The following is a 72089-nucleotide window of genomic DNA, read 5'->3' as shown; positions in this document are numbered from 1 at the left end:
GCTAGATCACCGCGGCCGGCAATGGCTTTGCAAGCTGAAACTAATAATGTATAAAGGGACCTACTAAAATAACAGCCTGGGTGTAAAAATGTCACAATCATTTATGATATTATTTAAGGATCCATCTGGAATTCGCCTAATCTGATTAGGAAAATCACGGAATCACGATGTCTGGAGGAATATTTTAGAACCGCTTATCTTGAATAGGAATCCAGCATTATTTTAACCACTGCACTTTCTGTCCTGGTGATTCTCTTACAACACGAGCGACGTGATTATGAACACTGTCAATCTCTTTGTCCCTACTTCCTCGTACAGTAATTAAATTTAAGTTCCAGCTAGAGGTTTGGATATGCTCAGTTATTTTCCAAAATTCTCCCAATGTAACGAAGCTCTCCTTTTCCTCACTGTACTTGAATTACTGCGTTCATGCCACTTCAGAAATTTTCTCTAGACTACTCCTAAACGGAAAAATAAGGTTGAGTGTTCTGCTGACGATTAGGTCATCAGAGACGCAGCGTCATTCCGGAGTGAGCAAGAATGACGAAAGAAACGTCTCGGTATTCCCATCAAGTGCGTCAGGGAAACGACGAAAAATTAGAATGTAGATGCTTGGATGGGAACTGGAGCTCCTTTCTTCCCGAATGTGAGTGCAGTGCCCTAAGCATCGCGCTATTCCGCTCACTTTACCCTAGCTATCTTGCCGATGTGGCTAAGTGTACAGGCATATCAGTAAACGCTGTAATCGACTGATATCAGATTTCACTGCGCGTCTATGCCCGTTATCTTGTATTTATCCACATTCAAGGTGAACTGCCACTGACTGCAGGAAGTGGATTTTGCTTTACGTAACCTTCAACTTCGTCACTGGAAATACTTTTCTGTGGACAACACTGCTGTTAGTGAACAGTGAATCAGTGCTGCGCACTCCGTCCGTCTGACAAATCACTGGTATGTGTCATCCTTCCGTGGGGAGACCACAAGGAAATGAGGAAGATGGGAGCTTAATTATTCTTCTACATCGAGGTCGTTACAGAGGAATTTCTAGCACGTACGGAGAAAGCTTATAAAGGGAATCGACCGTGACATAGGTGAATAACCCATTCTGGAATTCGTCTGAGGCGATTTTCTTCAACCAGCAGAAATGAAAATCAGTTAAAGCCAGACGGGAGCGATTAGAACATCTTCTGTATAGGACAAATTATCGGTTTTAGCGCCCACGAATAATGCGGGCCACCGGTACGCCGATTTGTCAGATGATAATGACCGTGAATGTGGATGGCGTCAGACGCAGTACGAAAGGAGTATAGCCGTTGCATGGATACAAAGTGATGTTGAAAAACGAAATAAATTGTGACGGCACTGTGGCTGAGTTCATCGGACGTGATGTCCTTGACCACAAACCGTTGGATGCCATTGCCTCATCCACGAACGCGATTGTTATACTCTGAGATGCAGGAATGTGTAGACACACCTAAAATAAGCGCTTCATATGAATAACTTTGGTCGGCGGCCTCCGTGACTGTACTCCGCTGAAAGCAATCTCTCCTTACTGCAACTGCACCAACACAACGGAAGATGACACCATCTACACACTGTCGATTTTTACCGAAATGAAACTAGAAGGAAAGAGGCGACAGTTTGTGCGAGTGTCGTACCAGAGTAAAGTTGCACATTTATATTTTCATTCTGTTCTGTTTGAGCAGTATCATCATTCATAAAGAGTTATTTAAGTTATAACAAGCTCCCAAGACATCACTGCTTGCGTATCGCAAAACTGGGAACTATATTAACAACATGTATATCACTAACGATTTCTATTAAACCTTCAATATTTTATTCGTCACATCAATCAAATTAAGTTTTCATTGCGTTAATTAACTGTGTACAGGAGATGTAGTTGATAAACAGACTCTTTTTGACATTCTGTATATTAGTTTGTGTTGTTCGTAGTACGTCAATCAATTTCCGTACGTTAGAATCTTCAGCTTGCCGCGTCGATGTTTGCCCGAAGTGTTTTTTTACGCCATCAGTCCATCTTTTCTCACCACGAGGAATCGAGAGCAAAATCTCGTTAGGCCCATATTTCGTCACGCTATATGCCCAATCCAAGACCATTTCAGTTTCGTAACAGTCTCTGTTAGGTCCTCAATTCACGTCTTTTTCTTACTCAATTGTTTGTTTTTCAGTTCCTTCTTGTATTGTCCAAAACGCAATTTTCCATTGCTCGATGTGCAGCCCTTAATTTTTGAACTGTTTGAGCATTTAAATACCATTTATTTACTTCCACAAGTTAACACTGGTAGTTTACACTGGTAGCAGGCTTTCCGTTCAAGGCAAATTGCGAATTTACTTACGAATACACCACGCAATTATCCAAATGAACTCCAAGCCAGTTTACCCTCCTATTTATTTCTTTAAGTGTCCACCTGTTTGCTGCTTTCCGCTGTCTTAAGCGTACAAATTCGTCAACTGTCTCTATAGATTCGTCATTAACCTTTACTATTCTCATCGGCATACTGATTGTAGGCCGCGCGGGATTAGCCGAGCGGTCTTAGGCGCTGCAGTCATGGACTGTGCGGCTGGTCCCGGCGGAGGTTCGAGTCCTCCCTCGGGCATGGGTGTGTGTGTTTGTCCTTAGGATAATTTAGGTTAAGTGGTGTGTAAGCTTAGGGACAGATGACCTTAGCGGTTACGTCCCATAAGATTTCACACACATTTGAACATTGTGAACTGATTGTACATTTTTCTGTCTTACTATGATTAATCATCAGGACTACTGACACACTTGCTGTTTTCAGTTCCTCGACCGTTTGCTGATGTTCTTATCGATCCGAAGCAACCAAAATACTGTCTTTTGCGAGCTGTAGGTGCTTCAGATCAGATCCGTTTTGCGTATTCATCCTTCATCCCAATTTAATGACTGAAGACATCTTGCAAGGCTACAAAATACACTGAAGCGCCAAAGAAACTGGTATAGGCACGCGTAAATACAGAGATATGTAAACAGGCAGAATACGGCGCTGCGGTCTGCAATGCCTATATAAGACAACTAGTGTCTGTCGCAGTTGTTATATCCGTTACTGTTGCTACAATGGCGGGTTATCAAGATTGAAGTGAGTTTGAACATGGTGCTATGGTCGGCGCACGAGCGACGGGACACAGCATCTCCGACGTAGCCATGAGGTGGGGATTTTCCCGTACGACCATTTCGCGAGTGTACCATGAATGTAAGGAATCTTGTAAAACATCAAATCTCCGACAATGCTGCGAACGGAAAAAGATCCTGCAAGAACGGGTACAACGACGACTGAAGAGAATCGTTCAACGTGACAGAAATGCAACACTTCCGCAAACTGCTGCAAATTTCAATGCGGGGCCACCAACAAGTGTCAGCGAGCGAACCATTCAACAACATCTTCGATATGGACTTTCTGAGCCGAAGGCAAACTCGTGTACCCTTGATGACTGCACGACACAAAACTTTACGCCTCTCCTGGGCCCATCAACACCGACATTGACAACTGATGTCTGGAAACATGTTTTCTTGGTCGGACGAGCCTCGTTTCAAATTGTATCGGGCGGATGGACGTGTGCGGGTATGGAGACAACTTCATGAATCCGTGGACCCTGCATGTCAGCAGGGGACTCTTCAAGCTGGTGGAGGCTCTGTAATTGTGTGGGGCGTGTGCAGTTGAAGTGATATGGGACCCCTGATACGTCTAGATACAACTCTGACAGGTGACACGTACGTAAGCATCCTGTCTGGTCACCTGCATCCATTCATGTCCACTCCAGCAGGACAATGCGACATCCCATACGCCCAGAATTGTTACAGACTGGCTCCACGAACACTCTTGTGTGTTTAAGCACTTCTGCTGGCCACCAGACTTCCCAGACATGAACATTATTGAGCATATCTGGGATGCCTTGTAACGTGCTGTGCAGAAGAGATCTCCACCCCCTCGCACTCTTACGGATTTATGGACAGCCCTGCAGCATTCGTGGTGTCAATTCCCTCCAGCATTACTTCAAACATTAGTCGAGTCCATGCCACGTCGTGTTGCGGCACTACTGCGTCCTCGCTTGGCCCTACACGATATTAGGCAGTGTACCAGTTTCTTTGGCTCTTCAGTGCAGTTTTGGTGTAATGGCGACCCCTTACTTAACTCCTTTCTCATTTATGAACGTTATCCTCTCTTGATGCAATCGTATTGAATTTTTAACCTTGTTGTATACCTCTTCACTAAACTGATGTATATAGTTGTACCCCTTGACTCTTTAAGTGCTGTCAGCAAAGATTTTATTGCAACAAAGTCAAAAGGTTTCTCACAGTGTATAAACCCCATACGGAGAGTAACTAATATTCGTTTCTTCTTTTTATAGCCTCGTTGTCAATTTGTAGTTTGTTCCTTGTGCTATAGGCTATTCTAAAGCCGGTCTGTTCTTTTCCCTGCTTAAATTCTTAGCACTGACGAAAGACTGATGGCTCTACAGTTGTTCACATCTTCCTCGCTCCCTTTCTTCTGAATTACAACAATTAATGCATTGTTTTGCCGGTATTACACTACCAAATTTCTTTGTCCAAAATCTTTGTCAAAGAAATTTGATGATGTAATAGGGAACTTTGTCAAATGTCGTCAAATATTTTATCAAATCTAGGGCCTCGCTGTAGATTTAATCAAAGAAGTCGCTTGTCTTCTGTTCACTGCAATGTAACATGTTACCACATTGAGCGCTAGCATCGCTGCAGCGTTCTGTCATCTGTAGTGTTTTTATAAACATTGCCGGTAAATACAATTGGTGTGTACTGACAACTACAAAATTAATAGAGATGTATAATGCTGATGAGGCGCTTTACAACGTGAGGCACCCGGAATACAAAAACAGATTAAGAAGAATGGGGACCTAAGCTAACCTAACCTAACTCTCTCCTGTAGCAAGAAATCGGAGTGTTACAGTGAGTCTGTCTTCTGCAGATGTAGCAGTTCTTAAGTGAATATAGTGCTTTGTGATATGAGGATAAACTTCACTGAGCACATACAGAAATGTATGCTTATCCATTCTTAAGTAATTGATGTACGACTCGACGTCCTCCACTATAAGCTCACGTAACAAGATTTGTTGAATACTTTTATCATGTCGTCGTAAAACCCACGGCTTCACTCAGGTACGTTTCCTTTTTTTCCCCCGCTTCTCTTCTACATGTGCGCACAGTACAATTGTGATACATGCAACTGCTGCGGTTAATAACAAGTTGTTGTTGTCAGCCATCTTGAACTTTGACGAAAAATATGATGACAGTGTAATACCCCTTCTAGCGCTACGTCAAATATTTTTGTCAAATATATTTGATGGAATATTTGATCACATCTTTGATCAAATCTTTGACAAAGAAATTTGATAGTGTAATACCGGCCTTCCAACTATCTGGTACTCCTATAGATCTCTAAATGGCCTTTTTCGTATTCTTGTTACTCAACCTGCATATCTACAGTTTTGTTAGCTAAATGACTGATATGTGTGAAAGAGCTGCCCATGTACTTTCCACGGTAAGACGTCAGAGGCTGAGGGCCGAAGTTTTTCACACGAAGTGCTTATTTCATGCGTGTCTGCACAGTACTGCGTATCAGGGCAAAATTTGTACGTTCCTGGATGAGGCGCGAGTGTCCAATGCATTGATGCCTTGGAGCTTTTGACCGCCGTTCGTATGTTAGCAGCAGATGAACAAACGGTGAAGCTCCTTCCCAGAGCATCTCAAAGTATCCTTTGTTAATATCGCTTTGTACCCGATCGTGCTTCCCCCATGAACCATGGACCTTGCCGTTGGTGGGGAGGCTTGCGTGCCTCAGCGATACAGATGGCCGTACCGTAGGTGCAACCACAACGGAGGGGTATCTGTTGAGAGACCAGACAAACATGTGGTTCCTGAAGAGGGGCAGCAGCCTTTTCAGTAGTTGCAGGGGCAACAGTCTGGATGATTGACTGATCTGGCCTTGTAACATTAACCAAAACGGCCTTGCTGTGCTGGTACTGCAAACGGCTGAAAGCAAGGGGAAACTACAGCCGTAATTTTTCCCGAGGACATGCAGCTTTGCTGTATGATTAAATGATGATGGCGTCCTCTTGGGTAAAATATTCCGGAGGTAAAATAGTCCCCCATTCGGATCTCCGGGCGGGGATTACTCAAGAGGACGTCGTTATCAGGAGAAAGAAAACTGGCATTCTACGGATCGGAGCGTGCAATGTCAGATCCCTTAATCGGGCAGGTAGGTTAGAAAATTTAAAAAGGGAAATGGATAGGTTAAAGTTAGATATAGTGGGAATCAGTGAAGTTCGGTGGCAGGAGGAACAAGACTTTTGGTCAGGTGATTACAGGGTTATAAATACAAAATCAAATAGGGGTAATGCAGGAGTAGGTTTAAAAATGAATAAAAAAAATAGGAGTGCGGGTTAGCTACTACAAACAGCATAGTGACCGCATTATTGTGGCCAAGATAGACACAAAGCCCATGCCTACTACAGTAGTACAAGTTTATATGCCAACTAGCTCTGCAGATGATGAAGAAATTGATGAAATGTATGACGAGATAAAAGAAATTATTCAGGTAGTGAAGGGAGACGAAAATTTAATAGTCATGCGTGACTGGAATTCGTCAGTAGAAAAAGGGAGAGAAGGAAACATAGTAGGTGAATATGGATTGGGGGGAAGAAATGAAAGAGGAAGCCGCCTGGTAGAATTTTGCACAGAGCATAACTTAATCATAGCTAACACTTGGTTCAAGAATCATAAAAGAAGGTTGTATACCTGGAAGAATCCTGGAGATACTAATAGGTATCAGATAGATTATATAATGGTAAGACAGAGATTTAGGAACCAGGTTTTAAATTGTAAGACATTTCCAGGGGCAGATGTGGATTCTGACCACAATCTATTGGTTATGAACTGCAGTTTGAAACTGAAGAAACTGCAAAAAGGTGGGAATTTAAGGAGATGGGACCTGGATAAACTGAAAGAACCAGAGGTTGTACAGAGTTTCAGGGAGAGCATAAGGGAACAATTGACAGGAATGGGGGAAAGAAATACAGTAGAAGAAGAATGGGTAGCTCTGAGGGATGAAGTAGTGAAGGCAGCAGAGGATCAAGTAGGTAAAAAGACGAGGGCTAATAGAAATCCTTGGGTAACAGAAGAAATATTGAATTTAATTGATGAAAGGAGAAAATATAAAAACGCAGTAAATGAAGCAGGCAAAAGGGAATACAAACGTCTCAAAAATGAGATCGACAGAAAGTGCAAAATGGCTAAGCAGGGATGGCTAGAGGACAAATGTAAGGATGTAGAGGCTTGTCTCACTAGGGGTAAGATAGATACTGCCTACAGGAAAATTAAAGAGACCTTTGGAGAGAAGAGAACCACTTGTATGAATATCAAGAGCTCAGATGGGAACCCAGTTCTAAGCAAAGAAGGGAAGGCAGAAAGGTGGAAGGAGTATATAGAGGGTTTATACAAGGGCGATGTACTTGAGGACAATATTATGGAAATGGAAGAGGATGTAGATGAAGATGAAATGGGAGATAAGATACTGCGTGAAGAGTTTGACAGAGCACTGAAAGACCTGAGTCGAAACAAGGCCCCGGGAGTAGACAACATTCCATTAGAACTACTGATGGCCTTGGGAGAGCCAGTCATGACAAAACTCTACCATCTGGTGAGCAAGATGTATGAGACAGGCGAAATACCCACAGACTTCAAGAAGAATATAATAATTCCAATACCAAAGAAAGCAGGTGTTGACAGATGTGAAAATTACCGGACTATCAGTTTAATAAGTCACAGCTGCAAAATACTAACGCGAATTCTTTACAGACGAATGGAAAGACTGGTAGAAGCGGACCTCGGGGAAGATCAGTTTGGATTCCGTAGAAATGTTGGAACACGTGAGGCAATACTAACCTTACGACTTATCTTAGAAGAAAGATTAAGAAAAGGCAAACCTACGTTTCTAGCATTTGTAGACTTAGAGAAAGCTTTTGACAACGTTAACTGGAATACTCTCTTTCAAATTCTGAAGGTGGCAGGGGTAAAATACAGGGAGCGAAAGGCTATTTACAATTTGTACAGAAACCAGATGGCAGTTATAAGAGTGGAGGGGCATGAAAGGGAAGCAGTGGTTGGGAAAGGAGTGAGACAGGGTTGTAGCCTCTCCCCGATGTTATTCAATCTGTATATTGAGCAAGCAGTAATGGAAACAAAAGAAAAATTCGGAGTAGGTATTAAAATTCATGGAGAAGAAGTAAAAACTTTGAGGTTCGCCGATGACGTTGTAATTCTGTCAGAGACAGCAAAGGACTTGGAAGAGCAGTTGAACGGAATGGACAGTGTCTTGAAAGGAGGATATAAGATGAACATCAACAAAAGCAAAACGAGGATAATGGAATGTAGTCAAATTAAATCGGGTGATGCTGAGGGGATTAGATTAGGAAATGAGACACTTAAAGTAGTAAAGGAGTTTTGCTATTTAGGGAGTAAAATAACTGATGATGGTCGAAGTAGAGAGGATATAAAATGTAGACTGGCAATGGCAAGGGAATCGTTTCTGAAGAAGAGAAATTTGTTAACATCGAGTATAGATTTAAGTGTCAGGAAGTCGTTTTTGAAAGTATTTGTATGGAGTGTAGCCATGTATGGAAGTGAAACATGGGCAATAACCAGTTTGGACAAGAAGAGAATAGAAGCTTTCGAAATGTGGTCCTACAGAAGAATGCTGAAGATAAGGTGGGTAGATCACGTAACTAATGAGGAGGTATTGAATAGGATTGGGGAGAAGAGAAGTTTGTGGCACAACTTGACTAGAAGAAGGGATCGGTTGGTAGGACATGTTTTGAGGCATCAAGGGATCACAAATTTAGCATTGGAGGGCAGCGTGGAGGGTAAAAATCGTAGAGGGAGACCAAGAGATGAATACACTAAGCAGATTCAGAAGGATGTAGGTTGCAATAGGTACTGGGAGATGAAGAAGCTTGCACAGGATAGAGTAGTATGGAGAGCTGCATCAAACCAGTCTCAGGACTGAAGACCACAACAACAACAACACCCGATCGTGGTACTGCACTGGTATGATCGGACTTCAGTGAAGACAGAAGTTGAAATCCCCAACCGACCATCCGGCATTACGTGCTCCCACATCCCCCATATGAGGGTACATAATGCACCGAGGAACATTGTCGAACATGCTCGTTTTGGTGTTCCATGTGTTCTGGTGTATGGAGGTACTGACCTCTGAATCTTCGATAACTCTAAATGCATCGCTCAACGTTATTGCGACACTGTACTCCTTCCCTTTTCACGGGTACATTCAGCCCTGACTTCATTGTTATGGATGACAATGCGCGATCGCTTCTAATTGCGCAGCTGGAGGAGCTCTTGGAACGAGAGGATATTCGGTGAAGGGACTGGCTCGTCTGTTCCCCCGAGGAGTCGTATTGCAGCTCACCCACATGCACCAACGTCTACCCCGCAGTTGGCAACAGTGTTAGCGGAGAAATGGAACGTCCTACCAAAAGAACTCCGTTACCATCCTTGTGGCCAGCATGGGTATAATGAATTGCGTCAGCGGTGATCACATACCTATTAAGAACCACGTCGCACTTTTTGTCATGTCCTGGAGGCAGTGGCGGACACAGAAAAACCTCAAGGAGGGGGCGCTAAAGATATTTTGAGCTACCTTTACTTTTACTGTAATAAAAAATAATCAAGTCACATGCAAAGTTTTAGAGAGTTTTATTTAAACTGATTATACACATATACAAGACAATGCCATATTATGATATAAAAAGTTACAATTGTGGCTCTCTTCCTTAAATGATGAATTCTATGCGGCTATTCTTCCTCGCAAATTGGTTAATTGCATCGTCAGTAGGACACTCAATGTCAGGATGAGTGTTCAACAGAGCTAAGCCATTAAGTCGATCATCCTTCATTGTCGACCTCAGCCATGTCTTTGTACGCCGCAATGTTGAAAAACTGCTTTCTACTGTAGCAATAGGTGCAGGTAGACAAGCAGATATTTAGTACATCGTGTACAAAGTAGGATAGCGACTCTTTTCGTGGTAGCTATCTATGTGCCAGACAGAAACGTATAAAACTCGATGACGGTGATGCACGTGCTACATAGGAAAGTTCAACTACTCGATAACTCGATTCAGTCGAGTCGACTGACGAAAGAAACGAACGAATAGCGTGCTGGCTGACTGACGGGTCGGAGCGGGCGGGAGGGAGGGGTGCGCCCTGCGCGCCCCTCATATGTGTCCACCACTGCCAGGGGACCATCACAAATCGTGGAGGCTTCAGAGCAATTATTGTCTTTGAATAAAAGCGTCCTTTCTGTTCGTCTCATCGCATATTTCTTTCAGTTACGTTCTGTACTATACAGTAGCAGTTCTTTCTATGTATGGTCAAAGTTACATCAAACTATGTTACTTGGCGGTGACACATCGTGCCAAAGATACTTTTGTCCTTAAGTTTTGCGTACCAGTGTAAAAAGTGATTGATGATTCGTACTGTCCCGAAGAGAGTTATCTAATGCTTGACATAAACCACACCATCCTGGTATGAAAAATGTTTAAGAAGGAGCAAGAGAAAGTATACCAGGTTCTCAGGAAGGAAGGAGGTACACTCCCTACTTGAACGCCTGTTTTGATAGATGACAGTAATTACACCATACACCAATACAGTAATTACACAATATATCAATTTTTACTTCCAAGTATTGCTTTGTAAATTGAATGGTGGCCCAAACAAATGGCTTTAAGCACTATGGGACTTATCATCTGAGGTCATCAGTCCACTAGACTTAGAACTACTTAAACCTAACTAACCTAATGAGATCACACACATCCAAGCCCGAGGCAGGATTCGAACCTGCGACCGCAGCAGCAGCGCGGTTCTTGACTGAGGCGCCTAGAACAGCTCGGCCACAGCGGCCGGCTGGTGTCCCGACATTATTCAATTATATCAGAGACATGTTAAATGAATATAGCTGAATTTAACTGTTCATTATCGTTTGAGTTTTAACAGATCTCTTTATACTCTACCAATTCTGTCTTAGTGTTTAACATGCCACAAACTCTTACATTTACTGCGCACTAACTCAAGCAATGGTAGGGAAAGCTGTCGCTGTGATTTAACTATCTGACAAGGTACATTCGCGAAGTGTCTCGAGGACAGTGAACTCATGTTCTGTACGTAGGCATAACCAATTAATAGATGTCAGTAACGCACATTTTAGCTGCCCGTTCTAAGTGGTTCATAAAAGACTTTCAGTTGCTGGTAATCCGTGATCGCGGCAGCATAGTGACTTGGCTGTCCAAGAGAAGTATGTGCTGGCTCTATACCATTTGTGTGTGAATGATGTAGTGAAATGTAAGTGGACATTTTTTTAAATTTGTGTTTGTATCGTGCACAATGAGAATTGACGCAAACAGGTGTTAGAGGTTTTACACCAGATTGAATTGCCGTCTTCATCACGTGAAGTACACGAAGAGGAAAGAAACACTGTAAACACTATCTTCGGTTTGATCAATAAAATTGAAGATGCCACTATCACTGAAAACCTGGAGGACGAACAACTGGTGCAAGTGCCTTCCGAGTACGTTGTTGATGTCGAACCAATTTATGAGCCTTTTACTGCGTCCCTTTTGAGTATGTCAAAAAGGTAACTGAACCGAAAACTAAAGGCTGGCCATTGGAAACAAGTATGCATCACTTCAGAACGATCAAGGATGGGAGAGAGATTATGAGCAACAAGGAACAAAACGTAAGAAACTCAAGGTCATATCGGAGTTCGTTTGGTCTATTTTTCGATAGTCAGCGGCTAATTCCATGGCTGTGCATTGTGTTAATATAAGGTGGTGGGCATGCACAAAAGCTAGAGCGTTTGGACTGCCATATTTCAAAGCTGGATCTACCTGAGTGGAATTTTAAAGCGTTTCAGATGACTGTGAGTCGAAAAGTTACGCAGTTCGTGCCGCACAAATATACTCAAGCACTAGAAAAGTTAGAGATTCTACGATTGCATTTAGTATTAAATTTGCGGAGACTATCGTTCCTAATTTATCTGCAGCTGAAATTCTAAATACCGACCAATGTGGATTTAATTATGACGTTTACAGAGACCGCAAACAATCTAGCATGGGTGAACGAGACACGACTGTTGTGGTGCAATCAGCGTCTGGAATATCACATTCGCATACAATTCAGCCAATTATTTCCATGGAAGATAGACTGCTTCCTCCACTACTCGTTATCTTTCGCGAACCAAGTGGTACATTTGGTTCCCTTGTCCAAAAGAAAATAAACCGATCTCCGAAAGTATACATAACAGGCGAAATGGCAAGCGTATTCTTGAACAATGGCGGGATAACTGTCTCTCTCCCAATGTTGGGACAAAATGTTGTCTGATTCTGAATTCATTTTGACCCCATCAACAGGATCTGTTCGTAATTCCAGATAAACACATACAGATAACAACCATTCCAACTGGCGCAACGTTCCTTGTTCAACCTTTGGATCTAAACTTTTTCACTAGTGGAAAAAGTTCGCTAAAAGTTTTAATGAGCGAGTTTTACTCGACAACATTGATATTAAACTCCACAATCGTAACGCTATCGTCACCTTCCGTGCACTTATCCATAATCAGTTCAGTGCCCCCACATTCAACAACATGATCAGAAGCCGGCCGAAGTGGCCGTGCGGTTAAAGGCGCTGCAGTCTGGAACCGCAAGACCGCTACGGTCGCAGGTTCGAATCCTGCCTCGGGCATGGATGTTTGTGATGTCCTTAGGTTAGTTAGGTTTAACTAGTTCTAAGTTCTAGGGGACTAATGACCTCAGCAGTTGAGTCCCATAGTGCTCAGAGCCATGATCAGAAATGCCTGGAAGAAAACTATATTTCAAGCTGAGTGATGCTTTGGTGCTCCTTACAATGTTATCTGGAATCAGGACGATTCAAAGTGCTCAACACCCCACAGACATGTTAATAATAGGTATGTGCAGCTAAATGAAATAAATAGATAAATAAACAAATAGTAACAATCTTTATATTATACCTGTGTTTCCTGTCCTATTATTAACCACTATCTATAAGGCTGACCAACATGTATAATTATCGCTATGGACAGCTAAAATTTGTGCAGTAAATACTGATTACAGCTGACATTTCATCGTAATTAATTTTGTTTCATTATCGATGAGACACTTCGCGAATGTACCTTATGAGACCAATAAAATCTTATCGGTCTTTTTTGTATCTTGGTGTATGAATGTTGTAAGATATTCTCAGCCGTAATGTATGGTGGCAAGTGTGGAGAGGATGATATCGTTGAGAGCCAGCGTATCTTATCGACACCCCTTACATTTAAGACAACTGCAGTCCGGTAACTGATGTTAATGCGTTAGCAATAGTAGACCAGGTACAAGATAACGTCGGTATGATAGCAGCTTACACGTATATAGCGCAGACAAGGAAAAGATCGACATAGTTATATCAAAATGACCATGTCAGAAGCTTTCCTGTAGACGGAAGCAGCCGTCAGAAAAGCCGGGGGCCGAATACGGAGCGAGTTGGTCCCCTGTTTAAGATTCTGTTCCCCCATTCGTACGAGCGAGTTTCAAATTCTCGTGCAGCAACAGTGATTCACGTTTTCCGTATTTTTCTGAAGTTGTTTCTACGTCTACATATACACTCCACAAGCCTCCTTACGGTGTGTGGCGGAAGGCACTTTTGATACTACTATCTTCTCCCCCCCCCCCCCCCCCTTTCCTATTTTTTTCACGAATGTGAGAAAATTGATTGCCAGTGGACGTCCGTATAACATCTCATTTCTCTAATTTTCTCGTCGAGATCTTCTCGCGAGACGTATTTGGGAGGAAGTAGTATGTTACCTGACTGTTCTTGACATGTAAGCTCTCGAAATTTCAACAGTAAACCTCTCCGTGATGCTCAACGCTTGTCTTGTATGTCTATTACTGGAATTTTTTAGCACCTCTGTAACCCTCACCCGCTGAGTAAATGACCCGTGACGAAGTGCATTGCTTTTCGTTGGATCTTGTCTATCTCTTCTACTAATCCCACTTGTTAAGCACCACGATGATGAACAGTGCTCAAGAATCGGTCGTCGCTGTTCGTTGGCTCTCTCCTGTTAGTTCTACTTATTAAGGTCCACGCTGATGAGCAATGTTCAAGAATCGGTATAACGAGTGTTTTGTAAGCCATTTCTGTCGTGAATGAATTACATTGCCTTAAGATTCTCCCAGTGAATCTCGATCTGGCATCTGCTTTTCCTGCTATTTGCTTTATGTGGTCATTCCACTTTAGGTAGCACTGGAAGGTTATTCCTACATCTTTTGCGGTAGTTACTGTTTCTAGTTATTTATCACCCGCCAGGGTAGCCGAGAGCGCTAACGCACTGCTTCCTGGACTCGGGTAGGCGCGCCGGCCCCGGATCGAATCCGCCCGGCGGGTTAACGACGACGGCCGGTGTGCCGGCCAGCCTGGATGTGGTTTTTAGGCGGTTTTCCACATCCTACTAGGTGAATACCGGGCTGGTACCCCACGTCCCGCCTCAGTTACACGACTCGCAGACATTTGAAACACATTCACATTATTTCACGATTTACAATAGACGCCGCAGCTGGGGTACACTACTTCCGTCCCTGGAGGTATAGGGTGGCGGCAGAAAGGGCATCCGGCCACCCCTCAAAATTAACCATGCCAATTCCGTACTTAACCCTGCCGACACTGCGCACAATGCGGTATAAAGGCGGTAGCAAAAGAAAGAAAAGAAAGACTGTTTCTAGTTATTTATCGGCTATGGTTTGATCGAAAAGTGGTGGATCTCTTCGCCTGTTTATGCTCAATACGTTATATTTATTTACGTTGAAAGTGAATTGCCAGTCTACGCACCAATGGTCAGTCCCCTGCTAGACTTCCTTCATTTCGCTACAATCTTTTGGCGTTGCAAGTTTCCTGTAGAGAACACCATCCTCCACGAATAGAAAACCCTTGGGATACTCACGAAATTACCTTTACATTTTTTTTGTTCCGTTAAGAACGACGTGTTGAGTTCTCTCTGCAATCAAGTCCTGTATCCAATCACAAATCTTGTTCAGTACCCGGTAATCTCGTATTTTGTTTACTAAATCACAATGCGTAATGGTGTCGAATGACTTCACGTTTAAGTATCCTACGGCGCCGAGACAGAGTCCTTAAGCGGTATCCGAGTCGGCGTCTTGAGATCTCAAGTCCACCTGAGCCGCCAGTGGCACGCCCTCTAGCACGCAGGCGTTGGCCTTGTACGGCCTCGGGTGAGCGGCTTTAAAGTCACGCGCCTCTCGCCAAGCACTTGCTGCCTTAACACGAAACCTTCGATAACGCGTCATTACAGTTCCAGTACAGTGACCCTGCATTCTTTTGTTAGAGTACGCTTACGGGCTTCTCTCTTGGTATTGCCGACTTGGCCCGCGTCAACTTTGACTTGTTTTTGGTTTTCGGTTATGCTAATGATCTACATCGGTACTCTACTTGGTGGCTGGACTGCCTCCAGTTCCAGTGTTACCACGGGGACCAGTTCAGTATAGAGCTTCGCAGCTCTAAGCGACTCACCAGAACCAAGTGTTTATTCGTAACCCATTGTAAAGAAGTATATATTGCTATTGGTCCTTACTCAGTGCTGCAGCTATTTGCTTTCCACATCTTTGTACAACCTAAGATCGTATGTAATGGCCTCGACATCGTTGGGGCAGTAGACTGTAACATAATATTATTTCCGTACATTACATCAAGCAGGATTACAGTGAAAGCTTCAGCTATAAACAAAAATCAGCAGGTTTACCAACTGCTGAAAATTAATCTAAACATATGTCGCCCCATATGTTACTTCCGTAAAAGCACCCACAGAGAGAAAAGCTACGGTCGCAGGTTCGAATCCTGCCTCGGGCATGGATGTGTGTGATGTTCTTAGGTTAGTTAGGTTTAAGTAGTTCTAAGTTCTAGGGGACTGATGACCACAGATGTTAAGTCCCATAGTGCTCAGAGCCATTTTTTTTAGAGAGAAAAGCGTTGTTAGACTGCTATATGCAACACAGTATAAACCGAGTCTGCAGATCCCTAACAACATAACCTAAATTACGTTTCCCGGTCTGAAAATTGTTGTAAAAGAACTCGTTGAACTAAAGACAGCAGTAGCCACTAACAATCTACCCTGAAACGCTTTTTCGTACATTCACCCGACGTGAATATCGATTTAAAAAAAAGCAATCAGCTAAGAAAATTAAAGACAATGTACTGATTTCGCAAATCCTGTGGTCATTGAGGCATAAAATTTAAATCACTAAAACGAAGAGAGTTTGTATAAGCAGGCGGCTTCCACTGAACTGCTGAACCATATACGAGAGTTTTTTTGCTGTTGTTTACGATGAACTCATATCAGAAAACAGTGTCCTAACTTTAAACGCGTATTACGCTCTTCTGGTTCGCTCGGTATTAAGAAATTTGGGAATGCAATTGAAACTACATTTTCATCGAAAATATTGACATCTTAGTACTGAAGTATCGTTACTGGGCATTCCTTAACTGTACTACAGAGCGCCCGTTCGGCCACTAGGAATTAAGTTTTCTGTGCTTTTTCCGAAATCGATTAAGGCAAATGATAGAGTGGTTTCAACACTGCTGATTTGCTTTCCCATCTTTCCCCTACTGGAGCTTGTGCTCCGTCTCTTAAGACTTCGTCGTCGACGGGACGTTAAAAACTTCCTGACAGAGTCACATTTCGTGTAAGATCGGGACTCGATTCCCTGACCTTGTCTTTCGTAACCATTGTTCATACCAACTGTGTAATCAAGGCACCATTCGTGTAAATGATTTTGCATGTAGGATAATACTAAACATGAACCCATGACTTAAAGAGAACAGATTTTCGCTCATCTGTGACAGAACGCAATATGTACACTTTCTGACACAGTCCTCTCACTAAATAGATTTTTTTTAATCTGTCAGAATGATCAAATAATCATCGAAGTCCCACATTTAAATTCCCTGAACAAAGGGCGACTACTTTAATTACTTATGCACATGTTCTCAACTGACAATGACAAATACGCGTTTAAAGTTAGGGCATTGTTTACTGCTATGAGTGTATCGTAGGCAATTATAACACTGGAGAACATGTCTCATATATGGTTCAGTTGTTCAGTCTACGTCGCCTGTTTATAAATACTCTGTTCATCTAAGTGATTTAAATTTTGTGACTCAGTGGCCACAGGGTTTCCGTAATCAGTATAAGAAACTGTTTAGCAAAGAAGATGCAAGTAAAACAAAAAGAAACGGTATTCCATTTAATAACTGCCGATGCAGAAAAATGTTTTCATTTAAACAATCTCCTGTGGGTGTGGAGCCTATCGCAACCAAACTGAAATTTCTAAGAGTGTTGGAAATTTCGTATTCAACATATCGTTTAGAAATGAAATGCTCCAATCTTCATTAGAATAATTCCCACCTTCACTGATACAGGAACGTAAAATCGTGTTTAATTTTCGTTATATTTTCAGGTAACTCAGTGCATTCGGTAACAACGTTCCTCAGTCCGGGAAAGCAAGCAAGAGCTATCTGCGATGTCATTTCACGGACTTGGTCCAGCCTGCCGTTGCCGGGTCTTGATATTCTAACTCTGCAAGTCCTGTGAATATAAGATTTTCTGGGCTTCAGCGACTTATTATGAGAGACGGTAACTCACATAAACAAAGTAGTTTTCCGTTATATTTTTAATTTTTTGTTATTATTTTCAACCCCCTCGCATCCCTTGGGTGGAGGGTATGCTGTCAGCTGTAACCCCCGCTCTTCAGTCAGAAAATTTGAAAAATATATAAAGGCAATTTAAAACATTCAACGATATTTTAGGTACATTAAGTTTATAAGATAAAATAGCGATGACTTTCTTGAAGTTTTCTTAAAAGTTAAAAGGTGATATTTTTACGTTCAGATTACGAGCAGTAGATATTGACGCTCTCGTGGGAGAGTGCTTCGGAAGCATGTGCGATTTAAAGATGAAAATGAGGATAAATAAAAGGGAGGGAGAAGAGGAGCCTTGACACGGAGAAACTAAGCAGCATTCTGTTAAAGGAGCCATCCTAACTGGAAGAAATTTATTCCCCTAAATAGAAACTTGAACAATAGTAGGTCATTCAAGCCACAGGAAACTGGGAAAATTGTCGGAAAATAATTACTAACACAGCAGAACTTGTGAAGCTGGTGTTAGATCGTGTGGGAGAAGAATCAGCAATATGCACCCGTCAACTTGCTCGTGAAATGCGCACGCCGAAAAGTACAATGTGGAGAGGGTACTGGTGGAGCATCGGCTAAGCTCATAACATCTGCAGGTAAGGCGACCTGATAATTTTGAACCCATAGTTCAGTTCCACCAACGGGTTGTTGAGCCAAAACATTACCGCCCTTGCCCACCAAGATATTAAATCCCGCCTGGTGGCGTGGCGGGAACGTGACTTGGTAAGAAGTGTATATTTAGCGGAGAAGATACATAAGGGAAATCATTCTAGCGACAGTACGGGCCGCAAATGTGGAAACTGACTGACATTAACGACTCTGCAAAGTGCAGATTCTTATGGTAAGGCCGGGCGGGGAAGCCGAGCGGTTCTAGGCGCTTCAGTCTGGAACCGGGCGACCACTACGGTCGCAGGTTCGAATCCTGCCTCGGGCTTGGATGTGTGTGATGTCCTTAGGTTAGGTTAGGTTTAAGTAGTTCTAAGTTCTAGGGGACTGATGACCTCAGAAGTTAAGTCCCATAGTGCTCAGAGCCATTTGAACCATTCTTATGGTACGGTGCCAGAGGGTGAGAGACTCGGAAACAGCGAAGTTGGTTGGCTGTTCGCGTACTGTTGTCATGAACATCAAGAGATAATGGTTGATGGACGGTGAAACCCCGAGCAGGCGACAAATTGTTGACTTGGAGGTCGGAGGGTTAGATGCTCAATAAAGTAGGACAGGTGGCATCTGTGACAGTCTCGTGGCAGATCTGAAGATTTCAGAGCGCAACGGTTCATCGCACATTGTTGAACACGGAGCTCCTCAGCAGTCGACCCTTACGTGTTCCCATGTCGGAGGAAGGCAACGGCGGGCCACCTCCACCAAGACCTTTCCATGAGCGGCGGTGCAGGTTTCCTGCATCTGCTCCCATACTCTCATATCCTGAGTATGGGATTATTTACTATAACTTATACTGAATAAAAATATACTCTTGAGAATGGTATTTGAATACGTGACCAGGTTAATGCACGTCAACAGAACAAGATACAAGCTCATTAAAGAAAATTTTATTTTCGTGAACAATTTAGTATAGGTAAATATTAAATTTCACTGTGGTGACTCGTTTCAGAACACCCCGATCCAACATACGCCACTTTTACAATATTTAAAATCTGGAAAATCTATCATAGTAAGTTATCACACTGTCTGACAAATAAGTGAAGCACCCAGAATACATGGAGGGCTGTCGCTGTGACTTCGTACACTTACACACAGTCGGCTGCTATGTACTAAACGATAAGAGCTGCAATTCTCTCTGATAGGTGGGACAGTCACCAGAGTGCATTAGTGCAGAGAGGCCTGCCTTTCCGCTGTCACGAACGCAATCTAACATGTATGCTGTTTTTGGACGTCGACAACGAGCACGCACACTGCGCGACTTACGCAGCATCACCATTGAAAAGTGGGTTTGATGATCTCATTGATGGTATGTCACGATGATTTTCAGCTTGTATCCGGTCAGTGGGACGTACCATCGTGTATTGACGTTGCTCAGGACTGCTGAGAACCCCCCCCCCCCCCCCCACACACACACACACGAGAAACAGACGATTTTGTCGTTACGCATTCTTTTTTATTTGTTATCTGGATAAACAGCAAATGAATATATACAAATGCCTCAGGGCCCATTTTTTGTTTCAGTGAAATGAGTTTCGAAATAAAGTAGTGTTGCATAACTTCTGTTAACAGGTGTATGCAAATACACTGAAGCGCTAGAGAATCTGGTATAGGCATGTGATTTCAAATGCGGAGAAATGTAAGCAGGCAGAATACGGCGCTGCGGTCGGCAACGCCTAAAGACAACTAGTATCTGGCGCAGTTGTTAGATCGGTTACTGCTGCTACAATGGCAAGTTATCAAGATTTAAGTGAGCTTGAATGTGGTGCTATAGTTGGCGCACGAACGATGGGACACACCATCTCCGTGATAGCAATTAAGTGGGGATTTTCCGGTACGACCATTTCACGAGTGTACCGTGAACATGAGGAATCTCGTTAAACATCAAATCCCCGATATTTCTGCGGCCGGAAAAGATCCTGCAGGAATAGGACCAACAACGACTGAAGGAATCGTTCAACGTGACAGAAGTGCAACCATTCCCCAAATTGCTGCTGATATCAATGCTAGGCTATCAACAAGTGTCAGTGTGCGAACCATTGAAGGCTTTCGGAACCGAAAACCCACTCGTGTCCTCCTGATGACTGCACGACACAAAACTTTACGCCTCGCCTGGGCCCGTCGACACCGACTTTGGACAATTGACCACTGGAAAATGTTGCCTGCTAGGAGTATACCTGGAATGCCTTGTAAAGTGCTGTTTAGAAGAGATTTCCACCCCCTGGTACTCTTACGGGCTTATGGACAGCCCTGCAGGATTCATGGTGTCAATTCCCTCCAGCACTACTTCACACATTAGTCGATTCCATGCCACATCGTGTTGTGGCACTTCTGCGTGCGCGCGGGGACCCTACAAGATATTAGATATTATTGTAATATTTAACATCTGTTCAGAGAATTATAACGTATTACACTGACACACACACTTTCGAGGCGGTACCGAGTCCACGATGACAGTACAAGAGAACTTGACACGAGGATGAAGTGCATTCTCTAAATGGTGATTAATTATTAAAATAAATTTACAACAAAGTTCGAAAAAGTTACAGAAGCCAATGATAAGCTATACGGCTTTCTGTTATCCCGTAAATGTAAGTAGCCATGACGAAAAGAATACAGAAATAGCGCGCTTGTTGGTCGCAGTGACTTAATTAGCGACGTTGCTCGGTGCCCAGTTTCCCTTTGACGTTGAGCACTTGTTTCTTATGGTGGAGGTGGAATAAACAAGAATAGAATCACTTTGTTTGCATTGGCTGAAATATGTATGTTTTCTTTGAAGCGTCGACTATAGCACTGAACTTATTCCGGACATCACTCCTCCTCTAATGGAACACATTTGCAATTGTATGCACTGCATCACTTAATTTTCCACACCTCTTTAATGGCCACATGATAACTAAAATCAGTCATTTAGCCTTGTCAGTGCTACATTACAACAGCATGATTTGCATCTACATATACAGGATTACTCTGCGACTCACAGATAAGTGCTTGGCAGAGGCTTCATCAAATCACCTCCAAGCTGCTTCTATGTCGTTACACTCTCGATCAACGCGCGGGAAAAGTGAACACTTAAATCTTTCCATGTGACCTCTGACACCTCTTATTTTATTATGTTGAACATTTATTCCTATGTAGGTGGTCGCCTACAAAATATTTTCACACTCTGAGGAGAAAGTTGGTGAGAAATATTTCATGAGAAGATCCTGCCACAGCAAAAAACGCTTTAATTTTAATGACCGCCACCCCAATTCGTGTATCATATTCGTGGCACTCTCTCCTCTATTTCGCGATAGTAGAAAACGAGTTGCCCTACTTTGAACTTTTTGACATCCTCCGTCAATCCTATCTGACGCGGATCCCACACCGCACAGCAGTACTCCAGAAGAGGGCGAACAACCGTAGTGTAAGCAGTCTCTTTAGTAGACCTGTTACATTTTCTAAGTGTTCAGTCTTTGGTTTGCTTTCCTCACAAAAATGTTTCTGTGATCGTTCTAATTAAAATTGTTCAAATGGTTCAAATGGCTCTGAGCACTATGGGACTCAACTGCTGTGGTCATAAGTCCCCTAGAACTTAGAACTACTTAAACCTAACTAACCTAAGGACATCACACACATCCATGCCCGATGCAGGATTCGAACCTGCGACCGTAGCGGTCGTGCGGTTCCAGACTGTAGCGCCTTTAACCGCTCGGCCACTCCGGCCGGCTAATTAAAATTGTTCGTAATTGTAATCTCTACGTATTTAGTTGAATTTACAGCCTTCAGATTTGTGTGATTAATCGTGTAACCGAAATTTAGCGGGTTCCTTTTAATACTCATGTGGATGGCTTCACACTTTTTATTATTTAGAGTCAATCGCCACTTTTCATACCATACAAATATCTTGTTTAAAATCATTTTTCATTTACTTTTGATCTTCTGATGGCTTTACAAGAAGGTAAATGACAGCATCATCTGCAAACAATCTAAGAGGACTGCTCATATCGTCTCCTAAATCGTTTATGTAGATTAGGAACAGCAGAGGACCTATAACACTTCCTTTTGTGAACGCCAGATATTACTTCTGTTTTACCCGATAACTTTCCGTCAGTTATTATGAAATGTGACCCTTCTGACAAGAAATCATGACTCCAACCACACAACTGAGACGATACTCGACAGGCACTCAATTTGATTAGAAATCGCTTGTGAGGAACGGTGTCAAAAGCCTTCTGGAATCTAAAATTCTGGAATCAATTTGACTTCTCGTGACGATAGCACTCTTTACTTCATGGGAATAAAGAGTTAGTTGTCTTTCACAAGAACGACATTTTTTGAATCCGTATTGGCTATTTGTAAATTAAATCGTTTTCTTCGATGTAATTCATAATGTTCGAAGACAGTATATGTCCCAAAATCCTACTGCAAATCGACTTTAGTGATATGGGCCTGTAATTCAGCGGATTATTTCTATTTCCTTTCTTGGATATTGGTGTGGCTCGTCAAACTTTCCAGTCATTGGGACGGATCTTTCTACAAGAGAGCAATTGTATGTGATTGCTAAGTATAGAACTATTGTATCAGCATACTCTGAAAGGAACCTGACTGTGTGGGGCGGTGGTTAAATAATTAAAATGGTCGTATATTTTGTTATGAGAGTTATGCAAGGACACCTCAGTTGTCTGTGCGTGCTTTACACCTACCTTCGCCGTTTACAAGAGCCTCAAAACTACACTCCTGGAAATGGAAAAAAGAACACATTGACACCGGTGTGTCAGACCCACCATACTTGCTCCGGACACTGCGAGAGGGCTGTACAACCAATGATCACACGCACGGCACAGCGGACACACCAGGACCCGCGGTGTTGGCCGTTGAATGGCGCTAGCTGCGCAGCATTTGTGCACCGCCGCCGTCAGTGTCAGCCAGTTTGCCGTGGCATACGGAGCTCCATCGCAGTCTTTAACACTGGTAGCATGCCGCGACAGCATGGACGTGAACCGTATGTGCAGTTGACGGACTTTGAGCGAGGGCGTATAGTGGGCATGCGGGAGGCCGGGTGGACGTACCGCCGAATTGCTCAACACGTGGGGCGTGAGGTCTCCACAGTACATCGATGTTGTCGCCAGTGGTCGGCGGAAGGTGCACGTGCCCGTCGACCTGGGACCGGACCGCAGCGACGCACGGATGCACGCCAAGACCGTAGGATCCTACGCAGTGCCGTAGGGGACCGCACCGCCACTTCCCAGCAAATTAGGGACACTGTTGCTCCTGGGGTACTGGCGAGGACCATTCGCAACCATCTCCATGAAGCTGGGCTACGGTCCCGCACACCGTTAGGCCGTCTTCCGCTCACGCCCCAACATCGTGCAGCCCGCCTCCAGTGGTGTCGCGACAGGCGTGAATGGAGGGACGAATGGAGACGTGTCGTCTTCAGCGATGAGAGTCGCTTCTGCCTTGGTGCCAATGATGGTCGTATGCGTGTTTGGCGCCGTGCAGGTGAGCGCCACAATCAGGACTGCATACGACCGAGGCACACAGGGCCAACACCCGGCATCATGGTGTGGGGAGCGATCTCCTACACTGGCCGTACACCACTGGTGATCGTCGAGGGGACACTGAATAGTGCACGGTACATCCAAACCGTCATCGAACCCATCGTTCTACCATTCCTAGACCGGCAAGGGAACTTGCTGTTCCAACAGGACAATGCACGTCCGCATGTATCCCGTGCCACCCAACGTGCTCTAGAAGGTGTAAGTCAACTACCCTGGCCAGCAAGATCTCCGGATCTGTCCCCCATTGAGCATGTTTGGGACTGGATGAAGCGTCGTCTCACGCGGTGTGCACGTCCAGCACGAACGCTGGTCCAACTGAGGCGCCAGGTGGAAATGGCATGGCAAGCCGTTCCACAGGACTACATCCAGCATCTCTATGATCGTCTCCATGGGAGAATAGCAGCCTGCATTGCTGCGAAAGGTGGATATACACTGTACTAGTGCCGACATTGTGCATGCTCTGTTGCCTGTGTCTATGTGCCTGTGGTTCTGTCAGTGTGATCATGTGATGTATCTGACCCCAGGAATGTGTCAATAAAGTTTCCCCTTCCTGGGACAATGAATTCACGGTGTTCTTATTTCAATTTCCAGGAGTGTATAATAATATTCCTAATAATAATAATAATGTCCCTATCGGAAACAGCACTATTAACAGTTCAGGGGCGACCTCTACGGGAAGCTCCGAGATAAATGGTCCATCACCCTCAATTCTAACCACCAAAAGTTAATTGCTTCTCTTAAAAGTAGAAAAATAATCTCGCCGCTTGCCACGTACGTGGTTTTGTCAACACAGCGGGCGGCACACAAACAGTTATTTCCGTGAAATCTAAGCGATCCAGGACGGTGTACAGTCCTCGTGAGTTCACTTCCTATCTTTACTGAAAACGCTTTTGGTAGCTGCCCGGCTCTGACGTCATCCGAGGCACAGCTCACAGATGGATATCTCGGGGCGGAACTGCCCCTCTGTCAGTATTTAAATATGGGCGCAGCGGACGACCAAACGGAACATCTGCTATCAACCGCCATAGACACAGATAGCAGAATCTAAATGGCCCCTTTCCCGGACACTTGTTGATTAAGAGCTCTGTTGTTTAAGATTTTACAATCTTCTAAATTCTTGGGTAAATAGAGTCAAGTTTGCTTTAGTTAGTGAAAAAGTTTTAGCTCGACTGCATTTAAACCTTGCCGCTTAGAATTTTTAGAACGGAGCCGATAGTAGAACATGACCACTCAATTGCCTCTTTAAGATTCCTCGTATTCATTGTTATTTACAATACATTCTTTAAACTTGGTACAGCTTTATTATAGCATTATTGTAATCGAATGTTGTAATTAGAAGTTTCTATTACAAATACAAATTATACTTAATCTATCATGAATAAGGACGTTTCCATTCCAAATTCTGTTTTACAGTATATAACTAATGGAGTTAGCCTGTTGGTCTCACATAGTAACAGTTTTTATGTAAAACTGAGGCTACATACGAATTTTCAACTTTCTAAATCTAATATTTAGCGTCTTATTTTTTTCGTAAAAGCGCCGATTTTGGCCTCAATGTTAACATAAATGTACTGACAAAGTCCAGCATTAGATTATGGTGCAATCCTTTGTGTGTTGAGCACAGGCGCGGTATCATGACGTGGCCCTGGTAGTAGTGAACTAGGGTAAACCCCGTCACACTTGATCGCCTCTGTACCTCTTATAATGATGCAGCACTTATTTCGCCTCGTAAGGGTTTCAAGCTGATTCACTACACCGAGGATATCTACTTGGAAGTTGCTCATGTTGTCAGTTGCTCTTGATTCGAATTCTGGAATATGTACTTCGTCTTCTTTGGTGCAAACCGTGTTTAGTAACTGCGCTTTAGTGGCACTGTCATCAATAACATCACCATTGGTATTGCTCAAGGAAGGTATTGATTGCGTCTTGCCACTGGTGTACTTCACATATAAGCAGAATCTCTTTGGGTTTTCTGCCACATTTCGAAAGAAAGTTTCGTGATGGTAACTGTTAAAAGCATTTCATACTGAAGTTCATGCTAAGTTTCGAGCTTCTATAAAACTTCGCGAATCTTGTGGATTTTGCTTGGCATGCTTTTTTCGTTGCTTCTGCAACAGTGTTCTGGCCTGTTTTGTGTACCATTGGGAATCAGTACCACTCTAATTTATTTGTGTACAGTCCTATCTCTCAACTTCCGTCGACACTATTTCTTTGAATATAAACCATATCTGTTCTGCGCTTACATAGTCAGATTTGAAGTAGTGCCGACTGTGTCTTAGGAAAGCGTGAAGTGAATTTTTATCTGCTTTTTAAAAAGATGTAATTTGCGTTTATTTTTGGTGGTTCTGGACGTTACGTTATTCAGTCTAGCTGCAACAACCTTATGGTCACTAATCTCTATATTTGTCATGATGCTCCCTATTTGGTCAGGATTATTTATTGCTAAGAGGTCAAATATCTTTTCGCAGCCATTAGCACTTCGAGTGGGCTCCCGAAGTAACAGTTCAATACAATTGTCTGAGAAAGCATTCTGCACGATTTCAGACGATGTTTTATGCCCACCATTGACTTTAAACATGTATTTTCGCCAAAATTTCGAGTATAGATTTACGTCACCACCAAATATAATTGTAAGACTGGGGTACCCATTTGAAATGAGATTCAAGTTTTTTTAACTGTTCTGCAACTACATCATCTGAGTCGGGGGATCAGTGAAAGGAACTAATTATTAATGTATTCTATTTGTCAAGTGTAACCTCTACGCACACTAACTTACGCGAACTACCTATTTAAATTTCACTACAAGGTAAGCTGCTTCTGACAGCAATAAACACTCCACCATCAACTGTATTTAATCTATCCTTTCTGATTACGGTTAGGTCATTGGTACAAATTTCGGCTGAACTTATTTCCAGCTTTGAGATTTAATAGTTCTATTAGAGCTTTGAGCTGTGATTCTTTCCCAGCACAGCTACTACACTTTACTAGTACAATACCGATTGTTGCTATGTCTGGCCTCATGATGTGTTCGTCCCGCATCCTTTGAAACTGAAGTCATTTCTGCACTTTCTCGAGACTCTCCAACCCAAAAAACCGTCCAGCCTCCCCCACACAGCTCCCGCTACACGTGTAGCCGCTTCCTGTGTGTAGTGGACCCTGACTTATTTAGCGGAACCCGGAAACCCACCACCCAAAGGCGCAAGTATGTATTAAACTTCCGTACTGAGTCACGACGAGCCTTACACTCCCGCACGCTTCACTAACAGAGAATGAGTCGACGAGCGTGAAGCGATTTCAGTTTCACAATTCTCAGACTCGTCTTACTTGCGTAACTACAGCGGAAACATTATAATTGTACTCGTTCCGTTGCTGATCTCTACATTGTATTTATACCAAAACTAGGACGTTTATCCGTTTTGCGCCCCAATTTTTGGGTCAATAATTTCACCATGGTCCAACTTATCAATTAAACAAAGCTGTGTACGGTATTGCAGACACAATGAGCGATGGTTTTGGGTGTACAGTCGCTAAGTTTACGACATAGATTTAGCTGAGGACTACGATATCTTGGCTCCCCAAATGTGTTTAACTTAATTTCTCCTCTAGCGAACAGTCCATTCTCTCCCCCAGTTACACTGGTGGTACTTAAAAAGTGCTGGCACTTCATTGCGTACCGAGCGAGGTGGCGCAGTGGTTAGCACACTGGACTCGCATTCGGGAGGACGACGGTTCAATCCCGTCTCCGGCTATCCTGATTTAGGTTTTCCGTGATTTCCCTAAATCGTTTCAGGCAAATGCCGGGATGGTTCCTTTGAAAGGGCACGGCCGATTTCCTTCCCAATCCTTCCCTAACCCGAGCTTGCGCTCCGTCTCTAATGACCTCGTTGTCGACGGGACGTAAAACACTAACAACCACCACCACTTCATTGCCGCACGAACTTCGCCCTTACATAAATTCTGAACCTCCATCCTGTATGAACACATTATAATGTTTTTGAATAGTATGCATTTAATACACATGTGTACTAATGATCCACTTTAGATTTTAGGTGTACATCACAGAAAACTCCATTTCTTCCACTAATATTATGGTCGTTTATTTTCGGGTGTCTTCCGATTAGTATACAGGTTGTATCATAATTAATAGTGAAAATCGAGGACGATGAAAGTGTACGGTAACAAAATCAGAAACTTTCCGGTAAACTTGGGTCCGCAACGAGCAATTTGTGAGATAATTTAGCTGTAGTCACTAGCTGCCGCTGACATAACGAAATACTACGCCAATCAGTGCAAATAAATTTGAAATATGAAGTTTAAGATAAAGTCCCCATCTCATAGGGCTCAAATTTCAAAAATAGGCTACCTTAGCAAGCCACATGTTACAAAAAACTGCGTATTGCAATGTGCGGTACACTCGTACCCCTTAAAGGAAATGTTTCACGTGCCGTCCTTGCAGTTGGTTGCAGTACTGCACTCGCGTGATTTCATATAAATTATTTTCTTCAGTGAGTCATGTGTGCGTTATTCATCGCTTCGTGAGATTTCTTACATGCACAGTGCCGATTCAACACTAAAAATTAGCTCTGTACCATGCGGCATCCAGATCCAACTTCTTCTCTTTATCCATGCCTCCCTCTGTTTTATATGTCGTGCTGATGAACTCCACGCAGATACTTACTAAAAAGTGATGGTGCTTCGCAATATAATGTTTAAAAGGCGATCGTCCTCGCAGTTGTTATTACTAGTAAAGCATCGATGGTAAGTATACCAGTTCAGGACCCTGATTTGTGGGCGACTTTTCTTCTACCATTTCTTCCATCAGTACAAAAATGACGCAGTACTTGCTCTTGACGACTAAGAGGCCGTATTAGTGGGCATGCAGTATAGACACAAAGGTTATGACTAAGAAACCTTTGTGTCTCCCTTCTAATCAGTCACGGTATGCTTCTGAACTTCTAAAAATAGTGGAGGAGAACATTATTCTAAATTATGTAGATGCAGTGATATATAGGGCCTCAGATTAGACGGTAACGCATGACTGAGAACACATAGCCGATCACAACATGTTATACTCCAAACTGTGTCAGTCGCAAAACTTGAGGAGCAAGCGGAGTTCATTTGCTCCAGTTTTAGAGAGATCTTTTATGGAGTACAAAAGGTATTAAACTACAAACTAGGAGGAAAACAAAAATGAAGCACCCAGAAGACTTGGTAGGATGTCACTGTAACTTCGTACACGCACACACCGTGGGCGGGTATGTAAATGATTAGAGTTGCAATTCTTTGTGACAGGCAGCACCGCCACCAGAGGGCGTTAGAATTTTTCGTGTTGTTACCGAGCCTAATAGGGCATATAAGGGGCGTGAACAGCGTCGGATGTTGAGTGATGACTGTGAAGGACAGAGAGAAACCATGTGATTGTATGATACAGCGCTATCAGCACCTACCAAAGCTTGATAGGGGTCTTGCTGTGTGTCTCATTTCGGCCAGTTGGTCGAATCGTGCAATACCCATATTTATGGGCATTCGGATGCGATGGTGGCCCATTGTTGGACTGCATGGGAAAGTGAGGGCAAGCACACCGCGTCTTCAAGGTCCTGGTTGACCATGTCTGAACACCAATACGGAGGATCGCCGTATTTTGCACCAAGCACATCACAACCCCTTCACATATGTGCCTGCCACCCAAGAACAGCTGTTGGATTCCTTGCATCATTCTTTGTCGTCCCGTACCATTGGTCGGAGACTAGCAGCTGCCTGGCTGGGGAGGTACTGTCCCATGCGAAGGCTGCCCTTAAAGCCACAACTCTGAGTTTGGAGTGGTGCTCTGAGAGGGAAGCATCAACTGCTGATGAATGGGGTCGCATTGTGTTCAGCGACCTCAGGTGACCATCATCAGCATGTGTGGCAGTTAGCTGAGGAAAGGGCCCATTCATCCACTGTTTTGGAGAGGCACAGTGTGTTACTCCTAGTAGTGGATCCAAGATGGCGGCCATAGACGTGGCAATGTCGCAGTGACGTTATGGCAGGAATTTCATATTTTGGCCGGAAAATAGGTAATCCAAGATGGCGGTCCAGAAAAAAGGGCGGGAACCAATAGGAACTCTGAATCCCATCACGTGATAGACTTCGGCCAATAGGATGACAGAAGCTGGTGATGTAATTGGAGGGGATACAGGGCAGGCTCAGCATCACTGTGGCCTCGGTCTCACTCAGTCAACCAGCAGCAGCAACAGCAGAAGAAGAAGAAGAACCATGAAGCGTCAGCAGCAGTCCAGATCGAAGACAGCCCTGCAGAACAGGAAGAAATGGAAAAGTCGTACGGCTCTCTCTGAAGATGGCTGAAAGGTATACAGCCGAAATATTAGAAGAAGAAGCAGAATACATGCGGCTGCATTCCCGAAACTTAATGGAGCAGTCATTGCGCCGCGAAAACCTGAAGACTCACATCAAATGGAAAAGTAATTATCTCATATCGCATCTTTGTCTGTTGTTAACATTATTATTAGTATTGGTTGTTTTTTGTGTCTCGGTTTGTATGTAACGCTTCTTCCTCCTCCTTGTTCATCAGTAGCAATCGACGTGTTGAGGCCTACAGGGGCGAGCACCAACATGTTGACTGCATCCGGAACTGCAGCAACCTCAGCTGCCATCCTGTTGAGACCTGCACGGACCTCTCGACCTGTGACAACAATAACCTCCAGCATGTCCGAACCTGTAGCGACTATGTGGCATCCTGTAACGCACATAGTCCACTTGCTGGAGCAGGAGAAAAGGCTGTTATTGTCTATCCCACCCATCAGTTAGGGCGATGAGGATGCCCACTCTGTTGCTAACATTTCAACAGCAAGGTAGAGGTCAGTGCTGGTCACCAACATAAGACCCATCCCAGCAGAACATCCCTGTGCTAGCACAGGGACAGAATGCAGATGCTGTGGATAAGAAGGTACCAAGTGTGCCCATGCTTTCAGTTCTGCATACAAATTAACTCTTAGTGGAACAAAATGTGTAAATATGGGTATAGAAGTACATCATGACTAGAGCTTACATGTGAGGATAGGGCTTGAAAATGCACTGAAAGGTGTTAAGGTGCCTATTTCTGAGTTCGACTGGGACGCAATATGTCGTGCAGAGCGCTGCATCAATCAGCAGATGACCACAGAGTATTATCCCACTCGTACCGCCCCAGAAATTCGCCTTACTGATGTGACGCTATCTATTACAACAGTGTATGATGACTCTGCACTATGTGTGAAATGGGGTGACAAGTGTGTTCATCTATGGCACGCCTCAGTTATGAACTTACACGATGCGATTACTGCACTACGCCTTGTATCGGAAAGACTGAGTTGATGGTTACCAATCATAGGCTCTGCCTACAATGTTGTTGTAACGTTTCTACATGTGCACAGTGTACATGTTGATGATTTGGATCAGTCCCTCTGTCTGCACATGAACGCAAAGCCGAAAGAGGGACAGGTTAAATGTATGTGTGAAAAACCAGAGTATTGTGAGGTGCCCATCACTTTCAAGGAGACATGTGCGGAATTTATTGCATATGAAAAAGTTTTTTTTGGGAAATACTGTACAGGTGATAAGAAAATAAAGAAAGAGTTGAATGATTTTTTTGAAATATTGCATCTGATGCACGATATTTAAATAAATAATGTGTATATATAATCTCAAACTGTGTTTGTGTTTTGTTTTATACTTCTCTCATTATAGTCCAAGTGTTACACTTATTAATATCATTATTTGATGAAGTTACTTTTCATGAATATACTCCTGGAAATGGAAAAAAGAACACATTGACACCGGTGTGTCAGACCCACCATACTTGCTCCGGACACTGCGAGAGGGCTGTACAACCAATGATCACACGCACGGCACAGCGGACACACCAGGAACCGCGGTGTTGGCCGTCGAATGGCGCTAGCTGCGCAGCATTTGTGCACCGCCGCCGTCAGTATCAGCCAGTTTGCCGTGGCATACGGAGCTCCATCGCAGTCTTTAACACTGGTAGCATGCCGCGACAGCGTGGACGTGAACCGTATGTGCAGTTGACGGACTTTGAGCGAGGGCGTATAGTGGGCATGCGGGAGGCCGGGTGGACGTACCGCCGAATTGCTCAACACGTGGGGCGTGAGGTCTCCACAGTGCATCGATGTTGTCGCCAGTGGTCGGCGGAAGGTGCACGTGCCCGTCGACCTGGGACCGGACCACAGCGACGCACGGATGCACGCCAAGACCGTAGGATCCTACGCAGTGCCGTAGGGGACCGCACCGCCACTTCCCAGCAAATTAGGGACACTGTTGCTCCTGGAGTATCGGCGAGGACCATTCGCAACCGTCTCCATGAAGCTGGGCTACGGTCCCGCACACCGTTAGGCCGTCTTCCGCTCACGCCCCAACATCGTGCAGCCCGCCTCCAGTGGTGTCGCGACAGGCGTGAATGGAGGGACGAATGGAGACATGTCGTCTTCAGCGATGAGAGTCGCTTCTGCCTTGGTGCCAATGATGGTCGTATGCGTGTTTGGCGCCGTGCAGGTGAGCGCCACAATCAGGACTGCATACGACCGAGGCACACAGGGCCAACACCCGGCATCATGGTGTGGGGAGCGATCTCCTACACTGGCCGTACACCACTGGTGATCGTCGAGGGGACACTGAATAGTGCACGGTACATCCAAACCGTCATCGAACCCATCGTTCTACCATTCCTAGACCGGCAAGGGAACTCGCTGTTCCAACAGGACAATGCACGTCCGCATGTATCCCGTGCCACCCAACGTGCTCTAGAAGGTGTAAGTCAACTACCCTGGCCAGCAAGATCTCCGGATCTGTCCCCCATTGAGCATGTTTGGGACTGGATGAAGCGTCGTCTCATGCGGTCTGCACGTCCAGCACGAACGCTGGCCCAACTGAGGCGCCAGGTGGAAATGGCATGGCAAGCCGTTCCACAGAACTACATCCAGCATCTCTACGATCGTCTCCATGGGAGAATAGCAGCCTGCATTGCTGCGAAAGGTGGATATACACTGTACTAGTGCCGACATTGTGCATGCTCTGTTGCCTGTGTCTATGTGCCTGTGGTTCTGTCAGTGTGATCATGTGATGTATCTGACCCCAGGAATGTGTCAATAAAGTTTCCCCTTCCTGGGACAATGAATTCACGGTGTTCTTATTTCAATTTCCAGGAGTATATATATATATATATATATATATATATATATATATATATATATATATATATATATATATATATATATTCTGTGTGTAGCCAATTCAGCTCAGTTGGTTAAGCGATGGAGCTATAGTGGCTACACATACTATTACCATCCTTACAAGTGTGCCTTTCTATAATGCCCTCTACTTGTCAGTACCTGATGTAGTCGGTATGGTGAATGGTTCTGTGAAGGTGCCAAAAAGACTTGAAGAAGAAGAAGGAGATGAAGAAGATGAATGGGGTACTCCTTCCTGATAATATATGAGCAATTATTGTAGGTCCATCCAACTGTGACAAGACTAATGTTCACATGACGCTGCTAACACACGTAGATGGAGTTCGATTTGTACATGTTTTTGTATTTTCAAAAACACTGTTTCAGCCCAACTATTAGCTATTACAGGAGATACCGTGCAGTGTAAAAGACGTTACATACACGGAATTCAGTGAAAGTGGTTCAAATGGCTCTGAGCAGTATGGGACTTAACATCTATGTTCATCAGTCCCCCAGAACTTAGAACTACTTAAACCTAACTAACCTAAGGACAGCACACAACACCCAGTCATCACGAGGCAGAGAAAATCCCTGACCCTGCCGGGAATCGAACCCGGGAACCCGGGCGTGGGAAGCAAGAACGCTACCGCACGACCACGAGCTGCGGACTAGTGAAACTGGTGATACCCCCAAACTGAAAAAGTAAAGCCAAACACTATCTTTTTATTTGACGTTGTTACTGGGGAAAACCAAGACCAAATTCGAAAATACTTCTGTTTCGGTCGTCATATAGGTGCTGGTGTATTTTATCTAAGCCAAACATATTCCAGAATTCCGAAACAGTAGGTTAGGGATAATGCATACCTCATTATAGCCTTCAAACAAGACATTCTGAATTTAAAACACATTTACCAAGCACATGTAGAACTGACATGTCGTTGAATGATTTTGTAAAGATATGCGCCGATTGCTGGAATCATTCACCGTATGTATTTCTCGTTATTGATAAAACAAGAAAACTGAACGATACGAGATATAGGCGAAACTTCCAAGAGTTTCTGTATATATAGCCCGGAAAGTATCAGTATACGTTGCACAATAGACAAATTCGCGCGTGTCTGGCTCTCAACCCGATAGAATGGGTGTACATAGACAGAATATACGCGTGTGCATGGATGCGGAAATTCAGGCTATCGTGCATAATGTTGGACGTGTGCGCAGTGAGCTAGAGACGTATTACCAGACTCTACTGAAAATGATCAATGCATCTAATGAAATACAGGGTTATTACAAATGATTGAAGCGATTTCACAGCTCTACAATAACTTTATTACTTGAGATATTTTCACATTGCTTTGCACACACATACAAAAACTCAAAAAGTTTTTTTAGGCATTCACAAATGTTCGATATGTGCCCCTTTAGTGATTCGGCAGACATCAAGCCGATAATCAAGTTCCTCCCACACTCAGCGCAGCATGTCCCCATCAATGAGTTTGAAAGCACCGTTGATGCGAGCTCGCAGTTCTGGCACGTTTCTTGGTAGAGGAGGTTTAAACACTGAATCTTTCACATAACCCCACAGAAAGAAATCGCATGGGGTTAAGTTGGGAGAGCGTGGAGGCCATGACATGAATTGCTGATCATGATCTCCACCACGACCGATCCATCGGTTTTCCAATCTCCTGTTTAAGAAATGCCGAACATCATGATGGAAGTGTGGTGGAGCACCATCCTGTTGAAAGATGAAGTGGGCACTGTCGGTCTCCAGTTGTGGCATGAGCCAATTTTCCAGCATGTCCAGATACACGTGTCCTGTAACGTTTTTTTCTCAGAAGAAAAAGGGGCCGTAAACTTTAAACCGTGAGATTGCACGAAACACGTTAACTTTTGGTGAATTGCGAATTTGCTGCACGAATGCGTGAGGATTCTCTACCGCCCAGATTCGCACATTGTGTCTGTTCACTTCAATATTAAGAAAAAATGTTGCTTCATCACTGAAAACAAGTTTCGCACTGAACGCATCCTCCTCCATGAGCTGTTGCAACCGCGCCGAAAATTCAAAGCGTTTGACTTTGTCATCGGGTGTCAGGGCTTGTAGCAATTGTAAAAGGTAAGGCTTCTGCTTTAGCCTTTTCCGTAAGATTTTCCAAACCGTCGGCTGTGGTACGTTTAGCTCCCTGCTTGCTTTTTTCGTCGACTTCCGTGGGCTACGCGTGAAACTTGCCCGCACGCGTTCAACCGTTTCTTCGCTCACTGCAGGCCGACCCGTTGATTTCCCCTTACAGAGGCATCCAGAAGCTTTAAACTGCGCATACCATCACCGAATGGAGTTAGCAGTTGGTGGATCTTTGTTGAACGTCGTCCTGAAGTGTCGTTGCACTGTTATGACTGACTGATGTGAGTGCATTTCAAGCACGACATACGCTTTCTCGGCGCCTGTCGCCATTTTGTCTCACTGCGCTCTCGAGCGCTCTGGCGGCAGGAACCTGAAGTGCGGCTTCAGCCGAACAAAACTTTATGAGTTTTTCTACGTATCTGTAGTGTGTCGTGACCATATGTCAATGAATGGAGCTACAGTGAATTTATGAAATCGCTTCAATCATTTGTAATAGCCCTGTACTTAATGAAATCGGTAAAAAAGTAACTCACTTAACTGAAAAGGTTGAGGCTATTGAAGGGAAAATAGATGTAGAGGCCCTTGTTATTGAGAAGGGGGAGCAGGCACATAATAAGAGGAAGAAGAGTGCATACATAAAGTCTCATGCTGCAGAGATGTCTGATTAGTATAAACCAAGATGTCAACTAAGCAGGAAGTCATTCGGATGCAAAAAGCCGTTTGAGAGAAGTAATGGCTGCTAAGGTTAGGGCATATGGATCGACAGCAATCACTAGCCCTTTAAGCTTCTTACTGAATCTATCAGGCAGCTGTCAGCAGCTACGGTCGCAGGTTCGAATCCTGCCTCGGGCATGGATGTGTGTGATGTCCTTAGGTTAGTTAGGTTTAAGTAGTTCTAAGTTCTAGGGGACTTATGACCACAGATGTTGAGTCCCATAGTGCTCAGAGCTGTCAGCAAAAACAAAACTACACGATAACGATGGTGTTGCCATTGACGAATTCATTATCCGTCACGCCCCTGGCCAGATAGAACATTCGGCGTCAGCAGGGGAAGACCTGTACATGCTGGGTACGCAGCTTGTAGGTATTACTGATGACACAATACAGATTGGTGATAGGCAGTCTAAGAGAACACCTGGTTTAGTGAATCTGATTTTCCTAAGACCCACGAAAAAACCCATGAATTATTCAGTTAATGATGGGGAAATGTACCGTGAAATACTGAATTTGACTGATGTATATAAGATCGCAAAAAGGCAAAGCAACGAGAAGTATAAAACCATTATAAAACCAATAGCTAACGGTGAAAACAACTACAACAACGAGTGGTGGGCTCCATGTGGTTCCCACGTCGTGCAGCGACCGTGAACCATAAAATTACTAAATATGCAGCAACCAGTCGCAAAAAAAAAAATGATTTTGCGACTGTTTGCTGCATATTTGGTAATTTTAACTACTACTACAGCAGCAGCAGCGGTGATGGTATTGACATTGCGCATAAACAGTGAACAATCGAATCCCACAGTTAATATATTATGACGACCCCAATGAGCTAATAGATCGACTACATCTACTCATGGCATCAGCTGCTGCAGGTAATACAGCTCATTCGAATAAGGCTTTTTCAGTCATCGCTGAGCATAGAGAGAGAGGTATCGTCGAATAAGTATGGGGACAGCAGTTCAAGAACTGCACAAAACATGCCCTCGTAGGCATGTTATGATTAAAGCTTAGGATGACTTATGACAGGCTGATCTTGTAGATAGGAGGGAATATTCACATGAGAATAATGGATTCAAATATATTTTAATGGTTATTAATACACTCTGCAAATATGCCTGAGAATTACCTGTTAACACAAAAATGGGGATAAATGGTACGGATGTGTTTGAGTGCTTGCTGCAGACAGGAGTGAATAGACGCCCGGACAACTCCAAACCGATCACGGTGTAGAGTTTTACAATAGATAAGTCTTCATTATCTTTGGGGGAAAATGGCGTGATAACGCGGGGCACGTCAATCACCGAGTGGTTTCATGAATCCATCTTGACTGCCATTGTATTGTATTGTATTGTACTGTATGGAACTGGGAACCTAGAAATGACGGAGAGGCTTCGTCTCCGCCGTAGCCCTCAGTGGTTCACAACCCCACGACAGGCTACAGCAGTCCACTCATCCCACCGCCGCCCCACACCGAACCCAGGGTTATTGTGCGGTTCGTCCCCCAGTGGACCCCGCCCCCCCCCCCGCCCCCCTCCTGGGAACGTCTCACACCAGATGAGTGCAACCCCAATGTTTGCGTGGTAGGGTAATTATGGTGTACGCGTACGTACATGGAGGAAGTTCAAATGGTTCAAATGGCTCTGAGCACTATGGGACTCAACTGCTGAGGTCATTAGTCCCCTAGAACTTAGAACTAGTTAAACCTAACTAACCTAAGGACATCACAAACACCCATGCCCGAGGCAGGATTCGAACCTGCGACCGTAGCGGTCTCGCGGTTCAAGACTGCAGCGCCTTTAACCGCACGGCCACTTCGGCCGGCGTGGAGGAAGTGTTTGTGCAGCAATCGCTCGACATACTGACACTGAGGTGGAATGAGGGGAACCAGCCCGCATTCGCCGAGGCAGATGGAAAACCTCCTTAAAAACCATCCACAGACTGGCCAGCACACCAGACCTCGACAGTAATCCACCAGGCGAATTCGGGCCGGGGACCAGCACGCCTTCCTGCCCCGAAAGCAGTGCATTACACCGCACGACTAACCATGCGGGCTTTGACTACCATACTGGGCTGGTTTTCCAAGATGGAAGTGATAGGGTCAGCTAAAGCACTCAGCCAACTACTACACCTGGCCATCCATACACATGTCTATGATCCGGTAAATGGAGGGTCTAGCTGTATCAAGCTCCATAAGGATATAGTAAATAAGAGGACACGCATTAATGTCGAAATTAGAAAGGATCAGGCTTTTTTTGCATGGTCAATCCTGGCTTGTGAGAGAAATTACAATTACAGAGATCATCCTGAGTGTCCCAGTACATACCATGTAGGTAATAATATTCATGGGTGTTATAACTTTGATGGTATCTAGTTCCCCATCAAGATCCAGGATACATCTAAATTTGAGGGGCAGAATACCGGAATATCGATTCACGTTTATGGCCTGGAGAAGAAAAACAATTCAGATGAGCGAGACAAGCATATTGTCATCGGCCCCCTCCATTTCTCAGAATTTGCCGGTGAGCATGAGATGTGTGTAAACACACTAGTTTTCTCTGAAGGTAATAATTATCACTATATTTGGGAGTAAACATGAACATAAAAAGCATATTTGCCTAAGGTGCCTCAATGCCTTTTCCTCAGACAAGTTATTAGCAGAGCATCTAGAAGATTGTGCTTCCAAGGACCTGGTACGAGTTATTATGCCTACTGAGGAAGGCAAATTCACAAAGTTTAAAAATGGTTACCATCAGGAGCGACACCCGTTTGTTGTGTACGCCGACTTTGAATGCTCTTCACTCTTGTGACCTGCTGTGATGGTGACCCCACGACCTGACATACCACCTTTACAGAAAAATACGTACCATAAGCACGGAATTGCATCGTCCTGTGATTCGTGTCTTAACCGCAACAAATCTTATGTCACAAATAATCCTGTTGTTTGGCTGTCACTGAGCTTGATAAGAACTTTTATGGGAGGTTGATAAGCTTTACAGTGACAACGTTCCCATGAAAATGTACAATAACGCAGTTAACTGTTATATATGTGGACTGTAGTTAGACAGAAAAGCGGAAACTCCTCGTAGGGACCGTTGTCATCTTACGGGGAAGTTCCGTGACGCAGCTCACAATAAGTGCAATTTGAAGTACCAGCTACCAAGGCACATACCCGTTTTATTCCATAATTTAAGTGGGTATGACGCTTACTCTCTAATTGAGCACTTAACCGACTTCGGTTGGGAGAAAAATCAGCTCAATGTCCTACCTGATGGCGTCTGAAATACATTTCATTCTCCAAACTAATGACTCCTAGAATTCCACTCCGCTTCCTTGACACACTACGTTTTATGCAGGGGCCACTCCAGGAACTCGTTGAAACTCTACCTCGGGGGGATATACATATCACTCGAGTTGCATTTCCCGACTTGGAAAAGTTTCAGCTAGGGACTAGAAAGAGGGTTTTCCCATAGGAGTATGCGGATAGTATGGGAAAACTCAACGGAACCAGGCTACCGAACATAACTGCATTTTCCAGCAACCTCACAGGCAACGCCATAACGGATGCAGAGTATGACCAGGCCGTGAATGTCTGGCGATAATTCAACATCTCTACTTTAGGGGAGTACACACGGCTTTACATGAACCTAGACGTGCACTTTCTTGCGGACGTTTTCAAAAATTCCGGAGTCAATGCATGACCACACATTCTCTGGATCCCGCCTTTTATCACATGGTACCTGGATTGTCTTTGGACGCAATGCTCAAGAAAACTAAGTGCAGCAATGAATTATTGACCGATGCTGACACGCTTCTTTCCTTTGAGTGAGGGATCCATGGCGGATTTTCCCAATGCGTCCATAGGCATATGAAGGCAAATAACCCACGTATGGGTGACAGGTTCAATGCATCCCTTCAGTCGAGTTACATAATGTACTTGGATGTAAATAGCTTATACAGGCACGCCATGCAGCAATCACTGCCGACTGGTGAGTTTCTACACATGCCCGAAGAGGAATGCAAGGGATTAGGTGGAACAATTACAGGGGGCTTGGCAGCTGATTCTAATGTAGGGTATGTGGTGGAGGCAGAACTCACATACCCTATTAGTCTGCATGATGCGCAGAGCAACTAGTTCCGTGAAGAGACTCCATCCCAAAACTGATGACAACGATGGGGAATAAGCGGAAATCGATTATTCATTGTTGTAATCTCCAGCAGTGTCTCCGGTGGGGGTTGGAGCTGGTTAGAAGCAGCTGGGCTATCTCCTTCAAGCAGTCCACCTGGATGAAGGAGTATATTGATTTGAATATGAGACAGAGAGCATTCACGATGTATGACTTCGAGAAAGATTTTTATAAATTAAGTGATAATTCAATTTTCGGCAAAGCAATGGAGAATTTGAGGGAACGAAGTGAAATTTTGATTAGAAGCGAATGGGGTGGGCGTTATGTCATAAGAAAATGCACTGACAGACCAAATTTTATGTGGGTCACCATATACAATAAGAACTTTGTTGCTGTGGAGATGGCGAAGACTGCAGTAGAGTTTACAAAACCTATTTATGTGGTAATGTGCATACTAGACCTGTCCAAAATCCACATGTACCGCTTTCTTTATGAGTTGGAGAAAACTCACTTCGCAGGTCCTAAATTATTTTTTATGGATACAGACAGCCGCATCTATTGGGTGAAGAGCTGCAATCCATATGAACTAATGAGGTACCGCGGTAATGAATTCAACATGTCCTCATACACAGCCGACAATCCTTATGGTATTGTTCCACAGAACAAGAAGATTATCGTTCTTACGAAAGATGAGCCGAATGGATTGCCGATTGTGGAGTTTGTAGGTCTGCGATCAAAAATGTATGCGTACTGCACATTGAAAGATGCCACCCAGAGGCAGGCAAGGATGTGCGTCGTATGGCATTGTGAGCCCTCTCTGTCGAAGACTATTTGCGGTGCCTGTACAACGGTGTTTGCGGTGCTGCACCGCTGCCGCCGCATATGGCATGGCAAACTAGTATTCGATCGAGAGGACACAAGGTGTACACTGTGCTGCAGTCTAATATCGGCCTGTCGGCTCATGATGATACAAGAGTCATTTGTGATGACCAGATTGAAGCTCTCCCGTACTGACATTACTCACTTGTAGCGAGAGAAGGGGTGGGGGACTCTGATTGAGTGAGAGGGAGAGAATTAATGAGAGAGAGAGAGAGAGAGAGAGAGAGAGAGAGAGATAAATATTTACACCACACACACACACACACACACACACACATACACACACACACATGCACACGCACGCAAATACCATGCATGTGCACACCAAGTGTGTGAAAAAAGTTAAAAAAGCATAAACAAAAAGATATATTTATTAAAAAGCGTAAACAGAAAAAATCTGTATGCTTATTTATTCATACGCAACATACGTGTCATGTGCGTCTTGTCAATAGAATAGTTTTTTAAGTTTTCACCTGCCACTAGCCATACAAGTTAGATTTGTTTTTAAGTGTGTATATCCATATAGTTCACAGTTCATCAGAATTATTGTAAAAACCTTTGCTACTGGGAGCTATGGAAATTAGTTTCCAAGTGTACACAGTCCATCAGAATTATTGTGAAAGCTATGCTACTGGGACTGTGGAATTTAGTTGTAGGAGTAAAAAAAAAGTATTTCTGCATTAGCTTTTTTAGCGTAGATTTATATATCTGGAAAAACTGTAAACATTCTCATGCAGTGCTATTGAGAAAAAAAACTGTAAAAAAAAAAAGATAAGTTCTCAACCAATGTTACTGATGTAGCGTGTAACTGAAAAGTATCTGTGCATTGGAACAGCAGAGTCAAGTTGTACCTCAAGAACTATATTGTACCTCAAGAGCTATATCGTACCTCAAGAACTGAATTGTAATCACAAGAATTCTATTATATCAGTGTGAGCTGAATAAACGAAAAGATTCGTTACCATACGTCTTTGTTCTTGTTGTTGTTGTCGTTGTTATTAACAAAAAACCTATCCTCCTATTGCTTAATGTGTGTATGTTATATAAAGGCTGTGCAGGTCACAAATTATATTACTTTTCTGAAGATGAGTGCTATTAAGGAGGTGAAGTTTAAGACAGAGAATAACAAAATACATAGGATGGTTGCGTCGAATTACGCCTACCGTGCAGCAACGGGTTGGGTTATAGGAGCAGGAGGCACGTGAGCGCATTCGATTCCAAAGACATATACCAAACATATCTAAAATATTATCTCCTGCGCCTGAAGAAAACCACGGACATAGTAAGAGGACGAAACTGTATATTATCAACAGCGTTAAGAGAAATCATACACATGTTATGAGGTAAAAATTCATTTATTTCTCATCCAACTTGAAAGTAATTTTACATTTTCAAATGCAGACACAGAAACACTATTTTCACACTTCTTCTTCTTCTTCTTCTTCTTCTTTAGTCCATGGAGAGCAGGACACTCATAGAATTCTTCACTCATAGAAACTTGAAGAGTCGACGCATCCGTGACATCTTGTCCTTCCCCTTCAAGTAGATGATATTATCAGTGTGGTCGAGTAATCGAAGCGACGACATCATACCTTTATAGGTTATGCCAGGATCATCCCAGTGAATTTCATGGTAGAAATGTGTTAAGTACTTTGCACTCTTCCATTTTTCAGCGCACTTCACATCCTTGGAAGACCTCAGTGATGCAGAGTTTACTGAGAATGTCTCTGTTATTCCGGCATCTTTTGTGTACACCACGAATGCAATGTCTTTGAATATGAACTGTCTATGATCATCATCATAGAAACCTTGAGCATCTGCAATGATGTTCACACCTTGAGATGCCGTTGTGGAATACTCTGGGTATGGCGCAGCACATGTTCATTTATATAGTTCGTTGCACAACACCGGTGAGCGGGCAGTAGTTAATCACACGATCATGTGCAGTGTGTTCCGGGAAATTTACTGAAGATTCAAATTCAATTTGTAAATCTATAGGTCCACACTTAATTATCTCAGTCTGTTCTGAGCAGTCTATTACGATGATCGGCGACAGCTCCTTGAATAGACACCCTCCTCCTTAATCTTCAGCATTTGCATAGTAATAAGCACGAAACCTCGCACACATATCATGTGCTACACTGTATACATTTTCATCCCACTGCAGGTGTAAATTGTGATATGGATAGAATTTTGAATTCAGATACACTCTGGCATTAGTTAACTTACAATTGTAGAATGCAGTGGAATCATTTGCTGTATTCCTTTTTCTATCAGCCTGAAACTCGAGTATGATGAATCTAGGCTATCTAGCTGCGAAGACGTTTTAATAGTCCATGTTTGTCTGCAATCGATAGCGTTGTGTAATCGAAAACCTCCCAAGAGCGAAATGTTAGTGATAGATATGTACCGGAATTCAAAAGTTTTAAAAGCTTCAAACACTCCTCATCTGACACCCTGATGTGAGGCATTTGCCATACTATCTTGCTGATTGTGATCATAATTCTCCTCTTGAGCTACTTTATTGTATGAGTTATTATCTGTCGCACTAGAATCAGTTCCTGTTTGGTATTTATAATAATCTACTTCATGTCCTCAAAGTAGCCCATAAGAATTTTTAGAGGTATGCATGCAGTAAATCGTTTGTGCTCTGCAACTGCTCTATCCGCCGGATCATCTATGAACCATCCCGCATTTTCTAAGCCATTCAAATCCGTGGGTGATACAGAGACGTATGTTTTAACGGTTGATGTTATGCTGACATTGCGTGTACGATCGATCACAGATCCATTGAGTTCATCACGTATCTCTTGAAACAGAAATGCTAAAGCGTTACGTGTAAGCTTGGATCCCACTGAAGTGCTGCAGTCGGTTTTCTTGAATGGTCCCTCCAAACATATCACACTCTTGCATGGATGTGTCAGTGGGTCTTGGTGCTGGACGACAGTCCAATTTCATCATTATTGTTAAATATGGTTGAAGCATAAGGTTTATGCGATAAGTATTCCTGCCATATGATTCGCTCATCACACTCTACTGGACTGATTATACTGAGTAGGGACGTCATTGTGAGGTTTCAATCCAATTGATTTAAGAAACTCGTAGTTCGCACGTGTTATCACTTTGTGGTTCGGTAGCAAAGTGACGTGCTGTGGATTGAGTGCACTGATTTTATACGGTGCGCCCATCCTGCCTTACATGTAAGCGTACAATGATTTCCTCACAGCGAAAGTCAACAAGTTGATTTTTCTGGTCCACAGTACACAACTCCAAATTGTCTAATGTCTGAGTTGCCACTGGAATTAATGGGGGTCTCAACAATCTTGTAGCCTGTTAAAACTGAGAGGAAGAATCCGTAAATAGTATGAATCAGACAGTCGTTGAGATAGGGGTTCGTTGCAATGTTACACTCGTCTCAGATTGTGCTGACAAGTGGGATATCCACAGCCTGATCTGACATGTAAAATTTACTAGGATCCTTCTTCAAAACCTGTCCTTCCGTGAAACCCAGTAGGCTACCTACTGAATCTTTCTGGTTAATGTCAATTGTTGCATTCACAGTCCTTATTTCAGATTTAAGTGCATTGTTGTTTGCACGTAGCTCAATACCTTTTCCAGACTGTTTTAAAACGTCGTTTAAATCATTGACATAGTATGCACCAGGTTCTATTTCCACAATGTCTTTTTCACTATTAATATCCAGATGCAGTTTGTTGTTAGCCTCGGTGACATTTGGGATGTAGTTGTAGGTCTCCTGTCCAATCAATGCAGTACTCCATTGACCAATGCTCAAATCAGTTGGTGGGAAGTAATTTTACAGTCAAAATGTACGACATTGCATCTGATGAAGGAATGTTTAGAGCCCTTCCTTATATATTTTTCTTCTTCTTTGTAAACATCAAGAGAAACATGATGCATAGATGTCCGCAGAGGTGTGTGTTAAGGTCCTGATAACGCCTAAAATTGTAGAACACACGTCTTCAGCGAGTGAAATACCGTTGTAATTCTTCTGGTGGTTGCAGATCACCAAATGAGTGGAAATAGTAGACGGTATTTGCATTTTTCACAACATATGACACCCAGTGGGTGCCAGGACCTCCAGAAACAGCTAAATTCACAATACCACATTCACCACTTTTCCACATAGTCTCCGGTACTGTATCCCACATACACACACCACGGAATCTTGTAATCTTGATTTTTTTTCTAACAAACTTAAGAAGACCAGTGAGTGGCCGGTCTGGTAGGACTGCTAATGGGCTTTCTTTTTTTTAATTTATGAATAGACCAAAGCCCTTCCTGTACAATTTCAGGTATAGTCCTTTTCCGATGGTTGCGGCTTCCATCGTGCAGTTATGTCTTCTTGTTTCTTCTAACTGATCTTGGGAGTTTTGCGCGTTTTTGACTGTTCGAGCAATAGTTGATGCACCAGCAGCGGGGGACCCTGCCGCTGAGAGAGCAGAGGGCTGGGATGAGGACAAAGAAAAACACCTGACGTCTGGGGTATTGGCAGAACTCGAGGTGCTTTAACCGATCCGAAACACATCAAAATTCGTCTGATGTGTTTCGCACCAGCTACGGTCGCCGCAGTGCATCGTTATCTGAATAACACAGGCACTGCAATATTGTACACACACCTTCCATTGCCGGCGAGGGTGACCAGTCAGAGCGGGAGTAGGAAGAGGTGGCGGCAGTGAGAGCCAGTGGGAACACCCTAGTTGCGGCGACAGTAATGCTGCTGCCACTGCGTGCTGGAGCCTTCACCACAGTCAGCCTAAGAGGGGGGGAGGGAGGGGGGAGGGGGGGGGGGAGATCGTTGCTGTTCTTCTTTTTCTTCTTCTTCTTCCAACTGAACCACCCACGGGTGCCATGGGTATACCTTCGTGCGGGGGCCGGCGCTGCAGCGGTGGTACCTACTGTCCCCACTTCTCGTGCAGTTGCTAGTGATGCTTTACGCAGCGGTGCATGCTGCTTGGGCCAGGGTTCCATTCCTGCCTCCGCAACCATCGCTCTAGGCACTCGTGCCACAGCCAGCTGTTGTGACTGGTGGCGACTGTGATGCCTCTGTAACATAAGAACAACGAAAAAAATATTAAGTACAACATTCACGATTAAAAAAATATATATACACTACTGGCCATTAAAATTACTACACCAAGAAGAAATTCAGATTATAAACGGGTATTCATTGGACAAATATATTATACTAGAACTGACATGTGATTACATTTTCACGTAATTTCGGTACACAGATCCGGAGAAATCAGTACCCAAAACAACCACCTCTGGCCGTACTAACGGCCTTGATACGCCTGGGCATTGAGTCAAACAGAGCTTGGATGGCGTGTACAGGTACAGCTGCCCATGCAGGTTCAACACGATACCACAGTTCATCAAGAGTAGTGACTGGCGTATTGTGACGAGCCAGTTGCTCGGCCACCATTGACCAGAAGTTTTCAGTTGGTGAGAGATCTGGAGAATGTGTTGGCCAGGGCAGCAGTCGAACATTTTCTGTATCCAGAAAGGCCCGTACAGGATCTGCAACATGCTGTCGTGCATTATCCTGCTGAAATGTAGGGTTTAGCAGGGATCGAATGAAGGGTAGAGCCACCGGTTGTAACACATCTGAAATGCAACGTCCACCGTTCAAAGTGCCGTCAGTGCGAACAAGAGGTGACCGAGACGTGTAACCAATGGCAACCCATACCATCACGCCTGGTGATACGCCAGCATGGCGATGACGAATACACGCTTCCAATGTGCGTTCACTGCGATGTCGCCAAACACAGATGCCACCATCGTGATGCTGTAAACAGAACCTGGATTCATCCGAAAAAATGACATTTTGCCATTCGTGCACCCAGGTTCGTCGTTGAGCACACCATCGCAGGTGCTCCTGTCTGTGATGCAGCGTCAAGGGTAACCGCAGCCATGGTCTCCGAGCTGATAGTCCATGCTGCTGCAAAAGTCGCCGAACTGTTCGTGCAGATGGTTGTTGTCCTGCAAACGTCCCTATCTGTTGACTCAGGGATCGAGACGTGGCTGCACGATCCGTTACAGCCATGTGGATAAGATGCCTGTCATCTCGACTGCTAGTGATACGAGGCCGTTGGGATCCAGCACGGCGTTCTGTATTACCCTCCTGAACCCACCGATTCCATATTCTGCTAACAGGCATTGGATCTCGACCAACGCGAGCAGCAATGTCGCGATACGATAAACCGCAATCGCAATAGGCTACAATCCGACCTTTATCAAAGTCGGAAACGTGATAGTACGCATTTCGCCTCCTTACACGAGGCATCACAACAACGTTTCACCAGGCAACGCCGATCAACTGCTGTTTGTGTGTTAGAAACCGACTCTAAACTTTCCTCGTGTCAGCACGTTGTATGTGTCGCCACCGGCGCCAACCTTGTGTGAATGCTCTGAAAAGCTAATCATTTGCATATCATAGCATCTTCTTCCTGTCGGTTAAATTTCATGTCTGCAGCATGTCATCTTCATGGTGTAGCAATTTTAATGGCCAGTAGTGTATACTGTAAATAATTAACATTTAAGACCAATAATAGTTATATGCTCTAACGACGATGGTTGCATTCTAATCACCTTTTCCAGTCTAGGTCCAAGGACTGAGCAGTTCAGTTGGATTTTCCAGTAGCTCTCCCACCCAACCCGGTATTTCCTCAGCCTCTCCCGAAAGGGCTAGATGGCGCTGCCTTTCACCTTCCTCTACAGCACCCGCCATCTCTTGCACCCGCCCTGGTATTTCACTCACGTTGGGGCCATAGATCTTGCTCAGTGGCCCTACCTACAACAGTAATACACTGAATGTAATTATTTATCTAAAATGTTAGAGACATGCACACAGAAAATCGTACTGAAAATCGTTTTCTATAGCTCACTGAAATACAAACAGAAAACCGTATTCTCTAGTTCACTGAAATTACTTATTTACGAAACACACTGAATTTGAAAATCGTACTATGCTGCTTACAAGGTTGAATCGATTGCTCCAGGCTCTCGGCCTCGCTCTCGACACATACCTCTACGTCTCCGTCCTCATCCACAGAAACACGCTGAAAAGCAAAGAATATGTCTCAGACAACTGAATGCATCATGTTACGAAAAATAAATGTATACACATTCCCAAGCCCTTATCATTAGAACCACAGTACATAACGTGAACAGAAAAAATATTATCTCTAACAGCCACATGTTAAAAAAATAAAATAAAATAAAAAATAAATGCACTTACGTTCTTTCTGCGCCGACTCGGTTATTATTGCTGGAGGCTGTTGCTGTAGTAGTCTCTTGTCCTCCAGCTGCCGATCTAGATTAGCTAACATCTCAGGGATGAAGGCTACAATGACAAGAAAAAATGGACTGTAATACTAGCTACAGAATAAAAAAAAATCGTCACACGCTAAAAATTACAGCAATGAACCGTTCAAAAGCTCGGTAGCACGGAGGTATGCATCTACTGACTGCGACCTAAACAAGTGCCGTGAGCGATACTAAAATTACTGGGCACACACAGGTACAATGAATGATTAGAACAACTGACTCACATGGTACATTGTCCTGGCGAAAGCGTTTACTGCTGCTGCTACTATTTCTGACACGTGGAATTTGTAGGCTTTCTTTCTCGCAAAATAATAAAAAATTGGCACAAGAACACACAATTAACCACACAGGCGAAGGCAGAATGAGAGCGACTGCACCACGACGCAGGTTTATATAACCTCTACCCCCCCCCCCCTCCCCGCTCCCACCACCCGTCATTTTACACAGGGAGTGCGGCATTCTGCCCCACCTGCAGATGAATGCTGGTCTGAGCACCCAGGACGAGTTGGTGTTGGTCTGGCGGCCACGGTTTTCGCGTGCTCGAGAATCCGGCCGGAAAGCCCCACTTCCGTCGCTGCTTCGCTGCGTGGCGAGCTTCGGGCCCTGACGGACGCGCCGCCGCTTTGCGGTTCGTGAGTTAACGACTGTGCCTCGTGCACCAAACTACTGTGACAGTGTATTTAACAATATTTTTTTACGTGATGTAGGATCGTTTTCAGAGTTTCGACGTGGTGTATTTGCGCTCATTCATTTTAATTTCAATTTGTAAACAATATTCCCACACTATGTATTTTCGAGTATATTTGCCGTAATGTATTTCCGTTCCACGTGCAACTGGCAAGACAGTGCAGTATTTTGTTGCAAGTGTATTTGAAACAAATTGTATAAAGCAAGATTTGCAAATGTATCGAGGTGTTAAACACTTTACCTAATTTTTTTATGCATGCAAATATTCCAGAGTAGTGGAGGAAGACTGAGAGTTTTCGTAAGTGTCCCGTGATCTTTTTTTAGAGTCTGTGTTCTAATGTGGCGGTATACACTGCAAATTTGAAGCAAACTACTGTACAGCGATCTTTTCGAAAGTGTATTTAGAGACATATTCAATCGGATGTAGTAACTGCTGAAGCATCTTGTGCTCAAAGAAAAGGGAATTTTCCACAAAAGCACGCAAAGTGTCTCAGGGGTGGTTTCACAAGTGTGTCACGATCTTTTTTTAGAGTCCATGTTCAAGAGTGGTAATAGTATTTCTCGGAATAAAACGTATAATTATATCGAAAATTGTTCAAACATCCTTGCGTTATCTGCAAAGTTAATTCTCTTTGTGCAGCGGTACATTTAGTTCCTGGTCGCAGGTTCGAATCCTGCCTCGGGAATGGATGTGTGTGATGTCCTTAGGTTAGTTAGGTTTAAGTAGTTCTGAGTTCTAGGGGACTGATGACCTCAGATGTTAAGTCCCATAGTGCTCAGAGCCATGTAGTTCCTGTGATATTTTCAAGTTACGTGTGTGACAATATTCCGCTCATTGCTTGGACACCAGATGTAATAACTCCAGAAGCAGTTCGTGTTCAGCGACAAAGTGTATCAGTGCGCAGGGGATGGGAAGGAGGAAGCTTTCAGGTATTTCCTGCTTAGCGCGTGTGGCCGCCCCTGCGGCAACTGCGTGGCACCGCCGTGAGCCTGGCGCGTGGCCTCATGCAGCGGAGTGCGGAGACTGGGGTGAACGCTTAGGAAGACTGACTGGACTCTTATCGAATGATCTACTGTTACAGCTCACGCGTTTATCAGCATGAGTTGCGAAGAGTAAATTCGCTCCATTCTGCTGCATGATGAAGCGTATTCGCCTTTTTCATACATTCACCAAATATCATTGCTTTCCAAGCGTCGTGCAGATGGCTATGAACACAGTCCTCAGCCGCATGATTATAGCCAATATACTCGTTAAACTCCTCCTTCTCCAGTACAGACATCTCCAATGAACACGTAGTGCGCAAGTAAACAATTATGTCCATCCTCCTAGTCCAGCAGCTAGACACAAACTGAGAGAATTTCCCGCCATTTCTCCCCAGACTGCTATCTTGAATTACGTCACGGGATGGGAGGAGGGGAGGGACAACAATGCCCTCTGGTGGCGGAGTTGTGAACTAGGCCAGTTAGTCTCCAAACCTCAAGGTGAACACACGGGACAGATCTACTGTCAGTGTCAACTCAGATTGTTTAAGTAAACAATGCATACAAAATAAAGACTTACGCCCATCATATCCAGCAGCCCAACATAGACTGAGTCCTTTTCCCACCAATTTCCAGATGGAGAGAGGAGGGGAGAGGAGGGAGGAGGGGAAAATGGATGGGGGTGGACTTAGGTTACTGGAGGTAGCCCAACTGATCTTTTTTCTGGCGAAAATTCGAAATTCCCTCCATGATGTCAAGGTGATGTTGCCACATATATGGCCGCCATCTTGTATCTGCCATCTCTAATAAATTTGACAACAAAGGAGAATGGGGTGACGCTGCCGTTGCCTCCTGGTGTTCATGGTGTGGGAAGCCACATCTCATTGCTGGTAGTGACTGAGGGAACTCTAATGGCACAACGGTACATCACAGACATCCTGGGTCGTCATGTGTAGCCGCTCATGAGATAGTATCTTGGTACTATCTTGGTGCTATTTTCCAACAGCACCATCAATGTCCACACATGGAACTTGTCTCCAGGAACTATCCGAGTGATGCTGAGGCTCTGCCGTGGCCAGAAAGGTCTCCATATTTGCAGGAAATTCGTGGCACCAACCCGAACGTCTACTTCGCTCCATTGCTAGGATCGATGGTTTGAAGGTCCAGTTACAGCAGTTGTGAGCCAGACTGCTTCGGGAAAGGATACAACGGCTTTATGAGACCGATCCACTGCCAAATTCTTTATAATACAGCACAGTTTCTTAATCACTGCAATGGCATCATATACCCTCTCGACCCGCGAAGCGTCATTCCGTTCCCTCCGCTCCGTACGGGTGCGTCACTATTTTCGTCAGAAATGTAGGATGATCTCTTGTTGAGGACCAGCGCTTTTACCGGCCTCTACTCAGAGGCTGGTGAGCTGCAAATTAACGTGAGGCGGCAATCTCTCGTGACAACGACGTTAAAAAATACGTTCACTACACAAGTATATATTCGATACTGTTTCGCCCTCACTCTTGGAACTATTTCTCAATAATCGTCTGTGAGCAATGAGATTCTTTTCCATACATGTAAGAAACGATCTTTTTGAGAATGGTGTAGCGAAAATTAGTATTTTACTTAAAGACTGAGGTAAATCGCCATATTGAATTATTTTAAAGTAGTCAGTTAAAACAAGAAAGAATGCGCTTTCAAGGCAGCTCTTAAATCTTCCTTCGACAATATTTTAGGTAAACACCATAAATTCTTCACTGTATACATTGATGCGACTAGCTAGTGAATTCCTGTTGCTGCTTCGTCGTTGTCCATTGTCGTGTCTTCTAAATCCACTTGAAATTAATTTATCGTCTACAGAAAACAATGATACATATGTGATCAAAAGTCTCCGGACACCTGGCTGAAAATTACTTACAAGTACGTGGCACCCTCCATCGGTAATGCTGGAATTCAGTATGGTGTTGGGCCACACTTAGCCCTGATGACAGCTTCCACTCTCGCAGGTATACGTTCAATCACGTGCTGGAAGGTTTCTTGGGGAATGGCGGCCCATTGTTCAAGGAGTGCTGCACTGAGGAGAGGTATCGATGTCGGTCGGTGAGTCATGGTACGATGTCGGCATTCCAAAACATCCCAAAGGTGTTCTGTAGGATTCAGGTCAGGACTCTGAGTAGGCTAGCCCATTACAGGGATGTTATTTTTGTGTAACCACTCCGTCACAGGTCGTGCATTATGAAGAGGTGCTCGATCGTGTTGAAAGATGCAGTCACCATCCCCGAATTGCTCTTCAACAGTGGGAAGCAAGAAGGGGCTTAAAACATCCATGTAGATCTGTGCTGTGATAGTGCCACGCAAAGCTACAAGAGGTGCAAGCCCCCTTCATGAAAAACACGACCACGCCATAATACCACCGCCTCCGAGTTTTACTGTTGGCACTGCACACGCTGGCAGATGACGTTCACCGGGCATTAGCCATACCCACACCGTGCCATCGGGTCGCCTCATTGTGTACCGTGATCCGTAACTCCACACAAGGTTTTTCCACTGTTCAATCGTCCAGTGTTTAAGCTCCTTACACCAAGCGAGATGTCGTTTGGCAATTACCGGCGTGATGTGTGGATTATGAGCAGCCGCTTGACCACGAAATCCAACTTTTCTCACCTCCCGCCTAACTGTCATAGTACTTTCAGTGGATCCTGATGTAGTTTGTAATTTCTGTGTGATGGTCTGGATAGATGTCTGCCTATTACACATTACGACCCTCTTCCACTCTAGGCGGTCAGTCGACAGACGAGGTCGGCCCCTGTACACTTGTGTGCTGTACGTGGTCCGCCCCTGGTAGCTGAGTGGTACAGTTGGCCTTTGGCAGTGCTGCGGTGAGGACACGCTGTGTTCCTGCCGCGGAGCGAGCGCTCGTGTTTGTTTACATCGTACTCGGCCGTTTCGCGCGTGCCGTACTCAGCATATACACTCCTGGAAATGGAAAAAAGAACACATTGACACCGGTGTGTCAGACCCACCATACTTGCTCCGGACACTGCGAGAGGGCTGTACAAGCAATGATCACACGCACGGCACAGCGGACACACCAGGAACCGCGGTGTTGGCCGTCGAATGGCGCTAGCTGCGCAGCATTTGTGCACCGCCGCCGTCAGTGTCAGCCAGTTTGCCGTGGCATACGGAGCTCCATCGCAGTCTTTAACACTGGTAGCATGCCGCGACAGCGTGGACGTGAACCGTACGTGCAGTTGACGGACTTTGAGCGAGGGCGTATAGTGGGCATGCGGGAGGCCGGGTGGACGTACCGCCGAATTGCTCAACACGTGGGGCGTGAGGTCTCCACAGTACATCGATGTTGTCGCCAGTGGTCGGCGGAAGGTGCACGTGCCCGTCGACCTGGGACCAGACCGCAGCGACGCACGGATGCACGCCAAGACCGTAGGATCCTACGCAGTGTCGTAGGGGACCGCACCGCCACTTCCCAGCAAATTAGGGACACTGTTGCTCCTGGGGTATCGGCGAGGACCATTCGCAACCGTCTCCATGAAGCTGGGCTACGGTCCCGCACACCGTTAGGCCGTCTTCCGCTCACGCCCCAACATCGTGCAGCCCGCCTCCAGTGGTGTCGCGACAGGCGTGAATGGAGGAACGAATGGAGACGTGTCGTCTTCAGCGATGAGAGTCGCTTCTGCCTTGGTGCCAATGATGGTCGTATGCGTGTTTGGCGCCGTGCAGGTGAGCGCCACAATTAGGACTGCATACGACCGAGGCACACAGGGCCAACACCCGGCATCATGGTGTGGGGAGCGATCTCCTACACTGGCCGTACACCACTGGTGATCGTCGAGGGGACACTGAATAGTGCACGGTACATCCAAACCGTCATCGAACCCATCGTTCTACCATTCCTAGACCGGCAAGGGAACTTGCTGTTCCAACAGGACAATGCACGTCCGCATGTATCCCGTGCCACCCAACGTGCTCTAGAAGGTGTAAGTCAACTACCCTGGCCAGCAAGATCTCCGGATCTGTCCCCCATTGAGCATGTTTGGGACTGGATGAAGCGTCGTCTCACGCGGTCTGCACGTCCAGCACGAACGCTGGTCCAACTGAGGCGCCAGGTGGAAATGGCATGGCAAGCCGTTCCACAGGACTACATCCAGCATCTCTACGATCGCCTCCATGGGAGAATAGCAGCCTGCATTGCTGCGAAAGGTGGATATACACTGTACTAGTGCCGACATTGTGCATGCTCTGTTGCCTGTGTCTATGTGCCTGTGGTTCTGTCAGTGTGATCATGTGATGTATCTGACCCCAGGAATGTGTCAATACAATAAAGTTTCCCCTTCCTGGGACAATGAATTCACGGTGTTCTTATTTCAATTTCCAGGAGTGTAGATCATCATGGCGCACCAATACAATCGACGCTCAAATTTGCGTTCCGCAACGAATTTGCACGACCCAAAGCACTTGAAGTCGAACGATTCCTACGAGAAGAGACAAAAATCCCGGCGACCGACATTCTTGGCATTCACTTGTCCATCGTGAGTAGCGTCGTATATGTCAAGTTCATCAACGACGCAACATGTAAACGGATCCTTCGGGAGACGAAACAGGGCCTCCGTTGCTGCCATGCTGATGGCAATGTGGGGACTGTGCACGTCGATTATTCTGGAATGTGACTCCGCACGATCAGACTTTTCGAACTTCCATTCGAATTACCGGTGGGGGACGTCGTGGCAGCGCTGTGCCCCTACGGCACGGTGCATAATCATATTGCGGAAAAATGGACGCAATTCCAGACATATCCTGTACTGAACGGAGTCCGCCAGGTCCGAATAGAACTTCATATCTGAATATCGGTGGTTGCCGTGCCATCGTCATCTACGAAGGGCAACCGAAGACCTGCCTCTGGTTGTGGGAAGGAGGGACACCTCAGATCCGAATGAATCCAACGTCGAATCACTCAACTGCAGCCGGCTAACGCGGACCCGCCATCGCAGCCGGGGCTGCTTCCTGTGACTTTCGTAGCAGCCCTCACGACCGCTACCACTTCACCACGACGACCGATATCCACTACTGAGTCACCGCTCCGTCCTCCAATACAGGGCGAAGACGACACATCCGTTTTACAAGTTACGGATTCAACTCCGATGGCGCCGCCCCCGTCGACGGATGACGCGGGGCATGACGATAGCATGACAGTAGACTCGCTTATTGTGCCAACGGCGGGCTTTATGCCGGAACGTCGTGAGTCGTTGCCATCGTCTGACACAGAAGGACACACCAGGAAGCAACGCCCTCCGAAGCGACGGAAGCGGAGGCGTAGAGCAACTTCTGAACGGGATGCGACACAGCCTCCAGAGGACGACGACTCCACCTTCAATGACGACGTTACCACAGAGGCAGCCGCCATTTGCTGCAGTGTGGCACCACCGAACGGAACTGAGGACAAATCACATGTATTTACAGAGGCACAATCGGATGCCGATTTGCCCGACAGATGCTGCCCACCACATTCTGGAGTGCAGGCACCCATGCCATGTCCTGAGACAGCTAGGGAACCCGATCTTGCTCTGAGTTTCCCGGTGTGGGCGGATGACCACGACGACGACGGCACCATGCAAGTCACGCCAACGGGTCCCACGCCATTGGCGTCGGCTCTCTAGAAACGACTGCAGGTGAGATTTGGGGGGATGCGGAGGTGCCGATACAATCGGAAGCTCCATAGACAATTCCAGTCTTAATGGATAACTTAGCACCGCGGTTCGACAACAAGCGTATCGTATCGCCACGATTAATCTCAATACGATAAGAACGGCAGTAAAGCTCCAGTTCCTGCGTGAGATACTTCGTTCTTCGGATGTTGACATTGCTCTGTTGCAAGGAACGTATAGAGCGGCCCTGTCTTCTACGGTTATGTAACATATACAGGGTGATCAAAAAGTCAGTATAAATTTGAAAACTTAATAAACCACGGAATAATGTAGATAGAGAGGTAAAAATTGACACACATGCTTGGAATGACATGGGGTTTTATTAGAACCAAAAAAAAAAAAAAACAAATTTTACAAAATGTCCGACAGATGGCGCTGGACAGCAGGTAACTGCTACCGTGACGGGTGAGAGGTACGCCGATATGTTACAGAATCGCATCATCCCCAGCCTGACTGATAAACACCTGCTGGAACGTACGATGTTTATGCAGGATGGCGCTCCACCCCATATTGCTTGTCGCGTGAAAGATCTCTTGCGCGTCGTTTGATGATGATCGGTTGCTCAGTCGCCACTTTCGTCATGCTTGGCCTCCCAGGTCCCCAGACCTCAGTCCGTGCGATTATTGGCTTTGAGGTTCCCTGAAGTCGCAAGTGTATCATGAGCGACTGACATACCTAGGGATGCTGAAAGACAACATCCGACGCCAATGCCTCACCATAACTCCGGACATGCTTTACAGTGCTGTTCACAACATTATTCCTCGACTACAGCTGTTGTTGACGAATGATGGTGGACATACTGAACATTTCCTGTAAAGAACTTCATCTTTGCTTTGTCTTACTTTGTTATGCTAATTATTACTATTCTGATCAGATGAAGCGCCTTCTGTCGGACATTTTTTGAACGTATGTATTTTTTCGGTTCTAATAAAACCCCATGTCATTCCAAGCATGTGTGTCAATTTGTATCTATCTACATTATTCCGTGATTTATTCAGTTTTCAAATTTATACTGACTTTTGGATCACTCGGTATGTCACCGGTGGACCGAAATGACAGCGGTACGGCAATACTATTGCGCGACGGAATTGCCATCGAAGAAGTGACTTACCTTCCTTCCGGCAGGGGGCTGGCGATCACTGCGCTGGGCACGCGCATCATTAACATTTACGCTCCATCAGGAGCTGACCAACGCCGCGAGCGATCGCAGTTCTACTAGGAGGATTTCGCCCTCCTCTTTATTACTCGCTTCGATCAATATATTTTCGGCGGCGACTTTAACTGTGTGGTCCACCCCAAAGACCAAGTCCCACATTTCTCGACTTGTCAAGAACTTCGGCTAATGGTTCGAGATCTGCTTCTTACCGACACTTGGGAGAAAATGCATGGTGACCGTCCCGGACCCACATAATTTATTAGTCACTCAGCCAGTCGCCTAGACCGCATTTATGTCTCACGAGCTCTAGCGCCGGGAGTGCTGGACGCCGAACGTTGGCCGCTTGCCTTCTCCGATCATAGCGCTTTCATATGCACGGTCACTCTACAGCAGCAGCGGATATGGTGCAGCCGTGGACCTTCGAAGCTGAATGTAGCACACCTTCAAGACCAGGAATTCCGTCGGATTATCGCCAGCACATGGATGGGTTGCGAACGTCGTCTTCCCCGATATTCTTCGACTCTAGAATGATGGATGCATGTGCAAAACCAGCGTTTCGGCGTGTGCTAACACAATATGGGAAAGACATTGCAGCGTGGCATCGTCACACATTGGACTTTTATTACACAATGCTCCGCGAACTCGCCATCCAACCACCGTCACCAGACCGACAAATGGAAAGCCGCAGAATTAAAGGTAAAATACTGTCTCTTAGGAGGCACCGTTTGGAGGGGGTCGTCGTGCGATCGAGACGTGAAGACCGAGCGGGAGAAGAAAACCCGTCTATGCATCATATCGTGCTCGACAGCCGCCGACGCAACCAGCAGCTGATCACGGACCTCATTTTGCCCGACGGTACAGTCGTAATGACTCAGGCGGCGGTTGCAGAAGCCTTTTCAGATAATTATCGCCGGTTTTACGAAGAGGTGACTACGGAGGAAGCGGACGATCACGACATACTGCAGCACGTGCCGCACACCCTCGACAACGCAGCAGCGGCGTCGCTTTTAACTGGACTTGCACGCGACGATATCGAGGACGCGCTTAACAAGGGAGCACTCAACAAGTCGCCCGGACCAAACGGACTGCCGCTCGAGTTTTATCGGACATTTCGCGATCTAATGATGCCCCGATGGATCACCATGTACCAGGAACTGGTGACCCCCGGTTTCCACGTGCCACCTGGATTCGTCGAAGATCTCCTCATACCGATACACAAGCCTTCCATAGGTCGGAGGGTCGAGGCCTACAGGCCAATTACATTGCTAAACGAGGACTATAAAATCTTCGCCCGACTACTCGCCGGCCGCATAAAGAAGGTTCTGCCACTACTACTACCCTCGAGCAAACGACACAGGGCGGAGTGACCAACATGCAAACGGCAACCAGCGAATGCAGGGATTTAATAGCCATCGCCACACCCTGTCGCCTTCGAGCTGCTCTGATCTCCATTGATTTCGACCACGCCTTCCACAGAGTTCATCACAAGTTCCTTCTGTCAGGCATGGCCCGCATGGGCTTCCCGCCTGACTTTCTTGACATCTTTCAGTGCCTTTTCCGTGGAGCTGCATCCTGTGTACTGGTGAATGGACGGATTGCGGGTCCTTTGCCGATCCGACGGTCAGTTCGCCAAGGATGCCCACTCTCCATGATCCTTTATGGGATCGCACTAGAACCACTTGTCGGAGGGCTGAAAAACAGGCTGTCGGGCGTGTCATTGAGGGATCACACCTTTCACTGCTGGATATTTGCCGATGACCTTCTATTACTTTTCCGATCTGGTGAGGAGGTACGATCGGTGATACAATGGATCAATCGATACGGATTGGCAGCGGGCAGCCTCATGAATATGGCCAAGTCGGCAGCGATGCCTATTGGGAGAGGTCTACAGGAGGGCACTTTAGCCCCACTCCCACTAGTCAACAAGATCCGTTTCTTGGGCATAACATTTACACAGGATGTGCGCCGCACGGCTGCCATGAACTATAAATGATTACTACAGGCGATACGCATAGAAGCTCGCCGGAACCTACTTCGACGGATGGACCTTCTACAGCGTGTGGAATACCTCAACCTTCACGTGGCGACTAAGATGATCCACATGGCTCAGGTGCTACCAATATCGACAGCGATGGCACGTAGACTGCAAGCTGCGTTTGGATATTACCTTACCGCTGGACTCCTATTCAAAGTCCGCTACGAAACACTCACTCTCCCTCTGCGTGACGGTGGACTGGGACTTATAAATGTACGAGCGAGAGCTACAGCGTTATACTTGCGCACAATGCTGAAATTGTGGACCCATCAAGATGCTTCCCTTACAGGACGTCTGTTAGAGGAATTACTGCCGGCGTCTCTTCTGCCACCTGTCACGATTGCGCATATTACTCCCTCACTCTCGCACTTCTCGGCATTTATTCTTGAGTATAGTTACGTACACCCAGACCTTCCCAACACTCGCACTCCCAAGGCGAGCGACATTTACAGCTTGCTGATAAGGTCCATCCCGCCGGCCGGTGTGGCCGAGCGGTTCTAGGCACTACAGTCTGGAACCGCGCGACCGCTACCGTCGCAGGTTCGAATCTTGCCACGGGCATGGATGTGTGTGATGTCCTTAGGTTAGTTAGGTTTAAGTGGTTCTAAGTTCTAGGAGACTGATGACCTCAGAAGTTAAGTTCCATAGTGCTCAGAGCCATAAGGTCCATCCCACGCAATGTGATTGAGAGGAAAAGCCCGACCACCCTATGGCCTGCAGTGTGGAGAGCGGTCCAGAAGCCGTTTCTCCCCCCGGGTACGAGCCACGTGGTACCAGGTTGTGAACGGGAAAGATGTAATACGACAAAGGCTGCATGCTATTGGGATGACGGATTCCCCCCTTTGCCCACGTTGCCATCACGGGGATACTGACGAACACCGTTTCACATGTGGATCGGCGTTAGAGGTATGGTTGCTAGAGCAGAAGATCCTCGCCTGCTGCCTACGTATCGCGCCTCGCACAATTGAGCCACGGCTCCTCCTTCTTCCGGAGGATACTTATTTCCCGCCTGCGAAAACACACGCTCTTACATGGTTTAAAGGCATGTCCATATACTACCTCTTTCGACATGATGAGAAGATGGTCCTTGATTACTGGCAATTTCTCCAGGACAGTCATAGCACACTTGAGCGTACATCCCGATGCCGACAGCTATTTGCGAACTATTGGCTCAGTGTCTTCGATAACCCCCCTCACAGTTGGGGAGTACTGGGCAGAGGATGACCGCCGTCATGAAGCTCCACACGCTGCGAAATGTGAATCAACTTGGAACATGGCATTTGTGCGCAGATGGGCCATGTACATGGAATGGCGTGCAAGATTTGCTTACATTTCTTTTTCTATCATCTATCATTTTACTATTAGTTTCTAATTCTATTTCATAGTTTCGAAGGTACTCTTGTTTTGTTATTGATATGGATGTAAACACTAATTTTGCTTGTCGTAAGTGACAGACGCCTTTTTCTTAACACAAAAAAGTGGTCAGAGCATACCAAAACAATTCCTTAGCACCCTGGCTACTGTGTTATAAGTCGCCAGTTCAAAGAAAAAAAAAAGTGGTTAGTGCGACGGAATGTCATATCTAACGGCCCGGGTTCGATTCCCGACCAGGTCGGAGATTTTTCTCCGCTCAGGGACTGGGTGTTGTGTTGTCCTTATCATCCTCATTTCATCGCCATCGACACGCAAGTCGCCGAAGTGGCGTCAACCCGAAAGACTTGCACTAGGCGAACGGTCTACCCAACGGGAGGCCCTAGCCACACGGCATTTCCATTTCCATTTTGCTGTACGGGTCCCTTCACGTTTCCACTTCACTATCACATCGGAAACAGTAGATCTAGGGATGTTTAGGGTGTGTAAATCTCGCGTACAGACGTATGACACAAGCGACACCCAATCGCCTGACCACGTTCGTAGTCCGTGAGTTCCGCGGAGCGCCCCATTCTGCTCGCTCACGATTTCTAATGACTACTGAGCTCGCTGATATGGAGTACCTTCCAGTAGGTGGTAGCATATTGTCCCTAATATGAAAAACGTGTCCGGATACTTTTGATCACATACGGAAGCTATGGAAGAACTTTTTCATCTACTCCGATTCTCTCACTGCTGTTCATGCCACTGGAAAGATGTACCAGCGCAGAAAATAATGCAGACGATTAGTGTTCCCTGTCCTGCTACAAAAGCAATTGATGAGTATGGTTCTCTGTTGCGCAGTTAGGCACAGTGTAATCCAGGAAAACGAGCAGGCCGAGAATGTTGCGAAAGACACGCCACTAGAATTTACTGTGACACGTTTTATTGTCTGCCTGAGAGTCGTTATCTCGCTGTTGGGCCAAAGGCCGTGTTTCAGCGAGTCTGAAAGAGGGTGAGGGACAACCAGCTACGGAAGGTGGCACCTACTGTCCAACTATGGTGTTCGTTCTTCCAGTGAAAGAAACGAGACGAAATACTACTGATTCGTCTAGTTATAGGGCAGTGTTCTCTGATTTATGGATTTCGAATCTGGCTAGAGAGCAGGCTTCTTTTTGGCTTGAACCTTTCATTATGTTACTTCTTACCTGTTGGTGTTCTATGTTCTGATAAGTAAACAAATGTAAATTTAGCTGAGTAGTTGATTCCTATTTTAGCTAATCACGAGGTGAATAACTTACGTCTCTTTTTTTAATTATATCTATTGGTCAGACGCCAGACTAAAGTTAAAGGTCGAATATCTTTGTGTTTTAGTTCTAAATTTATTTACTTACTTCCCTTTTCCCATACCCTCTCTTTTGTATAAATGTTCTAGAAATTGACTGTTGCCACGGTTTTAAAAAGTGTGTGTGGTGTGTGTGTGTGTGTGTGTGTGTGTGTGTGTGTGTGTGTGTGTGTGTGTGTGTGTGTGTGATTTCACACATTTTTTGTATGGTTTGACACTTCGTTAATTTTTAGCTGAACTCATTTCTAAATATTTTAGCTTTGGCGCTGAAGACCCTTACCTAGAGTAGCCAGCCACTACCGTAACCATCACTAATATCACCATCAGCTTTTAATGTACTGCCTCATCAAATATTTAATCGTATTCCTGAAACATTCTTTAGGTTGACTGGCAAGTCAGCAACCAGTTGGTCAAGTTGTCAAGCGAAACAAACTATTTAAGTTTTATTGACTAGACTGGGAAACCAATGGGTGAATATGCACTACAATCAATGAAAAGAGAGACTCCCGTTCTACACAGTAGTATCATCAAGAGAATATCCTAATATAACACCGAGAAATCATCGACAACTTGATTCTAATCTAAGTCGGTAGCTCATTTTCATTTCTTGGGGACTAGGAGATTATTTTCTCGACTTAGTAATCGTATTTATTTAACCGTGGGGCCCACCATCTGATACAGTCTTTCTAGTTGGCTACACTTCTGTAGTTTGCGGGGCAAATGGCTTAACCTTGCCCGTACAGTATAGCTGACTGACCCCATATGTGTGTGGAGATTGTGTTGGTGGTAATGAGAGAGAATGGAGAGAGTGAACCAGGTACCAGAATTAAGTCTAGTCCTCTCGAATAGCCGGCCGAGGTGGCCGAATGGTTCTAGACGCTACAGTCTGGAACCGCGCGACCGCTACGGTCGCAGGTTCGAATCCTGCCTCGGGCATGGATGTGCGTGATGTCCTTAGGTTAGTTAGGTTTAAGTAGTCCTAAGTTCTAGGGGACTGATGACCTCAGCAGTTAAGTCCCATAGTGCTCAGAGCCATTTCCTCTCGAATAACACGGATGGGGCTACCGAGCTTAAAGTCCAATCCGCCTGACAGACAACCATCAACAGTATCACTTGTCGTCATTGCATGAGAGGTTTTAAAATTAATCCAGGATATTACCTTTAGATCTTAAAATAAACAACTCGACGTCGCCATCTGTTCTCCACTTGCCAGCCAAAAGCTGATGATGATAATTTTTCCCACTGCTAAGATTATAATCGGCTGCCTCTAGGTCGAGTGGGTAGCCTTGGCGACAGTAGAAGGTGATGGAACATTGTATCACAGCGTCAGGACATGCCAGGAACCGAGATGTCGCTGGCCAAGGAAGCAGCAACATAACTTCCACAGTACTGAGGTTTGTTTGTATGTACAGCCTTGTAATTGATGTTAATAAGGACTTCGCCTGTCCAATATGAACTGAAAATTAAAACACCTGCAGACATCACTTTGGAATTTAGTTTATTTAGGCAACTAGTTTCTGTGATCCATTCCACCGTCTTCAGGCAACTTGACCAGCGTAAATTGGGAGGAATCCAGTCTCTTGTGCAGTGATAACAGGAGCGAATATTATATAACTGGTGACCGTAGATCTGTGGTTTACACAACACTGTTCCCTCCTTTATCAACCAGCGACTGTCGTCGGTTGATGAGTGAAGATATATTGTCGTGCAAATCAGAGATCTGAGGATGTAATGTGGCCAGATTTTGCACTTTAGGGGGGAGTGCTAGAAGCACCCCTATTGTATGATATTGACTCCTGTTATTGCTGCTCACGAGATTGGATTTCTCCCAATTTACTTTGGTCGAGGGGCCTGAAGATGGTGGAATGGAACACCGAAACTGGTTGTGTAAATAAATTAAATGGAAAGTGACGGCTGCAGTTGTTTAAATTTTCTTTTGATATTGAGGTTTGTGTGGCTTAGCGTTCACGTGTTGAAGAACGGCATGTGACGCACCCAGTAATGAATCTAATGTGGTAGGAAGCGGCACCTCGTTAATGCAAAGAACTCCCGTCGGTGCACTTCTTAATGCGAAGTTGGCGTGAATGGCTGATATCACAGATTGTGCACTGCGCCAACTTTGCAGGCGTGCGCTCTCGATTGCCACTTGGCATGCTGACTCTCATACGAACCCCGTCAGAGATACGGCAAAACAGAAATCTGAATCTGAACCTCGAACTGTTCACTTCTTGTCTCCCACATAGCTATGTAACTCACTTTCACGCTCTTGATGTAACTATCACGGATTACGGGACTAAACATTAATCATTTGGCCTGCTTAAGCCAGCAGGTTACAATGAAAAGGTGAAACTTGGGTCAAGTGCTTGGCAAGTGTAGACCAAGGGGTCTACGGGGATGCAGCGCAGTATCTGAATCATGCGAAGACCAAAGGAAGCGTTCTGAGAGGACTGCGGCAGCTGGAGGAGGCTGTGTTGTCCTGGCTTCGTTTCAGTTAGGGGAAGTGGAGTCTGTGATTGAGATGACAAGTTTCTTGAATCCAGACGTTAACTTATAACTGCTGTACAAAAAATTTTTGCCACTTTCCAACCAGCTGGGCATTACTCCATAACAGATTAGAACTGTGTGCCGGATCGGGTCTCTACACTGAGACCTTTCCCAATCACAGGCATATGTTCTACTACATGAACTATCCATGTACGACTTAAAACCATCCTCCAAAGCTTTACTTACCTCATGTTCTAAATTTAAAATTCTCAGAAGTTCTCCTGCATATCTTGCGGGACAAGCAGCCCTGAAAAAAAGAATACTGCGGAGACACGGCTTATCCACAGCCTGTAGAAGCAGTCCCCTTCGCTGTGGCTAGGTTATGAACCTTCAGGAATGCTAGTCCTGCGAGGTATGCAGGAGAACTTCTGTGAAGTTTGGAAGGTAGGAGACGAGGCAATGGCGGAATTAAAGTTGTGAGGGATGAAACTGAATCGTGCCATGATTGCTCAACCGGTAGAGCAATTTTCAGGTTGGAGTCTTGATGCAGCAATTAGTTTTAATCTGCAAGGAAGTTACAAATCAGTCCATACTCTGCAGCAGAGTGAAAACTCATTCTGGATTACCAGTTTTCTTTTCCAATATGACAATTCTTTGTGAGCACTTGGGCTCACACTGACTGCATGGCACAAGTAAGTTTCAGGAGCACTTACTGTCATACCTGTCCCGTTAAGACTCCAGATCAGAATCCCACAGCAAATCCCTGGGATGGCCAAATCAACTCGCCAAACGTGGCGAACGTCATCGATGCAACCTGACTATATTGCAAGCATTATGGCAGAAACGGCTGAAAATTTATATCTGCTATTCTAAATAAATTTCCAGTCAATGATACAGGACAAATGTTCTACTACATGAACTATCCATGTACGACTTACAACCATCCCCCAGAGCTTTACGTACCTCGTGTCCTAAATTCCAAAATTCTCAGAAGTTCTCCTGCATATCTTGCGGCACAAGCAGTCCTGAAAAAAAGAATACTGCGGAACGGGTGTTGCAGTGCAAATACACTCCTGGAAATGGAAAAAAGAACACATTGACACCGGTGTGTCAGACCCACCATACTTGCTCCGGACACTGCGAGAGGGCTGTACAAGCAATGATCACACGCACGGCACAGCGGACACACCAGGAACCGCGGTGTTGGCCGTCGAATGGCGCTAGCTGCGCAGCATTTGTGCACCGCCGCCGTCAGTGTCAGCCAGTTTGCCGTGGCATACGGAGCTCCATCGCAGTCTTTAACACTGGTAGCATGCCGCGACAGCGTGGACGTGAACCGTATGTGCAGTTGACGGACTTTGAGCGAGGGCGTATAGTGGGCATGCGGGAGGCCGGGTGGACGTACCGCCGAATTGCTCAACACGTGGGGCGTGAGGTCTCCACAGTACATCGATGTTGTCGCCAGTGGTCGGCGGAAGGTGCACGTGCCCGTCGACCTGGGACCGGACCGCAGCGACGCACGGATGCACGCCAAGACCGTAGGATCCTACGCAGTGCCGTAGGGGACCGCACCGCCACTTCCCAGCAAATTAGGGACACTGTTGCTCCTGGGGTATCGGCGAGGACCATTCGCAACCGTCTCCATGAAGCTGGGCTACGGTCCCGCACACCGTTAGGCCGTCTTCCGCTCACGCCCCAACATCGTGCAGCCCGCCTCCAGTGGTGTCGCGACAGGCGTGAATGGAGGGACGAATGGAGACGTGTCGTCTTCAGCGATGAGAGTCGCTTCTGCCTTGGTGCCAATGATGGTCGTATGCGCGTTTGGCGCCGTGCAGGTGAGCGCCACAATCAGGACTGCATACGACCGAGGCACACAGGGCCAACACCCGGCATCATGGTGTGGGGAGCGATCTCCTACACTGGCCGTACACCACTGGTGATCGTCGAGGGGACACTGAATAGTGCACGGTACATCCAAACCGTCATCGAACCCATCGTTCTACCATTCCTAGACCGGCAAGGGAACTTGCTGTTCCAACAGGACAATGCACGTCCGCATGTATCCCGTGCCACCCAATGTGCTCTAGAAGGTGCAAGTCAACTACCCTGGCCAGCAAGATCTCCGGATCTGTCCCCCATTGAGCATGTTTGGGACTGGATGAAGCGTCGTCTCACGCGGTCTGCACGTCCAGCACGAACGCTGGTCCAACTGAGGCGCCAGGTGGAAATGGCATGGCAAGCCGTTCCACAGGACTACATCCAGCATCTCTACGATCGTCTCCATGGGAGAATAGCAGCCTGCATTGCTGCGAAAGGTGGATATACACTGTACTAGTGCCGACATTGTGCATGCTCTGTTGCCTGTGTCTATGTGCCTGTGGTTCTGTCAGTGTGATCATGTGATGTATCTGACCCCAGGAATGTGTCAATAAAGTTTCCCCTTCCTGGGACAATGAATTCACGGTGTTCTTATTTCAATTTCCAGGAGTGTATATTCGCGAGGCGTGGAATTCAAGTCACCATCCGGCCAAACACAAATATGATTTTTTTTTTCTAAATGACTTGAGGCAAAGCCTGGGATGGTTGGCTAAATATGCAACTCTATGTGTTAGAACGAAAATAGCTAATTCTTTGCGATTCTTTTATCAAATAGACGGCCCTTTTTAACGGAGCATATTCAAATGGTTCAAATGGCTCTGAGCACTATGGGACTTAACTTCTGAGGTCATCAATCCCCTAGAACTTAGAACTACTTAAACCTAACTAACCTAAGGACATCACACACATCCATGCCCGAGGCAGGATTCGAACCTGCGATCGTAGCGATCGCGCGGTTCCAGACTGTAGTGCCTAGAACCGCTCGGCCACCCCGGCCGGGGGAGCATAATCAACGATAGTAACAAAGACATACATTAATTGAGGACTGTTGTATGCTCAGCAGGCACATTGTAGTTGCTCTGGCGTGTGTGTGTGTGTGTGTGTGCGTGTGTATACTCCAGCTCGTTAAAGGGTTCACCCTAAAGTTAGCAAAGTTTTCATTCTTCTTGTGTGCCTGTCGACGGCTCAATGCTTCTACTATTCGGAAGGTGTGAGTGTTCTCATTTACTCTAAATTGTGTACATTAATTTCAGGCGTTTTGAGCTTTGTTGACCCCTTCGTCTCCGTACACTGCTTTAGAAAGCCAGAACAAAACACTATTTTCTTTTCTAATTTCTTTGTTTAAAACTTTAACTAGTTTTGAATGCTTTTCCTCTGATATTCACATGGGTATGCATTTTTCTTTGTTTTTGCAGTTACTTTTAACTTTTGTCACAGATGCGTGGTGCAGTGCAAATATATTCGCGTGGCGTGGAATTCAATCGCCATCCGGCCAAACACATATATGATTTTTTTCTAAATGACTTGAGGTGAAACCTGGGATGGTTGGCTAAATATGCGACGGCGAATTCCTTCTCGCTTCGCTATCTTAGCATTCATCTCTAAGGAACTCGTTGCTGATGACATGTTGACTCTAAATTGCTTTCCGTTTCTTTTGTCAGTTCATACTAATTATTTTTCTGTGGTGCTATTTTCAGAAACAGAAATAGTGTTTAAATCTTGTGCAGACTGAACCTCAATCGAAACGCAGACGAGTGCGACTGCGATGATTTTAAGCGGTTTGCTCAGATCATTCTAGGTACCTGCCCGTTTATTTTCTTCAGTAAAGCCACTGTCTTCTTTGTCAAAATAGCCAAATGCTCGTTTTCTTATGACGCGAGTAATGACAGAATATTTTGTCATAAAAAAGAAACTTCACGATAACTTTTGAATGCACTTCCGTGTACTATCCACGGAGCAATTGTAGTTCCCATAATTAATCCTAATTAGGAATGAACAGATCTTGACACGGAAGTCGACGTAATAGTGAAATGTCAGTATTAGTAACGGTGAAGGAAAAATAGTAGGAAGGAATTTTAGTGTTTAACGTCTCGTAGATGCAAAAGCGATTAAAACGGTACAGTATATCAGCCGGACAGGGGTGGGGAAGAAAAGTGGCTATATTCTTATTGAAATAACCATTGTATTAGTAGAGTACACTAGTTTAGGAAAACTACGGAAGACTTAAATTAGTACTGATGGACGAGGATTTGAACCCCGTTCTTCTCGATTCTGACCGCTGTATCTCAACAACTGCGCCACCTCGCCCGATCAATACGCGTACTGCTGGTAACGTGGGAGGAGCACATCTCCGCTGATGCGACGTCTAGCGCGGCGAAGGAAACATGAGAAAATATCACAATGACTGGCTTCTGCGCAACATTACCTCTTTATGTACTGAAGCCTGTCGTCTGTTGTCCTACAATTCAATCACTGACGTCTGTACTTTTGGCCAATGGGAGTGCAGAATAACTAACACGGATACGTAACGACTGGTGCGTAAGTAGGTTTTAGAGTTTCGCGATGTCTGTCAATTACTTTGTTCGTCGAATTAGAGCAATAGTAAACTGACGTTTCCAGTTCACAATAACACCGCTAACAGCGGATATGGGCACTCATAACTTCTGTGAAGTCTCTCTGAGTGAATTCCCGAACTCGTCGGCTCCTCTTTGGAACTTAATACTACAGTGACTCATTCCAACAGAAAACAGAACCATGATGATTACAAAATGTAGCTCAAATGCGCAGCCTGACATCACCCAGAGAACTTTCACTGCTGTGGTCTTTGACTTTTTCGATCACCTTAAATGGTGAATTAAATTCAACATCTACATATATATACTCTGAAAACCACTGTACTGTGCGCTCCGGAGGATCCTGTACAAGTAATAGCTATTTACTGTCCCGTTCCATTCACGTATTTTATTTACACATCCAGTTACGTAGGGACAAATTAGGGGTCAATGTCCATGATCATCGACTGAGTCAGTACATGGAATTAGATAAGAAAACTGAATAATAAATAAAATAAAATTTACACGATTCCTATGCAGGCTATACATGCCGAGTATACAGGGTGGTCAGAAACAGCCTGAAAAGCTTGTAAGGGTATTGCAGAGTAGGATGTACTGACAAATAATTGTTAAGAAAAAAAATCGACATTACGTTGCGTATTTTCCGATTTAATTAGCATTGACGTTATCCAATCAGATGGTTGCGAGCGCAAATTCAAGCATTTGCACATGCTGAAATTCGGCATTGCGCAAACATCTGTGGATTTGCAAGTTACCACTTGTCCAAATGTTCATTACCGCTATGTGCTGGACCGAGAATCGTACTCGGGACCCGAGTTCGAGTCTCGGTCCGACACAGTTTTAATCTGCCAGGAAGTTTCACATCAGCGCACACTCCGCTGTAGAGCGAAAATTAATTCTGCTCATTACCAGTTGAAATGTGTCTTTTTTGGAAGTGATAAATTTGAGCTAGGTGAGCAAAGTCTATATTTGTTCGACTTGAGGAAACCAAAAGAAGAACACGTTTGGCGACACTTTCTCTGGCTGGCTGCTTGAATTTGCGGGCACAGCGACCTGATTGGCTAACTTCAATGCTTATTAAATTGGAAACGGCGCTACGTACTGAATTTTTTTCTTAACAGTTATTTATCGGTACAATGCCTTCTGCACCTGGTGTCATGCCTACTTGATAAGAACTGGAACAGTACACTAGAATTGGTCGCCTTAGCGTCGTGCATGCGATTTCCTTTACACATGCCCTACATTGTCTTAAAGCCATTCCAACGAATCTAAATATTCTTTTAGCCTTCCCACTACTGATTCGATTCATGACATATTGAATTTTAGTTTTCCCTCTAAATATTAAACACCGTGACGGACCCTAGAAGTTCACCATTAATATTTTTCTTTATTATAGGTATTATTTTCCATATTTTAGATTTAAAGAGAGCTGACATTTGTTGCACGAAATTGAAATTCTTCGCAAAACGTTGTTTACTTCATTACGATCGTCCAACGATGATCCAGTGTCAGACATACGAGGGGGTGCTCAAAAGTAATGCCTCCGAATTTGTTGTGTGAAAACTCTAAATTCTTTGTAAATAAAACAGTATTAACATCATATATCTGTATTTTTTGTGTATACATATTTATACCTCAACATAGCCACCCTGACGACGAACACATTTCTCCCAACGAGAGACCAGTTTGCTGATATCGTCACTGCTGAATGTTTGACTTTGTTGATGGAGTCACAACCTCACCTCTGCTTGTACCGCTTCATCACTGTCAAAGTGAAGTCCTCTAGAGGTGTTCTACAAGTTTTGGAAACATGAAAATCGGATGGGGCCAAGTCGGAACTGTATATAGGATGGTCGATGACAGTGAACCCAAGGTGTCGGATTGTTGCAGATGTCTCGTCTGTGGTCTGGCATTGTCATACTGAAGGAGGAGACGCTCCATATGTGAACGAACTCTTCGAATTCGAAACTCGATTACAGCACGCTGTTTCTTACGCGTTGACGTAGTTACATTATACACCGCCATGTTACAGACTACAATTCGGAGCCCTTTAGGCCAGCGGTCTGCAAATATTTAGATATGAATAATAAAGATGTAGAATGTTAATAACGTTTGTTTTATTTAAAAATAATAAAGAGTTTTCAGATAAAAAATTTCGGAGGTATTTCTTCTCAGCACGCCTTCGTAAAACGCAGACCGTAAACTTCGCACTGCGCTTAAACAAAAGTTTGAGCGATTCTACATTACAGTCGATCGTACGATGTGAGAGAAATTTGAATATACAGTTACGCTACTTATGAAAGTTGAAACAATAAGAGATGGAAAATACTAAAATTACAGGGTGACACCACGTTCGTGTTCAACATGTGTACGAGCTACGCTTAATTTCAATGCTATCCTAATTAATTCCTATCTACCTCGTACAATTTATGTCATTTTTCAACATAATATCCCTGTAGACCAGCAAATTTTTCATTATGTCGTCTCCATGTCCCCATGGTTAGAACAAATCCTCCTGTGTATCAATTCCTCCTGTGTGTTGTATGAATGGAAATTTGTTAATGGAATAGCAAATCAATTGAAATATATCTGTATGGAGAGTGTTTCTTATCTCCCTAAAAGAATCAAAACAGCTGAAGTAATTTCAAGAGAGTAGGAAGCATAGGACATCACTTCTAAGATGTTCAAAGTTAAATTCAAAGTTAACAATTTCCTGTTAGTAGGTCTGTCCTTATGAATGAAACTTTCCATTCATTTTACTTACAGTGCTCTTAGTGCCCTAGTGAACGTAGTGAATTAAGACAGTACATCGGTTTTCGAGACTCGTGCTCACCAACACGACCCCTGCATTGGTGGTACTCAGCATTTCTGCGCCTACTTTCGTTCTATATGACAGCTAGGTCAGCAGATAATGAAGAGACTGAAACAATTTACAATGAGATAAAAGAAAAGGTTCAGATAATTAAGGGAGAGAAAAGTTTAATTGTAGTAGGGGACTGGAATTTGATAGTAGGAGAAGGAAGAGAAGGAAAAACAGTTGGGAAACTTGAGCTGGGCGAAGGGAATGAAAGAGGGTGCTCGAAGGTAGAATTCTACATCATCGGTATCATCTTCTTTTCAGAGATTAGGCTACTGCCTGTTCAGAACCCGGAAAAAATCATTCCCATATTTTTTTAGGTCTTCCAGTATATTTCTTCCCATTCAGATCTTCTGGGGAATTATGTGACCTGCCATTCTTATGAGATAATGTCTTCAATCTGCGCGACACTTTTGGAGTTTTTCGTTCATATTGAAAATATTCAATTCTGTTCTAATATATTCATTTCTAATCATCTCTCTTCTTGTGGAGCCCTTCATCTTCCTTAGCAACCTCATCTCTGTTTTTGAATGCTATTTTATTTTGCTGTGGTAACTCAGCGTTCGCTTGCATGGGATAACGC

Source organism: Schistocerca nitens, chromosome 3, assembly GCF_023898315.1.
Source record: "Schistocerca nitens isolate TAMUIC-IGC-003100 chromosome 3, iqSchNite1.1, whole genome shotgun sequence".
Classification (NCBI taxonomy): domain Eukaryota; kingdom Metazoa; phylum Arthropoda; class Insecta; order Orthoptera; family Acrididae; genus Schistocerca; species Schistocerca nitens.
Note: the sequence above shows the minus strand (reverse complement) of the source record.